This window comes from Cavia porcellus, unplaced genomic scaffold (assembly GCF_034190915.1).
Source record: "Cavia porcellus strain 051 isolate PalLab524CR breed Dunkin Hartley unplaced genomic scaffold, mCavPor4.1 scaffold_5, whole genome shotgun sequence".
In the NCBI taxonomy this organism is placed as follows: domain Eukaryota; kingdom Metazoa; phylum Chordata; class Mammalia; order Rodentia; family Caviidae; genus Cavia; species Cavia porcellus.
The window spans coordinates 108,755,150-108,827,238 of NW_026947488.1; the positions used below are offsets into that span (position 1 = coordinate 108,755,150).

A 72,089-nucleotide genomic window follows, 5' to 3' on the forward strand; every position below is an offset into this window, starting at 1 on the left:
TCAAAATAGGTATTGATGATCCTCTGTATTTCTATTGGGTCTGTAGTGATTTCTCCTTTTTCATTTCTTATTGCATGAATTTGAGCTTTTTCTTTCCTTTTTTAAATAAGGTTGGCTAGGGGCTTATCGATTTTATTTATTCTTTCAAAGAACCAACTCTTTGATTCGTTGATTCTTTGGATTGTTTTCTTAGTCTCTATTGCATTGATTTCTGCTCTGATTTTTATAATTTCCTCTCTTCTTTTGGCTTTGGGCTTGACTTGCTCTTCTTTTTCTAGCTGTTTGAGGTGTACCATCAAGTTATTTATTTGTATTCGTTCTGTTTTCCTGATGTGGGAACTCAGTGCAATAAATTTTCCTCTCAGAACGGCTTTCATTGCATCCCACAGATTCCGGTAAGTTGTATCTGCATTTTCATTTTCTTTTAGGTATTGTTTAATTTCTTCTTTAATTTCTTCTGTGACCCACTGATTACTCAAGAGTGTGTTATTTAGTTTCCATGTGTTTGCGGAAGTTTTGCAGTATCCTTTGTCATTAATTTCTAATTTTAGAGCGCTATGATCCGATAATATGCAAGGGATGATTTCAACTCTTTTGCATTTGCTTAAATATGTTCTGTGAGCTAATATATGGTCTATTTTAGAAAATGATCCATGTACTGCTGAGAAGAATGTGTATTCTGATGTTGTTGGGTGGAACATTCTGTATATGTCTATCAAACCCATTTGTTCACAGGTGTGATTCAGTTCTGTTATTTCTTTGCTCATTTTCTGTCTGGTTGATCTGTCCCTTGGTGTCAGTGGTGTATTAAGGTCTCCTGTTACAATTGTGTTACTGATAATTTGAGTTTTCATTTCTGTTAATAATTGTTTTATATAACTGGGTGCTCTGGAGTTTGGTGCGTATATATTTAAGATAGTTATCTCTTCCTCTTGGAGTTTTCCCCTTACGAGTATGTAGTGACCTTCTTTGTTCTTTATGGTCATTGTTGGTTTAAAGTTCACGTTGTCTGCAAACAGAATGGCTACTCCTGCCTTTTTTTGGATTCCTGCTGCATGAAGAATTATTTTCCATCCTTTGACTTTCAGTCTGTGAGTATCTTTCTGGGTTAGATGGGTTTCCTGTAAACAGCATATGGTTGGATTTTGTTTCTTGATCCATTCTGCTAGTCTGTTTCTTTTGATTGGTGCATTGAGACCATTTACATTAATGGTTATTACTGTTAAATGCTGGTTAATTGTAGGAATGTTGTCTCTCTGCTGTTGCATCTTTATCTTTCTGTTCTGTTTAATTATTTGCTTTGCTTAGTGGTTTTTTCCTTTGTGTATCTAAACTGTCTTTCAATATTTTTTGCAGGGTTGGTTTGGTGTTCATGAAGTTCTTCAGCTGTTCTTTGTCATGGAAGTATCGTATTGCACCATCTATTTTGAATGATAGTTTTGCAGGATATATCAGTCTTGGTTGGAAATCATTTTGCTTTAGGATCTGGAATACTTCACTCCATGTTCTTCTTGACTTTATCATTTGTGCTGAGAAGTCTGCTGTGATTCTGATAGGTTTTCCTTTATAAGTGATCTGTCTTTTCTCTCTGACAGCTTTTAATAATCTATTCTTGTCTTGGATTTCTGGGATGGTGATTATTATATGTCTGGGTGTAGTTTTATTTTGGTTATGACTGTTTGGAGTTCTATATGCTTCACTGATCCTGATGTCAGTTTCTGATCTCATGCTTGGGAAATTTTCAGCTATTACTTCTCTAAATATCCTCCTGACATCCTTCATGTTGTCTCCCTCTCTTTCATTGATCCCTATCATTCTTATGTTATTCTTCTTTGCATCATCTTGCAGTTGTTTAATTGTTGTTTCCTGACTCCTTGTTATTTTCAAAAGATCTTTTCTTTCCTGTTCGCTAGCTGCAATCCTGTCTTCAAGGTCTGAAATTCTATCTTCACTTTCATTAAGGCGGTTTTTACAACTTTCAGTGGAGTTTTTTATTTCCTGTATATCTCTGTGCATCTGCATTATGTATTCTGTTTGTTTCTTATATTGCTCGTCTAGGGATTCTATCTTTTTGTTTAGTTCCTCCAATTTTTTATCTGTGTTTTCTTTAGATATATTTAGAATCTCTTTCATTTCTTGTATGATTTCTTCTTTTATCTGGGAGATTATTTCGAGTTTGAATTTCTTTAAAGCTTCCTGGAGTTGCTTGTCAATTTCAGTGGCTATTGTGTCCGATATATGAGGTGGATGGGATGTATTTTCTTCTATATACATCGCTCCTAGAGTTTCTTGAGATGGGCTGGAGGTTTGAGGTTGTAATTTGGTCTTTCGTTTTGTCATTTTCCTATATTTCTGTGTTTCAAGTGTTATTTGAAAGCTTCCTCAGGATTTGTTGAAAATCCCCTTCTATGTTTGGAGCTACTGAGACTCTGGCGCCGCGCTACCCCAAGCCATTAGGCCTACAGAACCAGTAGCCCTCCTCTGCCTGCTCAGAACTCCGCAGTTCCAGACAAGCTGGGCCTCAGGGACACTGTGCGCCCACCTGCCCCTTGGAAGCTCCACAGTTCTTCAATCGCAGCCGGGTTAGTGTACTCACCACAGGCCGCAGTGCTTCAGGAACCTGTGGACCCTCCCTGGTTGCAGAGATATCCACAGTCCTCCAGACACATGGAGAGGCCGATGCAGGCACCCCAAATCTGCCCAGCTCCTCCTCTGCATACCAATGGCCAGGTGCGGCAGCTAAACAGGCTGGGCTAGGCTGGTAGTGTGGGCCAGCCCACCTTTGGGGAGCTCAGCAGGTCTCCAAATGAAGCCGGGAATGGGGAGGCTGATGTGGAAGCCTCAAACCCACCTCTCTCCTTCACTGCACCTGGAAGCCTGAGGGAACTCCAGCAGTCTGGGCGCAGATATCCACAGTCCTCCAGACACGCAGAGAGGCCAGTGAGGGCACCCCAGATCTGCCCAGCTCCTCCTCTGCAGACCTATGGCCAGGCGTGGCACCTAAACAGGCTGGGCTAGGCTGGTAGTGTGGGCCAGCCCACCTATGGGGAGCTCAGCAGGTCTCCAAATGAAACCAGGAATGGGGAGGCTGATGTGGAAGCCTCAAACCCACCTCTCTCCTTCACTGCACCTGGAAGCCTGAGGGAACTCCAGCAGTCTGGGCGCAGATATCCAGAGTCCTCCAGACATGCAGAGAGGCCAGTGAGGGCACCCCAGATCTGCCCAGCTCCTCCTCTGCAGACCTATGGCCAGGCGTGGCACCTAAACAGGCTGGGCTAGGCTGGTCGTGTGGGCCAGCCCACCTATGGGGAGCTCAGCAGGTCTCCAAATGAAGCCGGGAATGGGGAGGCTGATGTGGAAGCCTCAAACCCACCTCTCTCCTTCACTGCATCTGGAAGCCTGAGGGAACTCCAGCAGTCTGGGTGCAGATATCCAGAGTCCTCCAGACACGCAGAGAGGCCAGTGAGGGCACCCCAGATCTGCCCAGCTCCTCCTCTGCAGGAAATGTATGTAGTTCTAAAAAAAGTCTCTCATGTTAAAAAGATTCACATTACATTTGCATGCCCCTCCAGGTCAATTATCATTTTGATACTTACTGTGGAGAATTTTAAATGCATATAAAAGTATACAAAGGTAAAATAATTTAAAATATCAGTGAAATGACAAGCATTTCTGGGGAAGATGTTACATGCACAAAAATATTGCCTCATTATGTTTCATTTGTGATGGCTTCTCACTTATCCTTTCATTTTCGTGATAGTTTGGACATGGCAGAAGACAATAAGACTCTGGTAACCAATTTTGTCCTTGTGGGACTGACGGATTGTCCAGTGTTACAGGTACCCTTGTTCTTAGTGTTTCTTGTCATCTACCTCATCACCATGGTGGGCAACCTTGGACTGATTGTTTTCATCTGGAAGGACCCTCACCTTCACACCCCCGTGTACTTTTCCTCAGCAGTTTAGCTTTTGCAGATGCGTGCACTTCGTCTTCTGTGACTCCGAGAATGCTTATCAACTTTTATCTAAGAGTCATCAAATGTCCTTGGCTGGGTGTTTCACTCAGCTTTACATTTTTGGTTCCAGTGCAACTACGGAATGTTTCCTTTTGGTAGTGATGGCATAGGACCGCTTCATAGCCATATGTAATCCCTTGCTTTATCAGGTGGTGATGTCCAATAGCCTCTGAACTCGGTTTATAGGTGTTTCATATTTTGTTGGTTTTATGCATTCAGCAATTCATGTGAGTTTGTTATCTAGACTAACTTTTTGCAGGTCCAATATCATAGATTATTTCTACTGTGAAATTTTACAACTGTTCAAAATTTCTTGCAATGATTCAACAGTTAACATATTTCTGGTTTTAGTCTTTTCGGCCTTTATACAAGTCCTTACTTTTATGGCTATGATCGTCTCATATTTTTATGTTCTTTTTGTCATCCTGAAAAAAAATATCTGAGAAAGGTAAAAGCAAAGCTTTGTCTACATGCAGCTCCCACTTGCTCTCTGTGTCTTTGTTTTATGGCAGTCTGTTCCTTATGTATGTGCGCCCAGAGTCTGGAAGAACTGACAATCTGGACAGGGTATATTTTATATTTTACACAATAATAATTCCCCTACTAAATCCTTTTGTATATAGTTTGAAGAACAAAGAGATTATTGCTGCCTTGAAAAGGATAAGAAGAAAAGTAAATACTTCTTAGAGATGTTTCAAACTTTTTCTTTTTTATATACTAAGGAAAAACCTTGCATAATGTTATCTACTACTGTATTATTTCACCAGAAGGTCATGAAAGGTGCATGAGGGAATGCAGCTTGTATTATGCCTCCGTGGGGGAGATCCTAGAGATGGTTTGTAAATAACCCATGACCAGCCTATTTAGGTAGAATGAATCAGCTATTTCCTAAGGATTTCCAAATTTTCATTTTTCAATTGTCATTTTATTGAGAAATGGGAATATTGAAAATACCTAAAAGGATTCAGCATATAGTTACTTGAATAAGTTCATCTACTTTTATGGATATGCACTTTAATGAGGTGTTTTAGTTATTTGCCATTCATAGTAGGCCTGGTGGAATAATAAAAATACAGCTCTGTTTCTTGGATGAGTATATTGCTGTGGAGAAATATACCATTCATTGATAAAAGTTAGGAAAAAGTAAAGAGTTCTAAAGCATATTGGTGAATCTTAGGAAGAAAAATGGAACCTGAAATGAACAAGATATGGAGCATAAAAATTAATCATGGGCCATATTTGTGTCAGGGCTATTTTATTTAGCATGATGTTAAAAATCTATACATTTTGGAGTATTTTAATGTGATAGAAGTTATCCAGAGATCTACCTTGAGGTGGCATTACTATTCCTATGGGTTTTAGTAGGAGCTGACTGGGCAGAAGGCAAGATTATATCAGATATAAGACTGGTCTAGTACATAAAGGTAAGACTGAAAATTCTAGTAAATTTTTCCTTTCTTCATATGTTTGTGCACATATATATTGCTTATTTTTCTTGTTTTGAAATGATGATGTTCCTGAATTGGAAATAGTCATTAAAAATTCATTGAAGCAATTTTGCATTCATCATACAGACAATAATGATTCAACTCCTCTTCCAGTAAAACAGTCATATTCCTCAAGCAAATTTGCCTTTTTCACTATAGTTAGCTCAAAAAAAGAAGTCATACGATAAGAATTAATCAATTCATAGAATGATAAAGGTAAGTAGTTTAAAAACGAGAGTATGTGTTTTGATTTTGTATAAGACATTTTAGCTTTTGTCAGGCTAATAGTTTCTATGGAAGTATACCCAAATTTTATGTAAATATTTAGGACTATGATAAATATTTACCATGAGTCTATCAAAAATGCATTTTTGGAACTACCAATTTGTCTATAGTATTAAGATTAATTCCAGACTTGCAAAATTGATCAAACAATATAAACACTAACTATTCCTTTCAATGAACTAATAGAATCAATAGTACATTTGTCTTAGCTATCATATGTATGTATATATATATATATATATATATTGTTTTTTTCTTCCTTGCTTTCTTTTCTCCTTTCCCTACCCCAATTGTTGTTTCATTTTAAGCAGTTTCCTTCCTTTTCATGATATCTGTTGTACATTTTGATCTGATAATGTGATCAACTGTTTTGCAGACAACAATTTGCAATATAATAACCACTGTTAATATCCTATCATTTTGTTTTGAAATCTTGTATCATTTGTATTGTTTTTATTCTCTTTAAAATAAAAAAGATTAATTATAGCAAGTCCCTAATAAAGAAACATGAGCAAAATTTTTAAATTACCCAGCATGAATAAGTTTGTTGCTTTTAAAATTTTATCTATACTTCAGAAAATTTCCAGCTATGTGACATAAATTATAATTATAAGTTACTCATTTTGCAAACATAAATCTTAATTTTCTTAACATTTCCAGATTCTCTTAATTATTTTTGATTCATAATTTAATGCTTGTCTCTTTAGAGTAATCCACTAAATATTTTTATTATTTGTATAAATTTAAATAAACTTACTTTTTCATGTACATTGTGTAGTATGTTTTTCTGGGATACATAAACAAAGCAATTTATTATTTTAACCCCCTTTTTCCCTTTATAATTGCATATGTAGTGTGTGATTTTATTAGGATTTTTTTGAAAGAAATCTCAGCTGTTGCATTACCATGGATAGACAGTGTTAGCAGGGGAGCTGGTAGTCATTCTTCTTTGTCTTGGAAGCATCTTATTTGTCCATTAATTTCAAGAAACAGATTTTCAAGGTATATCAATCTGGGCTTGGAATATTTTGCTCCAGGCTCTTCTTAACTTGATGGTTTGTGTCCAGAAGTCTGCCATGATTCTGATGGGCCTTCCTTTATAGGTTGTTTCTTGCCTCTAACAGATTTAATATTCTGTTCTTATATTGAATTTCTGGGATCTTGATTATTATATGCCTGGGTGTGGCTCTATATTGGTTGTAGGTGGCTGGAGTTCTGTATGCTTCATACATGTGCATATCATTTTCTTTTCCTATATTTGGGAAGTTTTCCTTAATTATTTCTGTGAATAGCCTTTGTAGTTCCTTTGTTTATACCCCTGCTTCTTAATTCACATTCTTTATTCTCAAATTATAGATCCTCTTGTCGTCTTCCAGCCTTTGTATTGTCACTGCTTGTTTCCTTGTTATTTTTAAAACGTTCCTACTTTCATAATCCCACATTGCAAATCTGTCCTCCAGTTTGGATAATCTATCCTTAGATTCTTTCAAGCAGTTTTGCCATATTTCCATAGAATTTTTAATTTCCTGGTAATCTCTTTGAATCTGCTTCATGTATTCTATATTTTCTTTATGCTCTTCATCAAATGGTTCTCTCCTTTGCTTGAGTTTCTCCATTCTTCCGTCTGTGTCTTCTTGAGGGATGCTTAGCATTTCTCTCATTAATCTTCCTATATCTTGCTTTATTTGGCTAAATATTTCCCTTTTGAACTCATCTATGAGGTTCTGAAGATATCTCTTTATGTCCACTGGAGATGTGTCTGATATTGCACATTTGCTGTCCTCATTTTCCTTTGTATTTACCTGACCTGGTCAATGTTCTCAGGGTTGGGACCTGGGGACTTTTTGTTGTTGCTTCCTCTTCCCATCTTTTTTGTTTCTTCCAGGAAGCCCCAGTTTCTTTCTTTGTTGGTTACAATTCTTCTGAAGCACACTGGCTAGGTGACCCTTCCCGCTGCAGTGTGCTAGTGAATTGCAAATGGGCAGCATATGCTGGCCCTTTTCCTCTTGGTCATTCCACCTTCTGAGGCCTTCACTGTGTTAGTGTGCACCACCGCCATAGGGAATTGATTTTGGATAACCCGTTGGGTCTCAGCCAGGTCGTGTGACCCAGGCCAAACTCATGCCACCAATCCCGCTTAGGAAGGGAACAGATGACTGAAGTTACTGCTGCCCCTCATTCTTGTCAGTCCTGTCCAATCCCAGAATGTCATCTGTTGTAGCCCCTTTCTCTGTGGAATGATTTTGTTCCTGTCACTCACCACAGGTGATGTAGTTTCCCTGCTAGCTCAGCTCTTTGTTTGGCTTGCCGACCCCAAACCATGGTGTGACTGCATTGCCAGTGAGTCGAAGCAGCGGGATTTCTGACAGCTCGGTAAGCCGCTGCCCCTTGGATTTGGGTGCTGCAGCAGGAGCACTGAACCTTCAGCTGTTCCAATAGTAGCACCAGGAGTGTATGTTTGATTGGTTCTTCTCACCTTAGTTTCCTCCTGGGATGAGAGAATTCATCTCCCTCTGTTTGGGACTCCCCACACTGTATTATATTGAATTCTAAGTTGATAATCTCAAGGAGCCTCGGTAGCCTGCTTTTCTATATCCAACATGTTTGCTTCTCCACCACTCTCTTCTTCAGGAACCAGTAAAATCTGGGCGTGAGCATGGGTCAAGGCATTTTTCCAATGGAGCTTCATCTTGGGTGGACTTAGGACCCCTTGGGTCCCCATAACAATGAGTATGTCTTAGTGTCTTTTTGTCCTCTCTGTGAATTGCTCTGGAATTTGAATAACTTTCCCATGAGATTACAAATATAAGCTTCCCAGACTGAGATGATGATTGGTAGGGACGCTCTGTATTATTTGTTTGTACTTCTTCACCTTAGAAATGTCTGTTCATCTCAGATGTCCATTCTTGGATTGGGTCTTTAAATTTGGAAGTTATAATTTGCTTAATTTTTTGTATATTTTAGAAAGCAATCCTTTTTCTGAGGAACATCTGGTAAAATTTTTCCCCACACTGTAAATTGTTTCTTTACTATTTTGGTTGTTACTCTGACTTTGAAAAAGCTTTTAAATAAGGCAAGATTTCAGTTTTTGATACTTTGTGATAGTTTCTATGAGATGGCAATTTTGCTTATTAAGTCTTTGACTATACCATTGGCATTTTGCTTATTCTGTATTCCATCAGATTAATGTTTTTGTTTCAAAATTTAGATCTTTAATCTATGTAGATTTTAGTTTAATGCATTGTGGTGAGGTAAATGTTAATTTGTCACTTTCACCATCTAAAACAAACCAGAAAATTTATATAGTGTATAAGCCTTTAAAATGCCAATTTTATCCCCAGAGGAGAAAACTTAAAGAGGATTAGGGCAAAAATAGAGATATAGAAGTAGAAGAGTTTAGAAGCAAAGCTGAAGGACAAAAGAGGGTCATGCAAACTTTTGGAATTGATGAAGAAAATAGGAAGAAAATAAAGAAGAAAGAAATAAAAGGAAGAACAGAACAACAACCACAAAAAAATCCACGTAGAAACTACACTCACACTCATAAAAATAAGATCAAACAATGAAGAACAAAACCAACAAACCAGTCAACCATCCAAAGAAACAATACATACTAGAAAGGGAGGGAAACCGAAAGGGAGGGAGAGAGAGAGAGAGCGACAGAGACAGAGACAAAGAGAAGTCCTCTTTAAAGTGTGTCTCTGCTGTTACTGGTAGACAGCATTTGGAGACAGAGTCCAGATTCATGTTTATTTATCCCAGTAAATGAGAAATAGCTATATGGTGGGGTCGTGGATAATCTCAGTGAGCCCACACTTTTATTTTACCTGAAATTCAGTCTTATTTATTGCCATAAGCTTCAATTAAACTCACTCAGTTTGCAGCAGTCAACATGCATTCTGTGGGTTTGACCTCAGCTGGGAGTTTCTGAATGGAGCCAGCAGTTTTTCTGAGTTCCAAACTATTGGCCTCTCTTCGAGATGGCTCCTGGCCAATTGCCTACTCCCATGAGATGGCTAAATCTACTGTACTCACTAGCTTGTGCAGTTCACATCATCCACGCCTCTTTGTATTGCTGCATGGAGGCCTCCGGGGTTGCCAGCAGCTACTGTGTGTCTGCAGGTTAGAACTTCTCCTCCCACACTGTGAATCCTGATTCAGGGAAAATGTATCACCCACCGCCTGCTTCTACTTCTTCACTAAAGTTTCTCCATTTGCTCTCCCTGTCAGGTTCAAGTCTAGCTTCAGATCCTTCCCTTCTTCTTCTCTTCCTTGCTTTGGTGTATTCCAGTGTCTGGACAGTAAATCTCAGAGAGACTCTTTCTCTGCTGCTTACCCCTTTGCCATCTTCCTAGAAGCCCTGTTTCATTTTCTTTAGAGTCTGTACTTTAATAAGCTGGCATAGCAGGTACTTATGTAGAAGGAAGATAATGTTCAACTTTCTGAAGCAGATGGAAGATGAAGATGAAAGCAAATCTCTGCTGCAACTTGTCCAGGTTTGTTTTCAGAACAGAAAGCCTGTAAGCAGAAAGCCTTTCCCACTGTGAAGTGCATGCAAGAGTTAGCAAGAACAACCTCCAAAACCTGAATAACAAGAGCATTTAACAGTAGTCATACACTTACCCAGAACTCCTACTTTAGAGAAAATTTTAAGTGTCTAGTGTTGTGGCACAGGTTTTGGTATCTTTTCATATGTTATCTATAAGTTGAGTTATTGGCTATGGCCTCTCCTACAACCCAAAAGGAAGTTCAAAACCTATTCTATTCTATGGATTATGGAAACAAATATTTATTTGGTGTGTCATTCTTACCCACTTTTACATATACAGGAGATGGCTCTGCAACAGATTTCTGGTGTTGTGCTCTGTTGGCTCAACAGAGCCAATGTTTGTTGCAGTGGCTCTGGTATGCAGTGATGTTTGGAGTCTCTGGAGAGATTCTGAAGATTAATTATAGACTAAATCTGTGAATTTGGGGGCAGAAATCTGTCTACTCTACTTTTAGGATATAGCTGTTTGTTTGTGATGTGACCTCAGTAGCAATTCAGTGCTTAACCATAATTTATCAAGTTATCATAAAGGTTGACCTGACCATCATAATCTAAATGTTAGTCAACCACAGAGTGATTAAGTTGAGTTGGACAGCATAACTCCAATATTTAATGAATCTAATGAACTAATAATGAAGTTGTGTATATGTGATTTGCTCAGACTAGATACTGAACACACAAAGATATTACAGAAATAAGTAGATAAAATTTTCATGGTTCTCATTCTTGTTACACTACTTGCTCTATGCCATATTTCATTTACAGTTTTGTATCTCCCTACAATTTAGTTTGGTCATTAAAGAGAAGATTTGGAATTATAAATAGATAATTCCTCACCATGCTCATGCATCATCCAGAAGCAAACATCTATGATATTATGGGTTCTCCCAGAACATTCCTAAAATACAATAATGAAGGAAGATTCCTCAAGCAGACAAAATTTCAAGTGATGTGCCTGATGTTCAGTTTTTTCATAAGGAGAAATCCCAAGTAAATGACATTTGATTGTGCACAGACTTATGTTAGGATGTTGAAAGACTCAAAGAGAAATAATTACAAAATGGTTAGAAAAATGGGAAGGAAATATATATTTGTGGAATAAGTAAATGTGAAATATTTTACAGCATATGTACACTAACCAAAAGATAGTCTTAGGAAAACAAAATCTTGCAATCAAGATGTTAGTCTTGCCAGGAATGGTGGCTCATGCCTGTAATGCCAGCAGTTCGTAGGCTGAGGTAGGAGGATCATTTCGAGTTCCAGACCAGCCTAGGCTACAAAGTGAGCTCAAAGCCAGCCTGAACTGCATAGAGAGACCCTGCATCAAAAAGACAAAAAAAAAAAGATATTAGGCTAACATCTTGTAAATAGCTAATATACTTCAGAAAAAGAGAACTAACAGGATATATAGATACTGATGTATGAAAGTGGATTTATTAAGATAATTGTATCATGCATATACGGAAACTGAGAAATCCTAAAATATGCTGTCTACATACTGAAGAACTAGGGAAATTAATGGTGGAACGCCCTGTACAAAGTTCAAGACCTGAAAATATGGAGGATTCACTGACACAAGACCCAGAGTCCGAAGAGCAGACAATTCAGTTTTGATATTTGAAATCAATTGAAAATGGATACCTTACATTCAAAAGAGAAAGCAAATTCATCTTTTCTATGCCTTTTTTTGTTCAGGCCTACAATCTATTAACTGATATCCACCTACTTCGATGACAGTAGATCTTCCTTGATTTGAATATTCCTTGACTTCAACTGCCTAGTGACACAAATGCTCATCTTGTCTGGAAACAACCTCACAGACACACACACAAATAATGTTTTAAAGTCATCAGGGTATACCTTAATCCAATTCTAAGTCCTTGATATACATGGCCAATTTTATGTCTTCATGTGTTAGATCACACCAAATTTATGGTGAGTAAGACAGATCACACAGTACTATATTAGCCTACGGATATACATTCAGCCTTTACTGAAGTTCATGAACAAAAAAGATGGAAAGCATTTCTGCAGAGAATTTCACTGGTTTGCTCCAATATTTTAAGGTCTGAGGCTAGGACTAATCTGCAAAATTTGTCACACACCCAAACAGCATCTTTCCAGCCACTGATGGTTGGACAGTGGATCTGTGAATTACAAAGCATGGGCAGCAGTGCAGCTGGCACAGGAGCTTAAACCCTCTCGGAGAGCTTTTCCATTCTCTGAGCTCGTTAGTATTAGCACATTTTCTGTCACTTTTTAAATGGGCTCGACTTACATGAATAATGAGAAAAGTATATCTGTAACAAGAAAATGGCCTTGTTTTTTTTTTTTCTTTTTGCTTATAGCAGGGGCTGAAATAAATAAATCCCTATTACCCTTAGGAAAGATGTCTTACTATGCACCAAAAAGTTTTACGAAGTTACAAAGCTCCTAATTGAAAAGACTATTAACATTAAAGGCAGCAATTCATAATCTTTATACTCAAAGACAAGCAGCAAAATGAACTAGGAAATAATAATAAAAATTTAAGGAGTAATAAAAAATTAAAGGAATGATCAAATGTAATATAAATCAAGTTTCAGTCATGCTTGTAGCTACCTCTCCATATTATATTATTTATTATACACTTAAGCAGAATTTTCAGTGAATCTTCTCATGTAACAATGTTTTAGTTTTTTTCTGAGAAAATTCTGGAAAAGTAGGTTAATTGAGTCTACTTTAAAATGAGTTCATTGTTTTCACACTATCTTTCCAGTCATAGTCTACCTCATATTAAACTATTTTATTGTTAAAATTTAAGAAAATATCTTATACGTAAAATTTCAAAAATATGTGACGCAATATATTTTAATTCTTGTTTGTATGCAACATGATAAAAACAGAGTGAATTTTAAATTAAAAAATTATTACACTAAAAAAGACATACTGCCATTAATACATCTCAAATAGTCCCAATTCCTTTGAAAATACTTATCCCACTGTTCTTTCCTAAAGCAATTCTGGGAGTTCTTTTTTGTGGCTGTCTTTAGTTACACTGTTGTGGCCACCTCAATGTATAGAATGGATTCAAAGCATTTACCTTTCATGGCAGTTTTGAAGTTGGGGAAGAATCAGGATTTATAAAGTGTTGGATCCAGTGAATGAGGTAAATCTGGACACATTGCAATGTTTTTACAAGCCCTTTTCACAAATGATATTTAGAAGCAGAACTACCCATGTTTTTTATATTATACTTCATAAAGACACTAAAAACAGAATTTTCAAAATTGCTTGATAAAGTGGAAATAGTAAGTGTGTACAAAGTTAAGGGCAGTATTTGAGATGGAATGATGGCAACATCTTAATGTAATGAACTTTGTTTCATTTTGATCACAGCACGCACATAGAATTATGATTAGTATATTCATCACCTTAAACTGTAGTCATTTCTTTATGAAGAACAGATTCAAATTCCCTCTTCTAATTGTTTGAGATATAGAATACATTACTGTAAATTATACTTACCTTGCTAGGCCAAAGAAGAGAAAGCCTATTTCTCTTATCAAGCAACAGCACTGACTCTGTCAAATGAAATTTTGTCCCTATTTTCTCTAGTTTGTAGTAACCATTATTCTGTTCCCAACTTTACCAGATTCCACATATCAGTGAGATCCTGAGGTGTTTGCCTTCTTGTGTCTTATTTAACATATTTTGAGGGCCATCCATATTGTATCAGTGAAATAATTTCATTCTTTTATATATTTGAATAATATTATTTGTGGATATGTACCACATTTCCTTTATTTATGGACTGAGGGGCATTTATTAGATGCTTCCTATCTCAGAGAAAAAAACACTTGACATCCAGAATTTTTTTTAAATTTTATTTTTTTATCAGTCCCAGGGATCCAACTCATGACTGCCTGCTTACAAGGCAGATGTTTATGCCTTTGAGCTAAATCCCCAGCCTCTGAGCTACATCCCCAGCGGACACTCAAAATTTAAGGGGCAGGAGGTTTCAGGAAATTTTGTCTTTGGTAAGCTGGCTCCAAAGAACATCATGGCTTTTTTGGCAGCCAGAAAACAGAGCAGATAAATTGTGCTGTGCTGTGGTGTGTGTGTGTGTGTGTGTGTGTGTGTGTGTGTGTGTGTGTCCCAACAGTCGCTGAGGCTATGCCTTCTTGACCCACCCAGACATAACCAGGAGTTTTCTCCACCAAGATCTCAGGTCAAACTCAAAGCTAATCAGTTTGTTGCTCTAAACTGACACATCCCAGCCCTTGTCAACAAACACATCTGAAATTATACTTGATTCCAAAAAAAGACAACATCAAGTTCATAATTCTACTTTACAAAATATAACCATCTTGCTTACAACTGGCGACACATCAACTCCTTCACCAAAGTATCAAATATTCTAGCATTTTAAAGGTTAATTTCAAGTGTTCTCTGAGACTCAAGGCAAAGTCTTAGCTGATATTCTGTAAAATTCAAAATCAAATTATATCACCCTAAGGTACAATAGTGCAATGTAAATATTTCCTTTCCAAATAGTACGTAGAGGAGGGGAAAAACAATAGGAACAGAGCATGTCCAAAACCCAGTGGGACAAACATTATGTCCTGTAGTTCCATGTCTATCCTGCAAGCTACACAGAGATAAAGTGTTAGTCCACAGTATGTCAGCAGCTCCACAATAGTAAGTTTTGTGGTTGTAACCCACAGAGCCACCTTCTTCAGGTGACTTCACTCATCACTCTCACTGTTTCTTGGCAGCATTTCATGTTATTGACATCTCCGACTTCCTCGGGTCTCCAGTGCACTTTCAACTTTATTCCTAAACCTTCTTAGGAGCTCTATGCCGGGCCTTTCCAGTCTTCTTTTTACAATGGTATTGTGTAGATACATATAATGTGTTGTGTAGATATACATAACGATCACATTCTTCAGAGTGAATTTGTACCTACAAATATTGTATCTTTATTCCTCTTTTTTCCTGTTTTCCTTCTCTTCATTCAACCTCTCTTCCCATCATTATTTACAGAGCTTTGTTTGCATTTTATTTTTTTCTCATTATTTTTCTTTACCCTTCCTTCCCCACTCCCTCCTCCCCAGTTCCCTTTTCTTTTTGAAAAATTTATTCTTATTTCAAAATATCTATGATACATTTTGGATCTTATTTACACTTTCACTGTCTTACATCAGAGAAACAATGTGACATTTGCCCCTGTACAATTTATTTCACTTATAGTATTGTTTTTTGACCCATCTATTTAGTTACAAATTTCCCAAGATCTCCTTTCTTTATGGCTGAGTAGCACTAAATTGTATTTAAAAATACATCTTTTTCATTCATTCATTGATTGGTGGGTATTTGGGCTGTAAATAAAATTTAGCTATTACAAACTGTGCTGCTGCAAACATGGACACACGTATATTACAGTGGTACGATGCTTTTAACTCTTTTCAAAAGATACCAAGAGAAGGAATAGCTGGATCAAATGGGACTTCTAGTTTTTGAATAAATCTTCACACTGGTTTCTACAATGGTTGCAACTACTCTAAATCCCCACCAATAGAGGAGAAGTGTTCCTTTATCTCTACAGTTCACTCAGCATTTGTTATTGGTTGATTTCTTGATAGTAACAATTATTTCCAGGGTGAGATGGAATCTTAGCATGGTTTTAATTTTTGCCTCTCAAATGAGTGATATTGAACATTTTTTCATATATTTATTTGTTGTTTCTACTTCTTTATCTGAGAAATGTCTATTCATATCAGATGCCCATTTTTGAATTGGGTCCTTATATTTGGGAGGGGTTTGATTTTTTCATTTCATATCTGAGGATCAGTAGAACAGATTAAATGATGAAGAAACATATCCAAACACACTGAGCTACTTTATGTTTGACAAATTGGCCAAATATGTTCCCTTTTTTTCGACTTTTTAGAAAGTGGTGCCAGAAAAACGTGTCCTACATGTTGAAGACTAAAATTAGACCTGTGTCTCTGACCATACACTAAACTAAAATAAAACTAGATCATATATTTAAATATCAACACAGAAACACTAAATATTCTGGAAGATAAAATAGGTACAAGTCTTGAAGACATAGGGGTAGCAAAGCCCTCAAGGGAAAAAAAAACCTTCACTGCATAGGAAATCCTATAAAGAATCAATAACTGACATCTCTTCTTATTAAAAAGCTTTTACACAATGAAAGAAATCACCAGAGTGAAAAGACAACACGCACAGTCGGAAAAATTTTAAACAGCTGTTCCTTAGCCAAAAGACTAATATCTAGAATATATAAATAATTTAAAATTTTTGTTTTGAAATCTGAATGGAAGCCACCCTTATTCACAAATATTTCATGTTACATATCAGTAAAATCACCATCATCATGGGAACAACATATATCTTTTAAAACATCTTTTTACTCTAGAGATGGTTACATGCCAGATATCAGATTTAAATATCATAAAGTTTTATTTTTCTAAATAAATATTCATTGGAAGTATTCTCTTTTTGTACTTCAATAGATAATTTAAATATATTGCTAACATATCCAATGTCCTTTGATAGTTTTCCTTTATGTTGGGTTAAAGAATCCCTCACCTGCAACAAGGCCCCACCTACCCACATCTGTGTTAAACTTTTTTCTCCTTCTCTGTGTTCTCCTCATTTATTTCTTTGCAAGTCAAACATTCATAAGAATTTGTGTCTCCAGTGACAAGGTTCTCTGATGATGAGACTGCACAATAGTCCTACAGATGGCAAGTGTCCACAAACATTACCTTGCTAAAACTGAAGATTTTTGAGCTCTATCCTGAACAAATGAAAAAAGAATCTGTATCTTAACAAAACTATCTAGGGAAAACACAGACATCTTAAGTTTAGGCAGCACAGATCTAGGCCACCTCCCCCCAAAATCTTCTGCCTTTATTTTGCTATTTTTCTTGTTCTCTGCCTAGTAAAACTTCTCATCAGATTTTGGTGTAAAGTGAGAAAACTAGACATATGTCTGAAATTTAAATGGAAGTTTTCACAAAGAGGGCAACTTTCAACTGCATCTTGGAAGGAAGGTAGACAGTTTGAATCATTAAAATTATATTATGATAAGAACAGATAAGGCCATAAAAATCAAGGCACTGAGAGCATCAGATTTTGTATACAAATTTCTCAGTAGCGTCACTTGTAATGGAAAATGGTGGAATAAAGTGTGATTTCAATAGTTAGAATTGGAGCTACCTACATTGAGTCAATATTTATGATTCTAAAATTTATCATACCTTATGGGATGATCTAGATTTATTTTCACACATTCAAATCAGCAATGCCCACTTGAAGATTTTCACTTCATCCTGTGGGGAATCCTCAGACATTCTTAGGGGAATTACAGCTCTCTCCACATCACCTTCTCCTAGTAAAAAATACTGAAATGTACAACTGGTTGATTCTTGTGTTCAACACAGGATTATATAAATGATATTTCCTTAGCATATATGATGAAATCTTTAAAATAATCTAATGCAAAGACTTTCTCATTGTATTTTTGCCACTCCTCAGCTGTCATGTATTATTGCTGCTTTTGAAAGCCTGACATTTTAAAAAGATCACCATAATTTCTTATAAGATATTGGTAACAAAAATTACTTTACAATATTAATTACTATTTATAAAAAAGTATATGATTGATACAGTTTGACATTTATTTATAATTATTTTGCATTTCTTTTGCAGAATGTAAAAATAATTGTGGAGAATAAATGGTAAAGAATAAATGATATTTATATTTTAGTTCCATGACTGAATTATGGATGAGCAGGATAGTTATAAAAGGAATTGTTCTTTGTGTCAATGATTCATTATCTTATTAACACAATCATAATGACTTTACATGTTCTGATGAAGTAAGAAAATTAAGTGTTTTAAACTAGGTTTAAAGATTCAAGTACTAATAAGCATTGTATAAGAAATATTCATTTTTATTATGATATAAAGATTCATTCTGTGAAAACACATTTCCCAATTAGATCTTTTAAGGTATTTTAATTAAATAATATTCCCCCCTTACCTTCCCATTTGTGACAATAATTTCACTACACTGCATATTATACATCATACTTATATTACTGATCTTAAAATATATATAATGTAATATTTATATCTATAATGATATCTCTATTACTATAATATAACATATAAGGAGATGAAAATATAGAAATACATGTATATAGAATTGAATATCTGTGGATACACATATAAATCATTGAATATTTAATATATAACAACATTAATTTCATGAATAATATCATGGCTGGGGATTTAGCTCAGCAGTATAAGTGCCTGTTTGGTGAACAAGAGGTCATGAGTTTGATCCATAGTAACAAAAAAAAAAGAATTTCATATATAGTATCAGTATATGTTTCTTAAGTTTTGTTTATGAGAATACTTTTAAAATTGTAAATATATAACTAAAGTTGGTAATACTTATATAAAACACTAAAATTTTTCATTTATTAGGGGTTATATAGAAGAAAATTCATTCTTAAAAAGTTTTACTTAAAAGTAGAATTGTTGATATTTATTCTTTAATTTGTCTCAGTCATGATACAATTTTTGGTTCATTTTATTTTGCTAAAAATAGTGGAGAACAAAATGCTCCCAAATAAAGCTGACAAGCTTTCTATAGAAATTTAGTGCAAATTGCTATAATAATCAGATAAGGAAACATTTAAACACACAATCAATTCTCAAGTAGTGTCAATATATTTATGATTGAACCAAAATTTATCATTTACTTCTCTTAACTATATACAAAGTTTTCATAAACTATTTTTAATAAAGTGAAATGATTCTCAAAATGTTGATGTAAATACCAAATATTTGAATAAGTGTTAGTGACTATGTTTTGAAAACTTTAAATTTTTTAAATTTATCTTCATCATTACACCAAGTGTTGTACTGCACATAGAGTAGGCACTTTACATGAAATTTAACAATTTGGGGAGCACTTTTTAAAAAGATTATTTGATCATATTTGTGTAATTAAAATAATTGCATTTATTTCAATTTCAATTGCAGCACAATTGTTCCCATCCATTACAGTAATATGGAATAAAATAAATACTCTGTTCTTCTAATAATGTGGTTTTACATCAACTTACATCCTCCAGTATTCAGTATATACATTCTGTTGGATGATTTTATACTTCTGTCATTTAATTTCAGAGAATATCCAGTGAGGACATGGAAAAGAAAAATGTATCCCTGATGACAGAATTTGTTCTCACAGGACTTACAGATCATCAAGGGCTGCAGGTCCCCCTGTTCCTAGTGTTCTTGGTGATATACCTCATCACCATCGTGGGGAACCTTAGTCTGATAGTGCTAATCTGGAATGACCCTCATCTTCACACCCCCATGTACTTATTCCTTGGCAGTCTAGCCTTTGTGGATGCATGAGTAACTTCTACAGTGACTCCCAATATGCTGGTCAACTTGATAGCCAAGAGCAAGTTGATGTCTCTCTCTGAATGCATGATACAGTTTTTTTGCTTTTGCATTTGGTGGAACTACAGAATGCTTTCTTTTAGGAACAATGGCTTATGATCACTATATTGCCATATGCAAACCTTTACTCTTATTATGTCCAATAGTGTATGTATTCGCCTGTTAGTTTTATCATTTGTAGGTGGTTTTCTTCATTCTTTAATTCACAAAGGGATTTTACTCAGATTAACTTTCTGTAATTCTAACATAATACATCACTTTTATTGTGACATTATACCATTATTTAAGATTTCCTGTACTGATCCTTCTATTAATTTTCTAATGGTATTTATTTTGTCTGGTTCAATTCAAGTATTCACCATTGTGGTCGTTCTTGTTTCTTATACACTAGTTGTTTTTACAATTTTAAAAAAGAACTCTCTCAAAGGCCCAAGGAAAGCTTTCTCCACCTGTGGAGCCCATCTCTTGTCTGCGTCTTTATACTACAGCCCCCTTCTCTTCATGTATGTGCTCCCTGCATCTCAACAAACAGATGGTCAAGGTATGATGGATTCTCTATTTTACATGGTACTAATCCCTGTATTAAATCCAATTATCTACAGTCTGAGAAACAAACAAGTAATAGATTCCCTGACAAAGGTGTTAAAGAGAAATATTTAGATCTCCTATGTAATATGTCTGGTCTATTTTGATATATAGCTGCTATCTGAGCATAGTGTTGCATGCCAAGTAGCCTCTAATGTCAGCATTGGGAGACTAAGGCAAGAGGATTGCTGTGAGTTCCAGGTCATCATGAACTATGTCTTGAGACCCTGTCTTAAAAAAAAAAAAAGGAAATAACCAAGCCGAGAAGTTGCTACAGAAAATTCCTAGTTATATATGTGTATGTTTGGGGAAGTGTTCAGAGATTTTTGCAATTAAAATTGTCCTTCTCCTTTTTTCTCTGATTAAATGTCTATACAACAATTTAATGATTTATGGAGATACAAATATAACTCTCAAAGTGTTAAAATTATGTTTTATTTTACAACATAAAATTTTATCAAGTTACATGAAATAAACTAGAAGACAAATGATATTTCACGAGCAGATATATTTTCTGTGTGGCTTTATTAATGCATTAGATACTAAAATATCATAATTTCTTTTCAAATGGTTTAGGAAGATAAATAACACATCTGACAGAGTTGGATAGCCTGGGACTCGTATTATACTGGCTCCAGTTTGTGGGTTTTTGTTTGGTTGAACAGTTGAAAATCTCAGAAAACCTATTCAACCTTTAAATTTCCTTTTCTGAATTTATTGGAAAATGGTGAACTTTACTTCTTGTAGCAATGCACCTACTTTTTCATAATGGGTTGTACACATAAATTGGAATGCAGCCATGAAAAATAAGAGACTGTGAAGGCAGGGCCAAACTCTAAGAGCACACTTAGCTCATTCTGCTATTGTGAATAATGACAAGGGGCTTGCTGACTCACTTTTTAAATGATTTCTTTGAAGGCTTTATTTGGATAATACTAGGCAAAGTGTAAAATTTTAGTAATTCAGAGAGTGAGCAGGTGATATGGATAATTAAGTTATTATGTATGTGGAGAAAAAAGTGGCAGAATTAAACAGGAAATTGTCTCAATATTTTAGAAATTAAACAAGTCAGTAATAAGAACAACTCAAATATATTACTGAAACAAATGACATTAAACACATATTATCAAAGAACAGATAAGGCGAAGAAGATTTGATGCTATAGTACCCAGTGGGTGTTTGAAAATGAGCCGGTTTGGAAACTTTGTGCCTGAAAAGTTCTTAAATGCTAGATTTTCTTCATATTCTTTACACCTTAAGTAGAGTGAGTGAGAAATATTCCTTGTTATCCTTGCCCTTCTTCTCCTACTGAAATTCTGTACACATTCCTACTGATCTGAATGAGAATCTTAATCTAAAAATTACTCATTTCTGAATTTGGGATATTCTTTTTTTATATCTTCTACCTTGCTAATACTAGCTTCCTTGTCAAACATTGTTGCCAAATGGTTTTTTCTATACAGAATTCTCATTATTTTTTGTTCTTCTTCAACAACTTTAGTAAATATTTTACTACCAGATTATGTGCATATGTGTCATATGTAAGTAGATATGAATATATAAATAAAGGTATATATGGATGTTTTTATTTATTCATGTGACTATATAGGTTGCATGATATGCATATATTTTTAATGTGCTTGTATCCTGAATTATTTTTGGTTTTATTTTTTCTTTCTTTCTGTTCTTCTTTTTTGTTTAGGTTCTAGAAATTGAACCTAGAACCACTGTGACCAGTCATTTTTAAAAACCGAGAGAGGATGTCATTAGATGACTAAGTTGCCCATTTTGGGATTGAACTTGCAATCCTTCTGTGTCAGTCTCCTGCAGTATTGGGGTCACAGTAAGGACTTTTCTAAAATCTTTATCTTAACTCTGAAATCATTTTCCCCCTACAATTGTAATGGGATTGCTGCTGTAACCAAAATGTGTTACTGAAAGTCTTCTGGATACATCTCATTCCTGTCATACTGTTTTGGTCATATAGCTCTTGTCACAAAGTTCCATGTAGTATAACACACTTTGAATTAAGTCTACCTCAAATGTTACTCCCTCCATGAAAATACTTTGTTCCTCAAATATGTATGAGATGCAGGTAATAAAACTAATATTGTCTGTATTTTCTAGATTACCCGAAGAAAGAGTAGTTGCTATCATTGGAGAATAGACCAACTAAAATACAGGTATTGGAGTGGTGCTGTAGTGTGATGCCTTATGAAAGAAAAGTTGACCAAGGTCCCAGATACTTGTCAATTGTAGGTCTGATTATATATATATATATATATATATATATATATATATATATATGAAAAGCTTTTGACATACAAAAGTTAGAAACTCAGTTAAAATGAACAAATACTTAAATGACAATTCACTTGAAAAATTAGGGCAAAAAGACACACTGAACATCATTGGTAATCAGGAAATGCAAATAAAATGTCACTGAGATATCACATCATACTAAAATGGATACATTTGTAAAAGTTATCCTTACCAGAAGTAGTAATTAAAACTTTTAGAGCCAAAAATAAACAACTGTGTGGACTAAAAGATAATTGCCAAAGTATAAGGAATCAGTTAGTTTATATAAAATTTTGACTAGGTAATGCCTACCTGTGTAGATCATATTTTTTCCACCTTTGTGTAGAGAATTTGTATGAATTGACTTTTATATATACTTTTTTCTCTCTCCATATTTCCTTGTTATTCCAGAAAGCCTATGTGAGCCAGGTGAAGTAAGATGGTCGCGGCTTTTTTCTAATTTTTGCCAGTGGAAGTTAACAAAAAAATAATCTTATACTATGCATTTAGTTACATATTATGCTTCGGAAACCAAATTTAAATGCCAAACAAATACAGCATTTTCTACATGTTTACTGAACAATTCTATTGTTAATTCTCAAAAAGAGAACATGAACATGTCATTATCATGATATAGTTTCTCAAAAGCAATATGTTCGTGTAAGCAATAAACGTCCTCATCTAACCTCCAAACCTTGGGTACTGTTATCTATGCTGCCTGCTTGTTCACATCTAAATCTTTCCTGCCTCTTCCTTTGAAAGATAATCTCATTTAAAATTTTTGATTTATCTAATGATTAAGACTCTGTGACCAGGGTTAAGTCTCATATTAATATCTTCTCTTTTAAGTAAAATATATATTGAAGTAAATTTGAGTTTTTAAGTAGTCACAGATAAGTGCATTCATATTTCCATAATGCTTGATAAATTCTTGTACTTTATTAGCTTTGTAAAACACTTGTATCATTTATTTATAAATAAGCTTAGTATATGTCATATTATACCAAAAATTAGTGCTAAAAATAAGTGAAAAGAGCATCCATTTTGTTCTTTTGTTACAAATATACTGTGCATGACAGTGTAACACTTTTCTAATGAACTTGGTTGTGATAAGTTTATAAAGCCAATAGTGCTATGTAATTTGGGAATTTTATCACTTTTTTGCATTAAAGTCATATATTTGTGTTTGAATGAGAAGAAAATGTGGATCACTTGAAAGGTGTTTCATTTCACCTATTTTGGAACACGATAAATTTCATTTTTGGAGCTATTTAATTCATAATTTCACACATAAATATGAGCAAAATTTGAATGTAATCATAAAGACTTGGAAGAGATTTAAAACACTAAGGCAAAGGTTAAGCAGTTAGTTGTTCTTAGACCAGTATTCTTTTAATAAAGGGGAGAGTCACCTTCATTTGTCACTGATGCATTTTCAGACCCTGGACAGGTGTATTGGTTCTTTTCTATATCACTAACATACTAAGTCAGAAAGACTGTAGACTAAAGTAAATAATTAAACAAGGATAGACATAGAGCAAAGATAGAAGGACGAGAAGGAATATTTTTAATATTCTTTACAGATGTGACGATAATCATTGACATTTAAATATTATTGAAATATTTTGTATATTTGAGGGAATTTAAATTCATATTAAAATTTTAGCAGTAGCAAGATGATATAATACTTAATGTGTAGTGATTGGCTGGGAAAGATAAGTTCTGAATTTTGGATTTTTTTCTCTTTATATTCTTAAATACTGAAATGTGTGATCAATCTGTAAGTTGAAACTTGCCATTTACCTCTCCACAGTGGCATTACATACATTTTCCCAGTGATTCTTCTGAGTCCCTCATCCTAAGATTACTCAAGTTAATGTTTGTAAAATTAAAGTTATTTTGCCTTCCGTCTTTGTGAGACTCTGCCTCCCCCAAATTTGCTATCAAATGATACTTCATATACAGGTCAGAGATTTAATCATAAACAACTTTAAAATATTTTAGTTGATCGCTATTGCTCCTGGCTTATATGATTTTATGATATATGTATATAAATTGATGTAATTGTATTTGTTTATCACATTATACAGATTATATGATTCACATATAGATATACATAGGTATATATAAATATACAAAACTGCACATGTACAAATAAACTTCGCCTTGCTTTTTGCACATGGTTTCATTATTTGTGTCTCTTAAAAATAAAATTTTGATTTAACTTTGTAGTTATTTCTTCCATAGCTCTTACAATCAAATATGTGTTATAGCCAAATGGAGTTACTATTAGCTTTCTGGATACACTTCACTATAATGGGTAAATGTTTTGTACCAAAGGTTTGTCAACTCAGTATCCCACGTAGCTCTTCTCCAAAGTTCTCCCCAGATAACAAAACTATAATACTATAATTGGATTTTCCTTGACTATACGGATATTTATTAAGCTGAGTGTTTAGTGGGTCTGTAACATGCCAAATCTTAGAATGTGAACGTGAACGTGAACCAAGTGGATGTGAAACAAGAGCTGATGACTGCTGCAAACCCTGATTTTCTCTGAAGCCTCCTCACACAAATCATTTCTGTGGATTCCTCTTTTGTATTTTTCCTACAGTTAAAACTCACTAATTTATGAGTCCCATGACTTTGCCAAAGTCACTACCCTATCTGTGCCCCATTTCTTGCCTATTTTATGTTTATTCTTTACATCTGCCATTTTCTTAAACGTGAGATGGTGGGAATGTCAATTACTTATTTTTGACAGTATTTTCAATGTTTTTATTTTTCCATGAAATAAGTTATGAAAATCCAATGTATTACTTAGTTGGTATTCAGTCATGAAGTATGATACATTTTACAGAACACTGCTGGTATGGATTAGAATCATCTAGTGGAATTGCTGATGAATTAGAACAAATTATTTTTAATGGTGTATTCAGGTTTTTAACTTGACTATCTAAAGGAATTTATAATTCTTCTCTTTATATGTATATATTTTTTATCAATACTTAAAAATTTTTTTCTGAAGGTTATGAAAAAAATTACCCAGATGATAGGAAAACATATTTAAGGTTAAGTAGATTCAAGCTCACATCAAACTGATATAACTTTTTTCAAAACCTGGATTTGGCAAGATGTAACTGACTGCAGGGATTAGCCATGTGCCAAAATCCCTGTGCACTGAATTTTTATTTTTAGGAGTACTATAAAACACTGGATCTCAAAGTTCAGTGGACATTAGAGTCATCTAAAAAACTTGTTCAGGCACAAGGAGATTGAATTTTTCTCCACAGTGTCTGAGTCAGCATTGTTGTTGATTTCAATCAGTTAGAGAATCATGTGTAATCAGTGAGGAAAAACTTTATAATATCAAGAGGTATTGAAGACCAGTCTAAATGTTTCAATGATGCTTTATTCTCTGATTAGACAACAATATGAAATTCTTCTTTTTCATTATTTGGGCATGTGGATTAGGAATTTAGCAGGAAATATATTTCAAAAATGAAGTCCTGTAGACTATTATACTTCATATCATTTTATTTGGAATGATGACTGACAGCAATGAGAGCAAAATAAGAATCTACGACCACATTTAAGTAAAGTAATGGGAAGGACTTTTATCAGTTACAAAATATTAATTGTAGAAATGTGCCAACTTCTGAAACATCATATTTAATGATTTTGTATAATACAGTATATTATAAATGAATAATTTTGCTTAAATATTTTGAGAATATACCTTCTGTTGAGTCTTATTCTGGAGCAATAGCTACCAATTCTATTGTAGTATTTTCTATGAATTTTCAAGAAAATTAAAAGAAGTTCATTTAATGTATAGCAATGTTACTGGAATTCTCTCTCTCTCTTTCTCTCTCTCTCTCTCTCTCTCTCTCTCTGAGTAAAAAATAACTAAGAGAGTTTTCATTTGCATTTCTCCAGTGAGCAGCTGTCTTGCATATTTTTTTCATGTATTTATTCTCCATCCTTACTTATTCTTCTAAATGTCTGTTCATTTTGTTGCCCCTTTTTAATTGAACCTTTTATTCCAAGGAGTCTATTTTTTGTGTTCTTTATATGTTTTTGATGTTAGTCCTCTTTGTGAGAAATAACTGGCAAAACAATTTTCCCATTTTGTACATTGTCTTTAACTCTGTCACTTATTTCCTTTGATATGAAGATTTTTAATTTGATGCGATAACATTTGTTAATTTTTGTTATACTATTCACACACTGAGCTTCTATTCAGAAAGTCTTTGCTTGTGCCTATGTCTTTAGAAGTTATACCTAAAACCTTCCTTTGTATTAAATATTTCTATTTTAAGTGGATCTGTTTAAGCCTTTAGCTCTTTGATCCATTTTGATTTTAGTTTAGTACATGCTGAGATATATGAGTTTAGACTCATTCATCTATAAATAGATGAGCAATTTTCCCTGGACCACTTATTAAAAAGTTTATCTTTCCTACAGATTATGCTTTTTGTCTTTTTTTCAAAGATCATGTAGCTCAACAGTCTGGAGTTGTTTCTCCAATCTTTATTCCATTCCTCATCTCTGTTTTTGTGGCAGTATCATATTGTTTTCATTATTGTAACTTTATACTATAAGTTTATATTTAGGATTTCCATGCCTTCTGTTACTGAGAATTGTTTTTGCTACTCTAAGAATCTTCCATTTCCATGGTAAGTTTAGGACTTTTTTCTCTTAATCTGTGATGAATACCCTTTATATTTTTGTTGTAATTGTGTTAAATCTAAACATCAGTTTGGAGCATACAGTGCTTTTAATTCTCCTTTCTCTACCTCTTCAAAACATAAGATATTTTTCACTTTTCTGATATACTCTCTAATATCCTTTTTCCGATTGATATAGTTTTCATTGTAGAAGTCTTTCAGTTCTTTGATTAGAGGAATTCTTAAGTGTTTACTTTATCTGGATGCTACTGTGAATGCTATTATTTTCTAATTTTGTTCTCAGTGAGTCCCTTATTTGTGTATAAGAATGGGAAAAGATAAAAGAAGGAGCAAATATATATGCTTACAAGATACCTAAGATAATTGAACTACTAATAGTTTGTTGAAAGGAACAATTAGTGCTTATATTGTTTGATTGATTTTGTCTGCCTATATCTGGTAAACTGAGCAACTATTTTGAAGATAATAACATGCAGTGTGATAACCATTGTTAATTTCCTATTATCTTGTTTTGAAATTGTGTATCATTTTTATTGTTTTTGTTTATCCTATTAAAATAAAAAATATATAACTACCCAGTTCTGGCTCTCCCAAACTTCAAGAGTGGCTTTCTATCACTTCTGCAATAAACCTTTCCTTTGTACCATTTTGAACTTTTCTCATGGGCAGAAAAACTAGCCCTAAAAATTTAAGGTAGGCAAAAATTGAAGACCATTCCTTGTGACCCCTAAAACTCAACCTAGTGAGCCTGGGTGGCTTCCCAAGAAATTTGCTCTCCTCCATCCAATTGAGCTCAGACATCACAGCATTCCAGTGAACTCCAGATCAAAGCACATGCACGCCCTCTTTTCCTCTTGCTAAGCATTAAGCACTTGATTTATCTGTATGGCATTCAGTGAGCCTTTGTCCTCCCCGCACTATTTCTTTGTTCAGGATCTTCAATAAAGGTAGCTGTTTTTCCTTCACCACCAAAGATATATCTTGCAATTCGTTGTGTATCATGCACATTTAAAACTATGAGTAAAAAATGCATACAATGAATTTATTACTTGTATTTGGAGTTGCACCAATTTTGGTTCCTAAGATCAATGAATTTTATCCTTTAAAAATTAAAATTACAATGGGCTACACACTCAGGATCCCTTCTTTCTCTCTCTCTCAGACAGAAGCTTTCTTTCTCTCAAAAAGATATTCTACTCTGAACCTCCATTGATCCTAAAATTCTTTCTTTGATTTTAGAGAACATGAACTCATATCAAACTACTAGTTTGGGACTATCTTTTCCTTATATCAATAATGCTATTATTTTTCAAAATGGAAACTGTTTTATGGTATTTTATTGATAAAAATAATATAATAAAGTAAAAAAATAAAAGAATGTTACAGTTTTTGCACGTGTATTTTGTAAGATTGCTGAACTTAGCTATTAATTCTAGAAGTCATTCAGTGGCATTTTGGGGGCCTTTTATCAGAGAGTCATGCTGTTCACAATTGTGATACTTTGATGTCTTCCTTTCCTGTACATATCCCTTTCATCTTTTTCCCCTGTCATATTGCCCTAGCTAATGTCTGAAGATAGTGTTGAAGAAGAGTGGGAACAGTGGCCATCTTTCTCTTGTCCCTACTCTCAGAGAGAAAGTCCTTCATTTTGCAACACTGAATACGATGCCAGAATGAGGTTTGTTATGAATGTCTTTATTCATTTTGACATAAAGTCTGCCCATATTTTTTAATTTTCAAGTTTTACTCTTGAATGAATGTTGCATTTTGTCAAAGACTTCTCCAGTCTCTTTTGAGAGGATCGCATGAATTTGTTGGTGCTTCTGTTTATGTAATGGATTGCATTTATTGATTTGTGTATATCAAACCATCCTTAAATCTCTGGGATGAAGAATAGTTGGTTAAAGAGATGAACCTTGTCTGCTTTTTGATGAATTCTTGTATGGTCAAGGCGAGTCAGTAATTCTTGCTTTTAGGAGTGACTTTGTGCGTGCTCATCGTATTTCAATTTTTTTGAACATATTTGCCTTAGATCTTCCTTGAAGTGCTTCAGAATCTCAGTTCTGACTCCACCAGGTCCTAGGCATTTCTCTGTTGTTAGCTTGTTTTTTATTGTAGCTCCACTTTCATTACCTTTGATTGGATTTTCAGAGTTTGTAAGCTTTGGTTCACCTCTGGTTATTCTTTTTTTAAAACTTTCTTTTAAAGAGAAAGAAACAGAAAACAAAAGAGACAAACAGCAACTCCAAGAACAACAAAATATCCAAAACAGTAACACTATTGATCTTCAAAATAAGATGATAAGAATTTAACAATGGTTGTTATATATCATATTGTTATTATCCATATATTCTTGCTTTTAATGATAGAGTGATAATATGTCTGTCCAAATATATGGCTTTCTGAGTCAGTCAGCATTCATTTCATAGTGGAAATTAGAGAACACATGGTAACTTGGCGCCCATGATTAAGAATTTAACCCCCAATAAAGGTGTTTCTCAAAAGGATAATTCAGATTTGCGGAAAGCATAAGGGTTTTGCTGCAAAAACCAAAGTCTACCCTATAATTCATCTATAAAGGCCATCAAAGTCTCTAACATCGTATATGTCACAGACAGGTGAAGAATCATTAGAAGCTAAATAAATGATACCAGTAACATAGGAAAGCCTGTTGCCTGCCCTTCTTATATGTGTCCACTTAGACCGGTAACAACATGAGTTAAGTAAATTTTGCACACTAAGTGGAGAAAGCAGTCAGTTAATCTAGCTGCAGTCATGCTATCAGGTATTTTCACACATTAGACTACTTAACATGCATTTTGGAGAGCTTTTAAATGGCTCCCTTTTTACTGCCTTATTTTTGTACCAGGAATCTTAACTGTACATTATTCTTTTTTTTTTTTTATTTAAGAGGAAAAAGAGAAAAACACAAAACAAAACAAAGCAGTGTAAGGTTACATATAATACAGAACTACAAAAAAAAAAGCATAACAGTAAGAAATCACCTGTTAATAGATTACATATTATCATCTTGGAAATAGTTGCTCAAATCACAGTATCAAAGAATACAAAGTAGACATTCAAACAGAGAGACTACAAACAGCTGTGTTCAATGATCCAAAAACATTAATATAGTCAGCTATTCAACATCCCTATACACACTTGCTGTTATATCCGTTAGAGCTCTTTTTTCCCCTTCCTCTCTTTTTACAACAAAATTTACACATTTTAGATTTTATTACTCCTTAGTTCTTATTACTTTTTGGGGGGGGGGGAGAATAAAGTCAAATATGGCAGAACAAAGCTGTCAGTGAAAACCAAGGATAGACTTAGCACATGATGTAGAACAGAGTATACGGTTATTAACAATAGTTATCAACGTTGTCTCTTGTTTCCTTAAAAAGATTTGTCTATCTCATTAGATATTATAAAGTTGGACAAAACAGTAGAGAACAAGACCAATAAAACTTAGACATTGTAAACATTACAGGACTTCCAAAGGAGACAATAGTCAAACCAGAATGGGCATCTTAGTGAATCTTACTGCCTTCAAAGTAGTTGCCTATACCCTCGGACCTGATACTATCTCACAGAATGGAACAGAGTCTAATCAGTCAAAACAAGATCGTGGGAGCATTACAGGACTTCAAAACAAGTTAATAGGAAATCGAAAAGAGTTACTATTATATATCCTAATTTTTTAAATTTTTCCCTTAATTAAAATAAACATAAGAAATAACTAAATAATTTTTTTAAAGAATAATAGTTACCATAGTGTCTGTCTTTTTCCTTGAGATATTTGGATAAAACTTCATATACTATAGCTTCAAATATTTCCATATCAAGAAGCCCGGAATAAAGCCTTTCTAATTAATAAGTGAAAATTTTATAAGGCTTCAAGGCCACATAATGGGGAATCATGATTGCCACATATTTTCATATATTTGAATCATTACTTACATTAGGGAAACTATTCGGTATTCATACATGAGAGATTGATTTATTTCACTTATGAGTATGGTCTCAAGCTGCGCCCATTTATTGATAAATATCTCAATGTGATCCTTCTTTATAGCTGAATAATATTCCATTGTATAGAAATACCACAACTTTTTTATCCATTCCTCAGTTGATGGACACTTGGGTTGTTTCCAAGATCTGGCGATTACAAATTGTGCTGCTATAAACATAGGTGCACATAAATCACTGTGGTATGATGCATTCAGTTCTTCTGGGAATATGCCTAGAAGTGGAATAGCTGGAATAAATGGGATTTCCAATCCCAACTTTTTGAGAAACCTCCAGACAGACCTCCACAAAGGCTGTACCAGTCTACACTCCCACGAACAGTGCAGGAGAGTTCCTTTTTCCCCACATCCTCTCCAGCATTTGTTGTTGTTGGTTTTCTTGATCCTGGCCATTCTTTCAGGAGTGAGATGGAATCTCAGTGTGGTTTTAATTTGCATTTCTCTGATGACCAATGATGATGAGCATGTTTTCATATATTTATTTGCCATTTGCATTTCTTCATCTGAGAATTGCGTATTCATCTCAGATGCCCATTTTTGGATTGGATCTTTGAATTTTGGAGGTCTGAGTTTCTTTAATTCTTTATATGTTTTAGACAAGAGTCCCTTGTCTGAGAGAGAGTTCACTAAAATCTTTTCCCAGTTTGTGGGTTTTCTTTTCACTATGCTGGAGATTTCTTTTGACATGCAGAAACTTTTTAATAGGATGTGGTCCCAGTTATTGATTCTGGGAAGTGTTTCCCGTGCGGTTTGAGTCCTGTTCATGAATTCTCTACCTACTCCTATGTCTCCAAGGTTTCTACCCACTTTGTCTTCCAATAGATTTAGTGTCTCTGTTTTAATATTCAGATCTTTGACCCATTTAGATTTTAATTTAGTACATGGTGATAGACATGGGTCTAGCTTTAGTTTTCGGCAAATGGAGAGCCAGTTTTTCCAGCACCATTTATTAAAGAGACTGTCGTTCTTCCAGTGAACCTGCTTGGCTCCTTTATCAAAGATAAGGTGTTTGAGTGTGTTTGTAGTTGTGGTTGTATCTTCTAATCTATTCCATTGATCTTCGCCTCTGTTTTGATTCCAATACCATGTTGATTTTACTACTGTTGCTTTGTAGTATAATTTCAAGTCAGGGATTGTGATGCCTCCTGCTTTGCCTTTGCTGCTTAGAATTGCCTTTGCGATTCTAGGTCTCTTCTGGTTCCAGATGAAATTTAGGAGTGATTTCTCTAGATCTATAAGGTATGTTGATGGTATTTCTATTGGGATTGCATTGAATCTGTATAAGAGTTTTGGGAGAATGGCCATCTTCACAATGTTTGTTCTTCCTATCCATGAGCAAGGGATGTCTTTCCATTTTCTGAGATCATCTTCAATTTCCTTTTTCAGTGTATTATAGTTTTCACTGTATAAGTCTTTCACTTCTTTCGTAAGAGTAATTCCTAAATATTTCATTTTTTTGCTTGCTAATGTGAATAGTCCAGTTTCTCTTATTTCCCTCTCTGTAATTTTGTTGTTCGTGTATAGGAATGCTATTGATTTCTGAGTATTGATTTTGTATCCAGCCACATTACTGAATTTATTTATTGTATCTAAGAGTATTTCAATGGAGTTTAGGGGGTCTTCTATGTAGAGTATCATGTCATCTGCAAACAATGATAATTTAACTTCTTCTTTTCCTATCTTTACCCCTTTTATTTCTCTTTCTTGCCTAATTGCTCTGGCTAGTACTTCCAGTACTATATTAAATAGGAGTGGTGATAAAGGACATCCTTGTCTTGTGCCTGATTTTAAAGTAAAGGCTTTCAATTTTTGGCCATTTAGAATGATGCTGGCTGTTGGTTTGTCATAAATGGCCTTTATTATATTGAGGTAAAGACCATCTATTCCAATTTTCTGTAGAGTTTTTATCATGAATAAATGTTGGACCTTATCGAAGGCTTTTTCTGCATCTATAGAAATGATCATGTGATTCTTATTTTTGGCTTTATTGATATGGTGGATTACATTTATTGATTTGCGTATGTTGAACCATCCTTGCATTCCTGGGATGAATCCCACTTGGTCATGGTGTATAATCTTCTTGATGATTTGCTGGATCCTATTTGCCAATATTTTATTGAGGATTTTTGCATCTGTGTTCATTAGGGAGATCGGTCTATAGTTCTCTTTTTTAGTTGGGTCTTTCTCAGGTTTTGGTACTAGAGTAATATTTGCTTCCAGGAACGACTTAGGAAGGATTGCTTCCCTTTCAATTTCATTGAACAGTTTGAGGAGTGTCGGCATTAGGTCTTCTTTGTATTTCTTGTAGAATTCTGCAGTGAATCCATCTGGGCCTGGGCTCTGCTTGGTGGGTAAGGACTTAATTACATTTTCAATTTCAGTAACAGAGATTGGGTTATTCAACAGTTTTACATTCTCTTGATCTAGCTTTGGCACTTCATATGCTTCTAAGAATCTGTCTATTTCTTCTGTGTTATCAAACTTTTGAGAGTAGAGGTTTTCGAAGTAGGTGTTGATGATCTTCTGTATTTCTATTGGGTCTGTAGTGATTTCTCCTTTTTCATTTCTTATTGCATGAATTTGAGCTTTTTCTTCCCTTTTTTTAATAAGGTTGGCTAGGGGCTTACCGATTTTATTTATTCTTTCAAAGAACCAACTCTTTGATTTGTTGATTCTTTGGATTGTTTTCTTAGTCTCTATTGCATTGATTTCTGCTCTGATTTTTATAATTTCCTCTCTTCTTTTGGCTTTGGGCTTGACTTGCTCTTCTTTTTCTAGCTGTTTGAGGTGTAGCATCAAGTTATTTATTTGTATTCGTTCTGTTTTCCTGATGTGGGAACTCAGTGCAATAAATTTTCCTCTCAGGACGGCTTTCATTGCATCCCACAGGTTCCGGTAAGTTGTATCTGTATTTTCATTTTCTTTTAGGTATTGTTTGATTTCTTCTTTAATTTCCTCTGTGACCCACTGATTACTCAAGAGTGTGTTATTCAGTTTCCATGTGTTTGTGGGATTTTTGCAGTATCTTTTATCATTAATTTCTAATTTCAGAGCGCTATGATCCGATAACATGCAAGGGATGATTTCAGCTCTTTTGCACTTGTTTAAATATGTTCTGTGAGCTAATATATGGTTTATTTTAGAAAATGATCCATGTACTGCTGAGAAGAATGTGTATTCTGATGTTGTTGGGTGGAACATCCTGTATATGTCTATCAAACCCATTTGTTCACAGGTATGATTCAGTTCTGTTATTTCTTTGCTCATTTTCTGTCTGGTTGATCTGTCCCTTGGTGTCAATGGCGTATTAAGGTCTCCTGTTACAATTGTGTTACTGATAATTTGAGTTTTCATTTCTGTTAATAATTGTTTTATATAACTTGGTGCTCTGGAGTTTGGTGCGTATATATTTAAGATAGTTATCTCTTCCTCTTGGAGTTTTCCCCTTACAAGTATGTAGTGACCTTCTTTGTCCTTTATGGTCATTGTTGGTTTAAAGTTCACGTTGTCTGCAAACAGAATGGCTACTCCTGCCTTTTTCTGGATTCCTGCTGCATGAAGAATTGTTTTCCACCCTTTGACTTTCAGTCTGTGAGTATCCTTCTGGGTTAGATGGGTTTCCTGTAAACAGCATATGGTTGGATTTTGTTTCTTGATCCATTCTGCTAGTCTGTTTCTTTTGATTGGTGCATTGAGACCATTTACATTAATGGTTATTACTGTTAAATGCTGGTTAATTGTAGGAATGTTATCTCTCTGCTGTTGCATCTTTATCTTTCTGTTCTGTTTAATTATTTGCTTTGCTTAGTGGTTTTTTCCTTTGTGTATCTAAACTGTCTTTCAATATTTTTTGCAGGGTCGGTTTGGTGTTCATGAAGTTCTTCAGCTGTTCTTTGTCATGGAAGTATCGTATTGCACCATCTATTTTGAATGATAGTTTTGCAGGATATATCAGTCTTGGTTGGAAATCATTTTGCTTTAGGATCTGGAATACTTCACTCCATGCTCTTCTTGACTTTATCGTTTGTGTTGAGAAGTCTGCTGTGATTCTGATAGGTTTTCCTTTATAAGTGATCTGTCTTTTCTCTCTGACAGCTTTTAGTAATCTATTCTTGTGTTGGATTTCTGGGATGGTGATTATTATATGTCTGGGTGTAGTTTTATTTTGGTTATGAGTGTTTGGAGTTCTATATGCTTCACTGATCTTGATGTCAGTTTCTGATCTCATGCTTGGGAAATTTTCAGCTATTACTTCTCTAAATATCCGCGTGACATCCTTTATGTTGTCTCCCTCTCTTTCATTAATCCCTATCATTCTTATGTTATTCTTCTTTGCATCGTCTTGCAGTTGTTGAATTGTTGTTTCCTGATTCCTTGTTATTTTCAAAAGATCTTTCCTTTCCTGTTCACTAGCTGCAATCATGTCTTCAAGGTCTGAAATTCTATCTTCACTTTCATTAAGGCGGTTTTTACAACTTTCAGTGGAGTTTTTTATTTCCTGTATATCTCTGTGCATCTGCATTATGTATTCTGTTTGTTTCTTATATTGCTCGTCTAGGGATTCTATCTTTTTGTTTAGTTCCTCCAATTTTTTATCTGTGTTTTCTTTAGATATATTTAGAATCTCTTTCATTTCTTTTATCATTTCTTCTTTTATCTGTGAGATTATTTCGAGTTTGAATTTCTTTAAAGCTTCCTGGAGTTGTTTGTCAACTTCAGTAGCTATTATGTCCGATATATGAGGTGGATGGGATATATTTTCTTCTATATACATTGCTCCTAGGGTTTCCTGAGATGGGCTGGAGGTTTGAGGTTGTAATTTGGTCTTTCGTTTTGTCATTTTGTATATTTCTGTGTTTCATGTGTTATTTGAAAGCTTCCTCAGGATCTGTTGAAAATCCCCTTCTATGCTTGGAGCTACTGAGCCTCTGACACCGCACTACCCCAAGCCATTGGGCCTGCAGAACCAGTGTCCCTCCTCTGCCTGCTCAGAACTCCGCAGTTCCAGACAAGCTGGGCCTCAGGGACACTGTGCGCCCACCTGCCCCTTGGAAGATCCACAGCTCTTCAATTGCAGCCGGGTTAGGGTGCTCTCCACAGGCCACAGTGCCTCAGGAGCCTGTGATCCCTCCCTGCTTGCAGAGATATCCACAGTCCTCTAGGCAAAGGAAGGGACTTCTGCATGCACTCCAGATCCGCCCAGCTCCTCCTCTGCAGGCAGATGGCTAGGCGCGGCTGGGCTCGGGGGTTAGTGTAGGCCCGCCCATCCGTCAGGAGCTCAGCAGACTTCCAAGTGTAGCCTGGGGGGGGCAGCTGTAGTGGCCTCTAACCCACTGCTCCACTTCACTGCACCCAGAAGCCTGGGGGGTCCGGAACAGTCTGAGATTTGGGCAGACTGTGCTGGGCACTCACCACAGGCTGAGGTGCCTCAGGAAGCTGCGATGCCTCCCTGCTTGCAGAAGTATTCAGTCCTTCAGACAAAGGAACGGGCTTCTGCAGGGACTCCGGATCCGCCCAGCTCCTCCTCTGCAGGAGATGGCTAGGTGCGGCTGGGCTCGGGGGTTAGTGTAGGCCCGCCCATCCGTCAGGAGCTCAGCAGACTTCCAAGTGTAGCCGGGGGGGATGGGGAGGCAGCTGTAGTGGCCTCTAACCCACTGTTCCACTTCTCTGCACCCAGAAGCCTGGGGGGTCCGGAACAGTCTGAGATTTGGGCAGACTGTGCTGGGCACTCACCACAGGCTGAGGTGCCTCAGGAAGCTGCGATGCCTCTCTGCTTGCAGAAGTATTCAGTCCTTCAGACAAAGGAACGGGCTTCTGCAGGGACTCCAGATCCGCCCAGCTCCTCTACATTATTCTTGTTAACTAGAAATATTCCAAGCAAGTAAAGTGACGGATTAACAAATTTCATTTGAAAAGTGAGATGTTTATAATTGCTCTGTTATGGCTCACTTGATGTCCTGAAATAATTCAAAATAATTACCATTCATGTTCATTTTGACTTGAAGAAGAACCAGAAGATGTGTGGTGCCAGTTTGGTGAATAAGGTGGTTGAGGGAACACTTTAATATTTTCATGAACTTATCTTTCTGTTGAATGGGACTTGACAGCTACATTTACCATATGACTAATCACACTTCATAATGTTTAATCACACGTTGTTCTGTGTATGCTCAAAAATAAGTTTGAGCATGTTACTTATCATTTCATAATGATTGTTTTTCCTTTAACCTGAGGAACAGAACGAGATACCTCACCTAACCTCTGGAGAGTCTTAAAAGCTCGTTTATTCCAATATGCCAGGCGTATCATTTGTGATACAAAATATTGAATGAAAGTCCAATTTTACTTGTTAAAATGAGACAATCTTATGATGATTTGATATTTATGATTGCAGAAGTCTGAAGTGCCAGGAGACAGCTTGGATTCCTCATATATGTCCATATTCACAGTGTTCAGTAGAAGAGCTTCACTTTGTCTTACTGGGATTCTGTAGTATTCTTAGGGGAATTTTAGGTCACTACTTCTTTTACTTCAGGAAAAATTACAATTATTCAACTGGTTACATCTTGTGTTCAAAGTAATATTTATAAACAACCTTTTTCCTGAGTGTTGAAAATGAAGCCCCCAGGCTGGGGATATTGCTCAGCAGCATAGTGCCTACTTGGCAAGCAGAGATTTGTGTTTGATTCCTGACACACACCATAAATGAAGTCCCCAAAATGAATCAGTGCTTTAAAGAATTATCATACTTGTTATTGTTAATCCTGGATTGGTGTATTTTTTCTGCTTCATAGCTTAACATATTTGAAGGACGTCTGCAATTTCTTTTAATATATTTTTATTTTTAAACACTTTGTATAATGTAAAAATACTGTTTAATTCGCTACAATTTAGATTGGTTTTATAATATACTAAAAACCCAGGTGAAGAATGAAAACCAGTACATTATCTTCATATTTAAATTTGAGCTAAAATAATGTGGTGAGAGTGATTTGCTCGTTTTCATGATTTTATATGGTCATCTACAACTTTAGACAATATCACCAAGATTTACAAACTCATAACAACCTCTACATAGATATCATTCTTAATGGTTCTGATAAAGTGGTTCCACTGTGTTTAATCATAAATCTGATTTAAAATGTTAAGGGGTCATTCAAATATCCATTTGATATATATATAATGAAATATGTCAGAAGTACATAAAATCATACATGTATATACTATATATAAATGATATCTGGAAACATCTTATTTCATCAGTGTAATAATTAAAAGAAAGAAAAAAGGTTTTACTTTATATATTTGAGGTACAGCATATGATGTTTGATATGCATGTCCATAATCAAGGAACTAATGTAGAAAAACAAATCAGCACCTTTAATTTTATATAGTAACTATATTTTTTTGGTGTTGAAAGTAAGCAAAATGTACTATTTTAAAATTAACACTGTAAAATATTAAGAATTAAAACTATAGCAATCATATAGTTTTCACTTGTTTAAAGAAAATAGAGCATTTACACATAGAAAGAATAGCAATCGCTTTATGAAAAGCACACAATTGATTTAACAAAATTTGTAATCAGACCTCTACATTCTACTGAAATTCCATGTGGGAAAAAAAGCCTCCTGTCTCAATTGAAGGAGAAAAATGATACTATGGTAGATAACTTTCAATATGTTCCAAAATTAAATAGTTTGTTTGCATCTAAATCTCAAAGCCTTTCTCTTCATCTCAGCTCAGTCTTTCTTGGCTGCATCCTCTCTTGGTCTTTGCTGTCTCTTTGCTAGTTTACATATATTTATACTGTTCTGTTTATTTTCTTCCATCTTCTCAATTACTTCCACCTGTCTCAAATTCCCATTCCAAGGCTTTTGTTGGGTTTTTCTCTTCTCCTTCCTGTCTTCTCACTTTCAAAACTTTTATTAAAATACAAGTTATACTTGACTACACACAATATGAAAATTCCAACTGTTTTTCAAGTCACCTGGAGTACTCTTCCATCTCTTCATTGTTATACTGCTTCCAATATATTTCAATTATTCTCCTATCTTAATTTTAATACATAACAAACTGCTCTCACTAAAGTCACCAAAAATTTCTTAGCTTTACAATCAATTTTATTAATTAAGTATTATACAGGAAATTGAGTTTGGTGTATTCTTCTTGTGTGTCTTGTCTTTCATAATTTCAACAAAACTTTGCTTTTTATTTTCCTCTTACTTTTAAGATTGATCTGTTCATTATTTCTATTTTGCCTCTCCTTTGTTAAACACAGTGTTCAGGTTATAATAAGAAATGAAAATATGCTTACAGTAAAAAAAATTGCTAGAATGTAATTAATACATATAATTATATTGCATGTATTCAAAGTGATGCTCCATCTAAAATTTTGACAACAACTAAAGTTCTCAGTTGCATTCTTTTTGACCACAGTCCAGTCATCAAGGAACACCTCTCTAGGTAACTGGCTGACCTTTATACCTCTTGGAGAGTAAGTCTTAGTGACTTTTCATTCTCCTAAGTTTTGAGATATATATGGAGCAGGCACCTCCCTTATGCTTGTTTCATACTCAGGACACTCTAGAGGTATACGTTATTAACCTCTTCTTGAAATACTATTCCACTTATTTTGTTCTACCTCATAGTTTCTGTTTCATACATTAAGTTTAGTAGTGCTGAGCAACAACAGCTTAGTGAACACTACACTAAAATTTCCTCTCTACAGGCATTTTATATTTCATGAAATATTTAATTAAAAAGTTTTCTCATATCATTACATAAAGTTTTTCAGAATAAACTTGCTCCTTAAGAAATTGAATGTACATTTCTTCAAGTGGCATTCCATTCAGTTTAAAATCATGGCCATTCTAATACCTTAGCTCTGGACTCTGAATATGTCTAGGACTCAGCATTTCCAGTCACATTTCATTGTTCCCAGTAAATTCACTAGTGCTTTAAAAAGTGTCTTACTTTTCTAAATTTGTTACAACTTGCATATTTATTGAATTGGGTTCATTTAACTTTTTGCCATTTCTAACTCCCCAAAACTATCTTCTTACATTATACTAGTATATAGCCTGAAATGCTCAATCCAACATTGTACCCAAGTGGTTTACTCTCCACTCCTATCTTCTCATTTCCTCCCTATAAACATCATGAGTTTTAAAATATGTGCTCCATTTTATTTCAGGAGATATCCAGTGCAGACATAGAAATGAAAAATGCAATATTTTTCACAGGGTTTACTTCTCAGGACTCCCACATCAAGCAGAGTGGATGTTCCTGGCATTCCTGGCAATATGCCTCACCACCATTGTGGGGAACCTGGGTCTGATTAGTCTTGTCAAGAAGGACCCTCACCTTCACACACCCATGTATTTTTTTCCTTGGTAATTTTGCCTTTGTAGATGCTTTTTTATCATCCAATGTGACGGCTAAGGTGGTGGTTAACGTGTTAGACAAATACAAGTTGATATCTTTCTCTCCAAATGCATGGTAGAATGTTTTCTCCTTTGCAATCGGTATAACCTCAGAATGTTTTCTCTTGGCACCAATGGCTTATGATCGCTATGTAGCTATATGCAATCCATACTGTCATTATGACCAATAGACTGTATGTACAGCTATTAATTTCATCATTTTTAGGTGGCTTTCTCCATGCATTAATTCATGAAAGTTTTTTATTCAGATTAACTTTCTGTAATTCCCACATCATATATCCTTTTTATTGTGACGTTACACTGTTGTTTAAGATTTCCTGTACAGAACCTGCTCTTAATTATCTACTTGTTTTTATTTTCTCTGATTCAATTCAGGTATTCAAGATTTTGATTGTTCTTGTCTCTTGAACACTTATTCTATTCGCTGTTTTAAAGATATCATGGGGCTGGGGATTTAGCTCAGTGGCTTAAGTGCCTGCCTTGCAAGCGGGTTGTCATGAATTTGATCCCTGGTACTAATAAAAAAAATAAAGAAGTGTCTCAAAAGCATAAGGAAAGCTTTTCCCATCTGCGGAGCCCATCTTTTGTCTATGTCTTTTTCCTGTTGCCCCCTTCTATCCATGCATGTGCACCCAGCATCTTCACAAGCAGATGGTCAGGATATGATCTTCTCTCTGTTTTACAGCATCATAAACCATGCACTGAATCCATTTATCTCCAGCTTGAGAAATAAGCAAGTCATAGATTCACTGAGAAAGATGTTAAATAGAAATGCTTAGGTCTCATATTAATATCTGCTCTCTGTTAGCTAAAATAAAAACCATGAAAAATGTTAATGTTATCAGTATTATTCAGAGAGTCTGGCAGTTATAGTTCTATAATGTTAATGATTTATTTACGTGTTTTATTATGTCCTTGAAACATTCCCTTCACTCATAAAGAGTTTAATACCAAAAAATTTAAAGCTGAAAAAAGGAAAACATTTTACAGTTTGTGTTCTTGAATTATTTATATATTGAGCAATAAACCATGCATCATTCCAAAGGAACTGAGTATGATAAGTTTATACAGACAATACTATTGTGTAGTTGGGACTCATGTCACATTTACGTTTCTGTGGCTGCAAATTTGTTTTTGAATGAGAAAAAAGCACAGTATTATTGCTAGTCATAAAAACAGTCTTTTTTTTTCCTATTTGTATTGAGAAATGGTGAGTTTCACATCTTGGAATTATTCAAATCGCATATCACAGAATTGTCAAGTAAGCTTTGTATATACTTATAAAAATGAGAAATGAGTTAAAAGAGTGAGTCCCCTGCTAAGAGTAAAAAAGATGTTCTTAGTTCAGTGTTCTCTGAGTAATAAGAAAATGTGTGTCACCTCTTTTGTCCTTGATTGCTACTAAGCCCCTTTATAGATGTCATGCTTTGTTTCTGGGCAATGTAAAAAGTCTCCTTAATTCAGAAAATTAATGAACAAATTAAACAATTAAGAATATATGTTAAACCAATAACAGTTTTAAATTGAGATATGAATGAATCTAACAATCTGTATGAAGAAACATCTGATAAAGTTTGGGAGGGCAGAAAGATGAACGTGTCAGCAGGATGGAAGATGTAAGAACTAGAAATTCATAAAAAAGTGAATAATTTTTACGGTGAGAGTTTAAAAAGTAGTAATATAGAAAGTATACATCTATCTTCCTTAAGTGTAAAGAAAATCATAATGCTTAACATTCAAACTTCATTGCAATGTTTTGTTCACATGAGGAACTTTATATGGATATTATTGAAGTACAAGTTGTTATAACATTGTATAATGCTGTGCCATCCCCTCTGAGGATGCGATAGGAAACTCTGAATGTTCTTCAGATTCTCTAAGTATAGTGTGTGATCAAGCTGCAGGGCTCCCTTGGCCGTTTTCCTATCACACTTGATCTTGGGCAAAAGCCCAAATGGTGGTGCCACTTATCTGTTAACAATGAAATTCCATGCATTTTTTCTAGAAATACCAGTGATTCTTTCTTTTAAGAATTTTTTTTATTTTAAAAAATCAAAACAGAAAAAAACATAGAAATGATACAGAATTAAAATAAATAATAGAAAATTCTTTTACCATAAAAATGGATCACTTTTTAAGTGAAAATGTAGTTGTTATATCTTCCATCCTGGGGACACTTTCATCCTTCTGCTCTCCCAAACTTTTCTATCAGATGTTTTTCGTACACACATCTTAGTTTTATTTTTATTTCAGTGTAATAGATTCTACTATATTTTCATTACTTCTAAATTACATAGTTCTGTAGGATAAGAGGTCTGTAGACAAGAAAATAGAATAGTGGCCTTCATAGGTCTTTTATGTAATGTCTACCAGAGAGAGTTAAAAAAAATTCTACTAGACAAATTCCCCTAAAATGCAAGTCATAGATAGGGGTAGAGAAAGAGAGAAAAAAAAACACATAAAGAAAGACACAAAATGGCCTTGGGAGTTGAACCAGGAGACCAGAAAAAGAGCATATAGGCAGGATACAGAAAGCCAGTATACAAATGATAAGCAGCTCTTCCCTCCAAAAGAATTCAGGAGAAGCAACCTGGAAGTGTATGTGTAAGTTTAAAACAGTATATACAAACACCCATACTGTATACATATGTAATTACTCTAAAGTCATTGTGTTATTCAGTCTAGAGTCACTGTATTCATTATATAATATAGACTATGATAGATATCCATCGACCCCTTACTAACTCTAACATAATGATAAATGAGGCACACTTTGCCAATCAGCTGGCAACCACAATGAGAAGGCTCTAAATAGAAGATCTAAGAGAAGTAAACAAACAAACAAACAAACAAACACAAAGACGATGAAAAAATGACATTAGGTAGAAGTACCAGGAAGCCAGTTCAAGAACAAAGGAGACATGGGTGCATCCTTCATTCATAAACTAAATTATTTTAGTGCAGTATTCATGTCATGCCAAATGTTTAATGCTGAAAATAAGTAAAAGCAATATACAGGTTGCATTATAAATACACTGACCACTAAACTGAAATGCCGTTCAAAAGGACTTGGATGTGGTAAGTTCAAAAAGATAGTAATGCTGTTAGGTTGGGACTCTTACCACATTTACTCCATTGTGGTGGCAGATTTGTGTTTGAATGAGAAGGAAGTACAGGAGTATTGAAGATCATGAGGTAGATCTTTCATTCCACTCATTTTGAAAAGTGATGTTTCATTTTTTGGAGCTGGAAACAGCTCTGAGATATCAAACAGAATTATGAACAAGAGTTTGAAGATAATCTTACACAATGAGAAGGGAGTTAAAAGAGCGACATGAAGGCTAAACACTAAGCTTAGTTCAGTGTTCCTGAGTAAAGAGGAGTGTGGCCTCTCTTTGTCACTGATGCTGCTTAGGGACTATCTAAGTGTCTAGGTTCTTTTCTGGGCAACTAAAATCCTCATTAACTCAGAAAAATAATAGATTAAATTAAATAATTAAGCAAGGGTGGGCATAGAGAAAGTTGGTGGGAAGAAGGAAAGGTTTTTAATCTTTAAAAATGTAAAAATACTACCATTGAAAATTTATTGAAGTGTTTGGTACAGATGAAGGAATTTAAATTTATATTACCAAAATTTAAGTAGTGGCAAAATGATATGACATTTAGTGTCCAGTGACTGGCAGAGAGACAAAAACACTGAATGCTAGATTTTTTTCTCCTCACATTCTTTATTATAATACGTGATCCATCTGCAGTCTATTATTTGCCATTTACCTCTCCACAGTGGAATTCCATACATTTTTACAGTGATACTACTGAGTCCTTCATCCTAAGATTACTCCTTATGTTTGCAAAATTCTAGTTATTTTCATCTTCCATCCTGCTGACATGCTGCCTTCCCAAACTTTGCCATTAAGTGATATTTCATAGAGACCACAGATTAAATTGTATTTCACTTTAATATTTTTCAGTTGATTATCTTTGCTACTGGTTTATGTACATTTATTGTACATGTATCTTGATCATTATTATTTTATTTGGTCATCAGTAGGTTCAACTAATATGATTTACATATAGAAGTGCACAAATACCATAAATATGCAAAATGTACATGTATATATAGCTTACGTTCTCTTTTTACATTATTCATGTTTCTTAAAAATCAGATTTTGATTTAACTTTGTGATTATTTCTTACATAGTTCTTAAGACAAAATGTCTGCTAGAGTCAAATTGAGTTACTATTGTTTGTTCCTTTAATTTGGTCAACTCAGAAATCCATCCAGCTGTCATTTTTGCACAGCTGTAGTTGATTGATTTTTACTGTTGTATAATGTCCCCATTGTAATGATAATTTTCTTTTAGTTACCTAGAATTATTTTTGTTCATTCACCTTTATAGCACAAAGGTCAAATATTTTCAATCAACTGGAGTTCTTTCATCTACTATAACAAAGGTGTATTAGTTTAATTTTCTTTTCCTTACGTTTACATGGATATCAAAAAAGAATGTTTGGGCAGTGTCTGTAACCTCTCAAATTTTACTTTAATTTTAGTAAATGTACAACAAGTTTGAGGGCTTCTCAGAAGCTCCCACTTTCTGTGCAGCTTCCTCATACACATCATTTCTACAGAGTCCTTGTCTTGGTTTTGCTTTTTGATTTTAACTCATTGTTTAATGTTTCATGACTTTGCCGAAATCCTTCTCTTTTTTGTAGTCTCATTTTCTTTGTCGGTTTTCATTTTTCCTTTTTATCCACCATTTTCTTAAATGTAAGATAGAATGCCAAACACTTATTTTTGACAAGATACTCAACATTTTTTGTTTTCCATTAAATTGTGAAACTCCAAGGTATTATTTAATTGGTATTTACACATGATAAATTGTATAGAATTCTGCTGACATTGGATTAGAATTATCTCATAGCAAGTGATGATGATACAGAAGAATATGTTTGTGATGTTATATTCATTTTAACTTGGATATTCAAAAGAATTCATAATTCTTTTTATATGTATACAATGTGAACTTTTATTATGACTTAAAATGTTTACTCTGAAATTAACAAAATTACCCAGGTGATAGGAAAATATATCTATGAATTAGGCATGGGTCAAAACCTCTCTGATCTAATTTTTTTTCAGGAGTGGCATTTTAAGACACTGGGTCTCAAAGTTTAGTGAACATTAGAATCATCTAAAAAGCTTGTGCCAAAACGGAAAAATTGAACACAAAGCCATGATATCTGAGTCAGCACTGTTAATGTCGTTGATTTCACACCACTTGGACAATCATTATACTCAGTGAGGAAAATATAATATCATGCAATGCTGAAGATCCCTCTAAATGTTGTTTCAATATTCCTTCTAGTTTATGATTAAACAACAATATGCAAATGTTCTCATTTGTGTGTATTTTGGACAGATAGTTTAAGAATTCAGCAGGGCATATATTTCAAGGGTGAACTGCAGACTACAGTGCTTCATAACTTTTTATCTGTAATGAAGCACTACAGTAATGATAGCAAATCAAGACTATAAGCACATTTCAGTAGAATAATGGGAAGGATTTCTATCAATTGCAAAATATTAATTGTCAAGATTTCCCAACATTTAGAGCATCATTTTAAACATGTTGTATATAATTCAGCATATTCTGGTGGCTGAAGTACTTTTGCATTCAAATTTTGAAAATGTGCATTTTATGTGAGACTTATGTTGGAGCAATAACTAACAATTCTATTATAGTATTGTCTATTAATTTTCAAGAAGAATATAGGAAATCCAGTACAGTAATGTTAGCTGGGGTCTCTCTCTTTCTCTTGCTCTAATCCGTGTCCTTTTTCCTTCACTCTCCCACTTCCTTTCATCTCTGTCTCTTTCTCTTGAGTTTTATTAGATTATATTTGTAATACATAATGCTTACATTCATTCTAGGTAGTTGGTCCAGGTTTTGTCTACTCTCCCTCCCCATACCCTTAGCTCTTAACCCAGTTTCTACTTCAGAAAGAGCTATCTCCACAATTTGTATTGTCTGCATTTTATTTTGTTTTTCATTTAAATTCTGGTATTTTCATATATAAGAAAATGTGATATTTAAGCTCATATGTTCATTTTATTTCACTTAACATTGTTTTAAAGCTCATCCATTTTTCTACAAGTGACAAATTTATCTTTCTTTATGAAAGAGTAGCATTCCATTGTGAAAATTTCTCATTTTGTTTTCCTTTCTTTTGTTGATGTAAATAAAGGCTGTTTCTAATATTTACCCATCATGAACTTTGACGCTATAAACATGGACATGCATGTTCCAGTGTAGCATGATGTTCTTATATCTTAAGAAGATACTGAGATGGGGACCAGCTAGGTCAACTGTAGCTTGTAGTTTCAGTTTTTGAAGAAACTCCATACTGATTTCCATAACAGTTGTACTAGTTTGCATTGCCACCTCTTGTGTAGAAAGGTTACATTTTACCTGCAGTTCCCACTCAGCATTTGTTATTTTGTTTCTTGATGGTATCCTTTCATCGAGCATAAAGTAGAATCTCAGTGTTTTAATTTGCACTTTTCTAGTTATCAGAGTTTTTGAACAATTATTTATTTTTATTTGCCAACCAATATTCCTGTAATGATGAGTGTACATGCTTTCATTTTGCTTTTATTTGCCTGGCCCTTGTATTTTGAGGGGCCAGTTTTTATTTTTTTTTTGAGTGTTTCATATATTCTAGATATTAGTCTTTTATCTGGTTTAGCAGAGAACTTTTTATTCTATTCTGGAGGACTCTCCTTAGTCTGTTAACTTTTGCTTTGTTGTATACATGGGTTTTGACTTGATATGATTCCATTTGTTAATAGGATTCTTGATGGTATTATTTATACAAGTTAAATTCTCCTCAGAAAGTCTTTATACTAAGTTCATATACTCAAGATTTGTGCTTATTTTATCTTCCAGCAGATAAGTGTCTCTGTTTTAATATTTAGATATTTGATCCGTTTTTATTTGAGTTACTACATGGTGAGTGATTTGAATCTGGGTTCAAATTTCTGCATGTGGGTGGCTGGTTTTCCCAGAAGCATTTATTAAAGAGGCTCTCTTTCCTGTAGTGTTTGTTTTTGAAACCCCTGTGAAAGAATACATAACTGAATGTGCTTGGCACTTTTCTGCATCATCTCTTCTGTTACACTGATGTACGTGTGTTTTTGTGCCATTAATATGCTTGGTTTGTATCTTAGTAAAATAAGTTGAAATATAGGGTGGTAATGTCTCTAGTTTACTCTTTATATAAAAGTTCACTTTATCTATTCGAATCTCTTCAGGACTGTTATGAATTTTAGGATAGTTTTCTCTTGTTCTTTAAAAATGCTTTTGGTATTTTAATTGAGGTTGTGAGAAACCTGTATATCAATTTTGGCAAAATATCTGTTTTGTCTAGCTTTGTTCTAGTGAACCAGGATTAAGGGAAACCTTCATTTTCTGATGTCTTTTTGTCTTTTCTTCTTCTTCTTTTTTTTTTTTTTTTTTGTTTTGTATTTTTTTGCAGAGTTCTTGTGCTTTCAGTGTAGATGTCTTTGTTTTCCTTGGTTAGGTTAAATTTCAAGTATTTAACTCTACTTGTTGCTGTTGTGAATGGAATTCTTTTTGTAAATTGTTCTTTATTGGTTTATGAGAACAGTACCGAGTTTTTTGTGAATTGTTTACTTTATTGCTAGAGTGCTAAGTTTGGTTATTAATTCTATATGTTTTGGTAGAAATTTTTAGGTCCACTATGTAGCAAGTCATATCATCCACGACTAATATTTTAACGTCCTTATTCCTTTCCTGTACGTGTCTTTTTGTTACTGTTTTTGTTCTTACCGTTGCTGTTGTTGCTGTTCTCTTGCCTGATTACTTTGGTTAAAGTTGCACTAGTTGTATGAGTCATGCTTGTCTTGTTACTAATTTTATAGTAAAAATTCTGTGTTTTTCCCTCTATTATATCATGTGGGAAGTAGGTCTGTAACAAATGACTTTTATCAGATATTAAGTCCATAATTACTCTAATTAATGGACATTGGATATTTCAATGGCTTTTTCTGCATCTATTGAGATGATTGTATGATTTTTGTTTCAGCTATTCTTTATGCAGTGGGTTACATTTATTTATTTGTGTGTCCACCATCTTTGCATCCCTCAGATGTAGTCTACTTTGGCATGAAGTATGGTCTTTCAAATGATTTGCTGCAATCTGTTCAACAGTATTTTGTTTAGCATTTTTCACCTAGGTTCTTTAAAGGATTTGTATTGTAACTTTTGTTTGTTTTTCTGATTTTGGAATCAGGATAATGTTGACCTCCTGAATGTCTCTGGGAGTATTTCTTTATTTTAAATTTTACTAAAATGTTTGAGGAATGTTGGCACTAGATTGTCTCTAAAACTTAGTAGAATTCAGCAGTGAAAGTATGAGGACCTGGATTTTTTCTTGATAGATTTTTGACTGTTTTTACTGTTGTCTGAAGGTCAGTGCCTGTTACTGGATTATTCTGGGTTTTTAAATATTCTCAGTTCAGTTTTAGTAACGTGTAAGTTTCTAGGATCATATCTCATATCAAAATGTTGGAAATATTTTCTCACACTCTGCAGATTATCTCTTGGCTCATTTGCTTACTTCCTTTCCTGTGCTAAAGACTGAGTTTTATATTATCCCTTCTTAATCAATCTCTACTTTTCTTATTTGTGCTTTGCAGAATCTATCTCCAAAATTGTCTCTACTGATATTTTGAATCATTTCTGCAAGTTTTCTTATAATACCTTTGTACTTTCCAGTTTTACATGTAGGCCTTTGATCTATTTTGAGTTAGTTTTAATGTATAATGAAAGATAATGGCTCAGTTTCATTCGGCATGTGAATATTAAGTTTCTACATCATAATTTATAGAAATAACAGTCCTTTCTGTAATGTATATTTTAGGTGTCTTTGTCAAAGATCAGTTGCCTTACACATTTGTATTGATTTGTAGATTTCCTATTCTTTTCCATTAGTTTATATGTTAGCTTTATGTTGCATCACTTGGATTCTTTAGCACAGTTTCATAGCATGTTTTGAGTTGGTGAGTTGTGACGTATGTGAATTTCTCTTTTGTTCAGGATTGCTTGAGATATTTCAAGTCTTTAGTGCTCCATATAAAATTTAGGACTATATTTTCCATTTCTGTAAAGAACTATATCTTTATTTTGATTGGGATTGCCTTATATCTGAGTTGTACAATATTTTAATTCTTTTAACCCAGAAATATAGAGTCTCTATTACTTTTTTTGTCATATTCAAATTGTCTTGTGTATATTATGTTTTTCATGTCGGAGATATCTTAGTCTTCAGATTAAAATTAATCAAAGTATTTAACTTTTTTAAAAAAGATTATTAGTATTTTCTTGATTTCTTTTCAGCAAGTTTGTTATTGGTATATAAAACAATTTTTATTTTTCACATTTATTTTATATTATTACTGAATTCATTAGTTCTCTCCTTTGAAAAAGTCTTTAAGTTTCTGTACATATGAAATCATGTCACCTGCAAGTAGAGATAAGCTGATTTCCTCCTCTCCCCTTTGGATGACTCTTACTACCTTCTCTTGCTTTGGCTGTGCCTTCCAGACCATTCATGAATAACAACGGGGGACAGGCATCCTTGCCTTTTTCCACAGATTGGAGGCAGTGCCTTTTGATTTTTCCCATTTTGTATTAAGTTGCCTGTGGGCTATTGTATAGTTACCCTGTATTGTTTTGAGATGTGTTCTTTCTTACATTTTTTTTTTTTTTAGGGTTTTCCACATGAAGAAATGGAGAATTCAGTGAGTGCCTTTACAGTGGCACCTTGAATGTTCACATTTTTTGTTTTTCCTTCTGTCGGTATAATGAATTATATTTACTGGTTTGCATAGGTTGAAGCTTTCTTACATAGTTTGAATAAATTTTAGATCACAGTGTATGACCATTAGCTGTACTCTTGGAGTCAGCTTGCTGGTACTGTATTTAGATGTTTACATTAGTGCTCAGCAAGGATATTAATCTGAAGATTTACTTTTTGTTATATTCTGATCTCATTTTGGTATCAGTGTAAATCTGGCATCTTAGAGTGATTTGAGAAGTGTTCCATGCCTTTCAATATTTTGTGGTACTTCGAACATTATTGATTCTTGCTTTCCTTTGAAGCTTCATAAAATTAATCTGAGTTGCCAACTAGTCCTTGAATGTTAATATTTTGATATGAAAGGTCCTTTGAAGCTCCTATTCAGAGCTGGGATCTCGTTAGCAGGAGCAGGTCACTGGGGAATGACCTAGAATGGTGCCTTATCACTCTTGGCTCCTCCCTCCTCTCTCTGTTTCTGGGTTTACTTGAGATGAATTGTTACCCTAGGCCAAGCCCTTCTACCTTTCTGCCTTGAAGTCAGCCAACTTAGGACGAAATAAAGTGGAAACTGTGAGCCAAATAAACATCTGTATGAATTAGACAGATTTGAACAGGACAGCAATTTTAGAAGCTCACTTTATTCAGGTCATGGCTGTTGAGTAGGATGTCCCAGCAACAGCAAATGACTTATACGTCAATCTTCTTTTTCTAAAGATTATATTATAGATGAAGTACTATTACTCATTTTTCTGTTCATTTTTTATGTATGTAGAGTTCAGTATTAGTCGGCTTTATGGATCCTAAAGTTTATTAATTTCTATGTTGGCTTCTAGCTTTTTTGTTTTGAGGTGGAGGGTTATATTTGCTTTTTTGTTTTGTGTTTGGTACTAGGAATTGAACTCACAACCTTTGCTTGCCAAGTAGGTTCTTATGCCACTGAGCTAAATCCACCACCCCCAACATATAGTTTTTATGTGTAGTTTTTGCTGTTTCTTTCTGTTTCTGAGTTATCAGTTAGACTACTGACTTTTTAATCTATGTTTTACTTAAGTCTTTTTTCTTAATCTAGCTGAATGTTCATGCTTTCAAATAGCCAGTTATGTGGTTAAACAATATTTACATTATTTCCATACGTTCTATTTCTTCCTTTTCTACTCTACTTTCTATTATTTCCTTCTTTTTAATAGTTTTGATTTGTTTTGCTCTTGATTTACTAGTTTCTTTGTATATTTCATAGAAGTGCTTTGAATTACCTGGTTTTTTTAAGGCAAATATTTCTTTATAAAATTGTGTAATATTGCTTTTTAGGATTCCATGGATTCTTTTATGTTGTGTTTTCATTTTCATAATTTTCAAGAATTTATAAAATTTCTCACTGGCCATCCAGGCACAGGTGGTTCAATTTTCATGTATTTGTACATTCTATAAAGTTCTTGTGATATTTTCACCTCTTGAATTGTAAAAACATGATACAATTTCAATGCTTTTGATGAACTGAGATGCTATTTTATTGGTTGAAGTCTGTGTGATCTGCCTACTAAACCAAATGTACCTCTATTAGTGATTTAAATCTATCTGTCTTTTTACATATAATAATGTTCCCTTTACCTAATTTGATCATTATGGTTTAGATCAAGAATGATCACACTACTGATGGGAATGTAAATAGGCATAGCAATTACAGAAAATAGTGTGAAGGTTTCTGTAAAACTAAAAACTGAATACTAAAAACAGAACTACTATATGACTGATCAGTCCCACTACTTCTTTTTTGAGATTGTGATTTTTTAAAATTCTATTTTTAAAATAGTAAATATTCAACAGAACAGGACAGAACAAGGCCAACTGACACAATGCAGTGAAATTGCATTGTAGGATACTGCACAGTAGGATACTGGGAAGGTAGTAATAAGTACTATGGTATAGCTCATTATCTTCACAACAGTTGTCCAGTCAATGAGGTATAGTGAAATCAAACCAAAAACAGGATATTATAAAACCATTTGAGATTATTGAATAGAACAAACAAAACAAAACAGTGAAAACAATCTTTGCCTTCAAACAGAAGTTAGAACGAAATCCCCTATATTTGCTGTATTGCATATGGTCATCCTTCTCAAGAGATGCTGAGACGTCTATCCCCAGTAGCTAAATAGGGGCAAGGGGTTTGATTCTCAGGCCAGTAGCTGAGCCTACAGTAGGTTTATGAGGGGCACCAGTTGTTCTCCTGGCACATGCTGGAGGTGCCTACCAAGAGGGGTGGATGGGTGAATAAATGACCTAAGTCCCACCATGGCCAGATCTCAGGAGCACTAGTTCTCCTCCTGGCCCACACCTGGATGCTTACGAGGGGGTGGGTGAATAAACTGTGAAGTCCCACCATGGCTGGATTTTGGGAGCACTGAATCAGTCCCACTTCTAATTAAATATCCACAGAAATTTTAAAGTTTTTTTTTCAGAACAGGGATCTGCGCTCCTATATTAACTACATCATTATTCACAATAGCCAAAATAAGGAAACAACTTAAATGTAATTTGACAGATGAAAGGTTAAATTTATATATACATTTAACAAAACAGTACTCAACCTTGACAAAGAAGATGTTGCCATTTGCACACAACACTGAAGAACCTAGAAGAAAGTATTCCTAGTGAAGTAGGAAAGATATAGTGGACAAACCCTCCATGGTCCTGCCTATATGAAGAAACTAAAAGAAAGAATCTCATAGAAGCACAGAGTATGATAGTGTTTTCCAGGAGCAGTGAATGAGTGGAATGAGGAATTGTTGTATATATAATTAATATATTTAATTATATTAGGTGAATAATTTCTGAATGCCTACCGTGAAATGTGATGTTTATAATTAGCAATACTGTGTTGTATAGTTGTTTTTGCTAAGAGGTAGATTTTAAATCTTCTTAATTTTTAATGTTTTTAAACTTGTACATGTTTGCAGTATATAATGTTTAGTTTCCCTGCAGTACTTGGTACATATATATGACACATCTTAATTCCTTTTTCATCCCTTTTCCCTTGTTATCCCCACCCTGCATCTCTTGATCCTCCCATGCTTTCATGGAGGATGGGCTTTTCAGAGAAGGATGAATCTAGAATTTGTGACTGACTCATGGTCCAATGCTAGGATTAAGGGGGTGAGTACTACACCCACCCTAGGGTGCCTGGCCTGCATACTCTATAAGAAACAGAAAGAGGCTTATTCTTTCCATTTCTTGTTTTTTGCTCTCTTCTACCACTATGAATTATTGTCCCTTTGTCATATGCAACTCTGTCTCTGAGCCAGCTGATTATGAACTGAAACCTCTACCAACTGTGAGCTAAATAAATCTTTCCCCCAGGGTAAAATAGAAAGAATGATTACTAAAACTCTCCAACGGACAGAGGCAGAGCTTTTAAAAAATGACTGGATTCATTTTGGAAATACAGCTGACTTGTTCTTAGAACATGACACAAAATTGGATTAAGGTCACTGTGGGTACAACCTGGAAAGGCATATCTCCTTTCCATATTCCTTCCTTTCTCAATTCCTGGTCACGCATGCCATATTGATATGACCACCAAGAGGTTTTTCCTGAGCTGGGACTCTGTACAAATCCACTTTCAGAAAGAATACCTCTGCTAAGAAGAAAGCTTTTTGGGGAGTAAGTCTAACTTAATAATAACATTCCAACTATTCCCCCAAAACTTACGCACCTCTCTTTATGTCACTCTCTTCTTTGACTCACTTGTCCATAGAAAGTGTACATTATACAGGTCTGTTAGGTGTTTCTTAATCAAATGAAGTAACATACCGGGATAAATAGAGACAACTCATTGTTGCTACACCAACACATATCAGACCTAATTATTGCTAACCCACAAGTGAAGACATCTCAGATTTATAATTTTAACATAAAAAATACACTATTTATAACAAAAAATGCTATAATCCCAGCTATAAATTTTTATTTTTATTTTATTTTTTTGCCTCATTGTACAATTTAATTCTTTTTTTATTAAGGAGAAAAAGAAAAAAAAAACAGAAACAGGGTACAAGTTATACAGAATTTCAGAAAAAATAAACATTAGGAAATCACTAGTTAATAGATTACATATTGTTATCTTAGAAATAGTTGTTCAAGTTACAAAATTAAAGCATATAAAGTGGACTTTCAAATAATGAGACTGGAAACAGTTTTGTTCAGTAATCCAACAATACTCAGTAATATGGTTATCTATTTTATCCTTTCATTGAAATCTGCACAGACATTTCTTTAACCCACAACACTTAAATCTATTTAAGTGTATAAGATAGATGACCAGCTATAAATTTTTAAAGATTCCAGAGTTTCTCAAAATTCAAAGTGTCTTCTAAGATACAGGCCAAATCTTAGTTGTGAGACACTAAAAATGCAATTCAAGTTATGCAATCCCAAGGTGCAGTGCCGGAAGGCAAGTATTTCCATTCCAAATTTAGAAGGGGGATAGAAAAGAACTGAATCAAAGCCACTTTAGAATACAGCTAACATCATCAAGCACTGTTGATTCAATCTGGCATGCAAGGCACACTGTCGTAAAATGTGAGTTCCAAGCACTGTTGTAACCACTGTGACATTGCTGATTGCAGCCCACATAGCATTTCTACTGAGTTTCTCCCCTCAGCCTGTAGCTTTCTTTAGTAGACATTTCACATTCCTACTATCTTCAACTTCCTGTGATTGCTACTGTATCTGTGGTTTTATTCCCACAGGTTTATATCTTCCCCTCTCAGGCCACTGCTTGGCCTCACCAGCCTTTCATTGAAATCTTCACAGACATTTCTTTAATCCACAACACTTAGAGCTTGCGTGTTCATAAAATCAGCATCATACTAAAGAAACCTATCTCTGCTCTCAGTAGAACTAGTGTTCATAGTCTATTAAACCATGGTTGCAGCAGATGGTAGGTATCTTGAGTACTGAACACAGTAAAATGAAGCACAGGCAACTCATTCATCATAAGGCCATTTTAAGAGAGGGACCTAGGGAGTGGCCATACCAAAAAAAAAAAAAAAAAAGACTGACATTTTTGCACACATGAGCCTCTAGGGGCTGAGGCTTTGCTGATGTTTGAAATACTCTTGTGGCAACTTTCTTTTTTATTCTGAAAAAACAACTTTATTTCTGTAAAAAGGAAATAATCTCTTTAGTATCCTTGAGTTTTGTTCTCAATTTTACCTATGCTATCTTCAGGGCCAAATTTTACGCCTTTTAAATTTCTCTGATCTGGCTTTGATCTCTGATACTCACTTTAAATCTGGCTAATGGCAACCAGCAGTACCTATGCCACACCCTGAATGTTGTGCTTCTTTGAAACTTTTCCTAACAGACTGATTAGTCCACAGTCCTTAATCTCAATGTCTCACAATAGTCTCAGGTCTTGCGTAAAATATAGACAAATTTTAGGCCAGAGTGTAAAACAGCTGGCATATAGACCAAAGCCATTGGAGTCTCTACTCTCCACTGAAACTCCCCAAATCTGATTATTATCAGCATTTCTGGCAGCATTTGATCTTTTGCCCTATGACAAGAATCAAGAATAAGGATCTACTAAGAATATTTTAGACTGTATCTGCAAATCTCACTATACTCCTTCTACAAACCTGTTTCAAAGGCTTCAAAACTAATAGACCAGAGAGGAGGAGCTGGGCAGATCTGGGGTGCCCTCACTGGCCTCTCTGCGTGTCTGGAGGACTCTGGATTTCTGCGCCCAGACTGCTGGAGTTCCCTCAGGCTTCCAGGTGCAGTGAAGGAGAGAGGTGGGTTTGAGGCTTCCACATCAGCCTCCCCATTCCCGGCTTCATTTGGAGACCTGCTGAGCTCCCGATAGGTGGGCTGGCCCACACTACCAGCCTAGCCCAGTATGTTTAGCTGCCGCGCCTGGCCATAGGTCTGTAGAGGAGGAGCTGGGCAGATCTGGGGTGCCCTCACTGGCCTCTCTGCGTGTCTGGAGGACTCTGGATATCTGCGCCCAGACTGCTGGAGTTCCCTCAGGCTTCCAGGTGCAGTGAAGGGGAGAGGTGGGTTTGAGGCTTCTACATCAGCCTCCCCATTCCCGGCTTCATTTGGAGACCTGCTGAGCTCCCGATAGGTGGGCTGGCCCACACTACCAGCCTAGCCCAGCCTGTTTAGCTGCCGCGCCTGGCCATAGGTCTGCAGAGGAGGAGCTGGGCAGATCTGGGGTGCCCTCACCGGCCTCTCTGCGTGTCTGGAGGACTGTGGATATCTCTGCAACCAGGGAGGGTCCACAGGTTCCTGAAGCACTGCGGCCTGTGGTGAGTACCCTAACCTGGCTGCGATTGAAGAACTGTGGATCTTCCAAGGGGCAGGTGGGCGCACAGTGTCCCTGAGGACCAGCTTGTCTGGAACTGCGGAGTTCTGAGCAGGCAGAGGAGGGCCACTGGTTCTGTAGGCCTAATGGCTTGGAGTAGCGCGGCGCCAGAGTCCCAGTAGCTCCAAACATAGAACGGGATTTTCAACAGATCCTGAGGAAGCTTTCAAATAACACTTGAAACACAGAAATATAGGAAAATGACAAAACGAAAGACCAAATTACAACCTCAAACCTCCAGCCCATCTCAAGAAACCCTAGGAGTGATGTATATAGAAGAAAATATATCCCATCCACCTCATATATCGGACACAATAGCCACTGAAATTGACAAGCAACTCCAGGAAGCTTTAAAGAAATTCAAACTCGAAATAATCTCCCAGATAAAAGAAGAAATGATAAAAGAAATGAAAGAGATTCTAAATATATCTAAAGAAAACACAGATAAAAAATTGGAGGAACTAAACAAAAAGATAGAATCCCTAGATGAGCAATATAAGAAACAAACAGAATACATAATGCAGATGCACAGAGATATACAGGAAATAAAAAACTTCACTGAAAGTTGTAAAAACCGCCTTAATGAAAGTGAAGATAGAATTTCAGACCTTGAAGACAGGATTGCAGCTAGTGAACAGGAAAGGAAAGATCTTTTGAAAATAACAAGGAACCAGGAAACAACAATTCAACAACTGCAAGACGATGCAAAGAAGAATAACATAAGAATGATAGGGATTAATGAAAGAGAGGGAGACAACATGAAGGATGTCAGGAGGATATTTAGAGAAGTAATAGCTGAAAATTTCCCAAGCATGAGATCAGAAACTGACATCAGGATCAGTGAAGCATATAGAACTCCAAACAGTCATAACCAAAATAAAACTACACCCAGACATATAATAGTCACCATCCCAGAAATCCAACACAAGAATAGATTATTAAAAGCTGTCAGAGAGAAAAGACAAATCACTTATAAAGGAAAACCTATCAGAATCACAGCAGACTTCTCAGCACAAACGATAAAGTCAAGAAGAGCATGGAGTGAAGTATTCCAGATCCTAAAGCAAAATGATTTCCAACCAAGACTGATATATCCTGCAAAACTATCATTCAAAATAGATGGTGCAATACGATACTTCCATGACAAAGAACAGCTGAAGAACTTCATGAACACCAAACCAACCCTGCAAAAAATATTGAAAGACAGTTTAGATACACAAAGGAAAAAACCACTAAGCAAAGCAAATAATTAAACAGAACCGAAAGATAAAGATGCAACAGCAGAGAGATAACATTCCTACAATTAACCAGCATTTAACAGTAATAACCATTAATGTAAATGGTCTCAATGCACCAATCAAAAGAAACAGACTAGCAGAATGGATCAAGAAACAAAATCCAGCCATATGCTGTTTACAGGAAACCCATCTAACCCAGAAAGATATTCACAGACTGAAAGTCAAAGGATGGAAAACAATTCTTCATGCAGCAGGAATCCAGAAAAAGGCAGGAGTAGCCATTCTGTTTGCAGACAACGTGAACTTTAAACCAACAATGACCATAAAGGACAAAGAAGGTCACTACATACTCGTAAGGGGAAAACTCCAAGAGGAAGAGATAACTATCTTAAATATATACGCACCAAACTCCAGAGCACCCAGTTATATAAAACAATTATTAACAGAAATGAAAACTCAAATTATCAGTAACACAATTGTAACAGGAGACCTTAATACACCACTGACACCAAGGGACAGATCAACCAGACAGAAAATGAGCAAAGAAATAACAGAACTGAATCACACCTGTGAACAAATGCGTTTGATAGACATATACAGAATGTTCCACCCAACAACATCAGAATACACATTCTTCTCAGCAGTACATGGATCATTTTCTAAAATAGACCATATATTAGCTCACAGAACATATTTAAGCAAATGCAAAAGAGTTGAAATCATCCCTTGCTTATTATCGGATCATAGCGCTCTGAAATTAGAAATTAAGGACAAAGGATACTGCGAAAATTCCGCAAACACATGGAAACTAAATAACACACTCTTGAGTAATCAGTGGGTCACAGAACAAATTAAAGAAGAAATTAAACAATACCTAAAAGAAAATGAAAATGCAGATACAACTTACCAATCTGTGGGATGCAATGAAAGCCGTTCTGAGAGGAAAATTTATTGCACTGAGTTCCCACATCAGGAAAACAGAACGAATACAAATAAATAACTTGATGGTACACCTCAAACAGCTAGAAAAAGAAGAGCAAGTCAAGCCCAAAGCCAAAAGAAGAGAGGAAATTATAAAAATCAGAGCAGAAATCAATGCAATAGAGACTAAGAAAACAATCCAAAGAATCAACGAATCAAAGAGTTGGTTCTTTGAAAGAATAAATAAAATCGATAAGCCCCTAGCCAACCTTATTAAAAAAAGGAAAGAAAAAGCTCAAATTCATGCAATAAGAAATGAAAAAGGAGAAATCACTACAGACCCAATAGAAATACAGAGGATCATCAATACCTATTTCGAAAACCTCTACTCTCAAAGTTTGATAACACAGAAGAAATAGACAGATTCTTAGAAGCATATGAAGTACCAAAGCTAGATCAAGAGGATATAAAACTGTTGAATAACCCAATCTCTGCTAATGAAATTGAGAATGTAATTGGGTCCTTGCCCACCAAGAAGAGCCCAGGCCCAAATGGATTCACTGCAGAATTCTACAAGAAATATAAAGAAGACCTAATGCCGACACTCCTCAAACTATTCAATGACATTGAAAGGGAAGCAATCCTTCCTAAGTCATTCCTGGAAGCAAATATTACTCTAGTACCAAAACCTGAGAAAGACCCAACTATAAAAGAGAACTATAGACCGATCTCCCTAATGAACACAGATGCAAAAATCCACAATAAAATATTGGCAAATAGGATCCAGCAAATCATCAAGAAGATTATACACCATGACCAAGTGGGATTCATCCCAGGAATGCAAGGATGGTTCAACATACGCAAATCAATAAATGTAATCCACCATATCAATAAAGCCAAAAATAAGAATCACATGATCATCTCTATAGATGCAGAAAAAGCCTTCCATAAGGTCCAACACTTATTCATGATAAGAACTTTACAGAAAATTGGAATAAATGGTCTTTACCTCAATATAATAAAGGCCATTTATGACATACCAACAGCCAGCATCATACTAAATGGCCAAAAATTGAAAGCCTTTACTTTAAAATCGGGTACAAGACAAGGATGTCCTTTATCACCACTCCTATTTAATATAGTACTGGAAGTACTAGCCAGAGCAATTAGGCAAGAAAGAGAAATAAAAGGGGTAAAGATAGGAAAAGAAGAAGTTAAATTATCATTGTTTGCAGATGACATGATACTCTACATAGAAGACCCCCTAAACTCCATTGAAATACTCTTAGATACAATAAATAAATTCAGTAATGTGGCTGGATACAAAATCAATACTCAGAAATCAATAGCATTCCTATACACGAACAACAAAATTACAGAGAGGGAAATAAGAGAAACTGGACTATTCACATTAGCAAGCAAAAAAATGAAATATTTAGGAATTACTCTTACGAAAGAAGTGAAAGACTTATACAGTCAAAATTATAATACACTGAAAAAGGAAATTGAAGATGATCTCAGAAAATGGAAAGACATCCCTTGCTCATGGATAGGAAGAACAAACATTGTGAAAATGGCCATTCTCCCAAAACTGTTATACAGATTCAATGCAATCCCAATAGAAATACCATCAACATACCTTATAGATCTAGAAAAATCACTCCTAAATTTCATCTGGAACCAGAAGAGACCTAGAATCGCAAAGGCAATTCTAAGCAGCAAAGACAAAGCAGGAGGCATCACAATCCCTGACTTGAAGTTATACTACAAAGCAACAGTAGTAAAATCAACATGGTATTGGAATCAAAACAGAGCTGAAGATCAGTGGAATAGATTAGAAGATACAACCACAACTACGAACACACTCAACCACCTTATCTTTGATAAAGGAGCCAAGCAGGTTCACTGGAAGAACGACAGTCTCTTTAATAAATGGTGCTGGAAAAACTGGCTCTCCATTTGCCGAAAACTAAAGCTAGACCCATGTCTATCACCATGTACTAAATTAAAATCTAAATGGGTCAAAGATCTGAATATTAAAACAGAAACACTAAATCTATTGGAAGACAAAATAGGTAGAAACCTTGGAGACATAGGAGTAGGTAAAGAATTCATGAACAGGACTCAAACCGCACGGGAAATACTTCCCAGAATCAATAACTGGGACCACTTCTTATTAAAAAGTTTCTGCATGTCAAAAGAAATCTCCAGCATAGTGAAAAGAAAACCCACAAACTGGGAAAAGATTTTAGTGAACTCTCTCTCAGACAAGTGCCTCTTGTCTAAAACATACAAAGAATTAAAGAAACTCAGACCTCCGAAATTCAAAGATCCAATCCAAAAATGGGCATCTGAGATGAATATGCAATTCTCAGATGAAGAAATGCAAATGGCAAATAAATACATGAAAAAATGCTCATCATCATTGGTCATTAGAGAAATGCAAATTAAAACCACACTGAGATACCATCTCACTCCTGAAAGAATGGCCAGGATCAAGAAAACCGACAACAAATGCTGGAGAGGCTGTGGGGAAAAAGGAACTCTCCTGCACTGCTGGTGGGAGTGTAGACTGGTACAGCCTTTGTGGAGATCTGTCTGGAGATTTCTCAAAAAGTTGGGACTGGAAATCCCATTTATTCCAGCTATTCCACTTCTAGGCATATTCCCAGAAGAACTGAAAGCATCATACCACAGTGATATATGTGCACCTATGTTTATAGCAGCACAATTTGTAATCGCCAGATCTTGGAAACAACCCAAGTGCCCATCAACTGAGGAATGGATAAAAAAGTTGTGGTATTTCTATACAATGGAGTATTATTCAGCTATAAAGAAGGATCACATTGAGATATTTATCAATAAATGGGCGCAGCTTGAGACCATACTCATAAGTGAAATAAATCAATCTCGCATGTGTGAATACCGAATAGTTTCCCTAATGTAAGTAATGATTCAAATATATAAAAATATGTGGTAATCATGATTCCCCACTAGGTGGCCTTGAAGCCTTATAAAGTTTTCACTCATTAATTAGAAAGGCTTTATTCTGGGCTTCTTGATATGAAAATATTTGAAGCTAGAGTATATGAAGTTTTACCCAAATATTTCAAGGAAAAAGACATTATGGTAACTACTATTAAGTCAGGTTATAAGGTGGTGAAGTACTAGGTTATTGAAACAGTCATGCTGTGACCTCTATTGTTATATTGTTATGTCCTGTTTTATCTCAATCTCCCCCTTATTGTTTCAAAAAAAATTATTTAGTCATTTCTTATGTTTGTCTTAATTAAAGAAAAAATTCAAAAAAATTAGGATATATAAATAGTAACTCTTTTCGATTTCCTATTAACTTGTTTTGAAGTCCTGTAGTACTCCCACGATCTTGTTTTGACTGATTAGACTCTGTTCCATTCTATATGATAGTATCAAGTTTGAAGACATAGGCAAGTACTTTGAAGACAATAAGATTCACTAAGATACCCATTCTGGTTTGACTATTGTCTTCTTTGGAAGTCCTGTAACGTTTACAATGCCTAAGTTTTATTGGTCTTGTTCTCTACTGTTTTGTCCAACTTTATAATATCTAATAAGATAGACAATTCTTTTTAACGAAACAAGGGACAACGTTGATAACCATTGTTGATAAACTTGTACTCTGTTCTACACCATGTGCTACGTCTACCCTTGGTATTGACTGACAGCTTTGTTTTGCCATATTTGACTGTATTCTTCCCCCCCCCAAAGAAAGTAATAAGCACTAAGGAGTAATAAAATCCAAGATGTGTAAATTTTGTTGTAAAAAAGAGAGGGAAAAAAAAAAAAGAAAAAGAGCTATAACGGATATAACAGCAAGTGTGTTTGGGGGTGTTAAATAGCTGACTTTATCAATGTTTTTGGAACATTGAACACAGCTGTTTGCAGTCTCCCTGTTTGAATGTCCACCTTGTGTTCTTTGATACTGTGATTTGAGGAACTATTTTCAAGAAAATAGTGTGTAATCTACTAGCAGGTAATTTCTTACTGTTATGGTTGTTTGTTTTGTTTTGTTTTGTTTTGTAGTTCTGTATTGCGTGTACCCTTACGCCGCTTTGGTTTGTTTTGTGTTTTTCTCTTTTTCCTCTTAAAAAAAAAAAAAAAAACTAATAGACCAGATACAGTCACAACAACAGCCTACTTTCTCAAGTAGTATTCTTTTATATTAATCAGTGTTCCTGTCACTGGAACATAACATGCAACTCATGAAACATAAGGTGACTTAATTTAGCTCATGTTTTAGGAAATCCCATTACGTGAGCATCAGGCTCCAAGATAATAACATTATGGCAGGAGAGCATGATAGAACAAAGCTGCTTAGTTCGTAGTGGTGGCAAGAAAAGCACAGAAATAGAGCCAGAGGGAAGCAGGTGAAGGACCACATGTGGTATCTAGGTCAGGCCACCACAACGCACTCTTATGAATCAGGAGTACGTTCTACTGATTTTCTGTTTCTCTTTTGTTTTATTTTAATATATTTCATTTGAAAGATGATAAAGCTGAACAAAATAAATAGAATAAAGCCAATTGGAATAGAACAATAAAAGCAATATAGGACTTCAAAACAAGATAATAGGAAATCAACAATGGTTACTGTAATGTCTCTTGTTGTGTTCAAAATAACTGCCCACACCATGTGAAATAATAAAATCAGACAAAACAAGACAGAATAAAACAAAAACTAACACAACAATGAAAACAATATGGTAATTCATAATAAAATAATAGGAAATCAACAATGATTATCATCTTCCATTTTAGAGCCTTCCTATGCTGTCACTTTCACAATATCCACTGTACATTTTGGGACCTATTTACTCCTTCAGTTTTTTATGGTATGGCCATAACAGAACACTCACTCATATGAGTTTGAAACATCTCTCCCATAAGCATAATCTCAAGTTGCATCCATTTAAAGACCCTTGAAATTATCCTTCTTTATACTGAGTAACTTCCCATAAAAATACCATATCTTTCTTATCCATTCCGTGATTGATGGGCAGGACACCCCTGCCTTTTTTCTGGTTTTCTGTCTCATGGAACACTGTTTTCTCTCCTTCAACTTCTGCTTTGTGAATTTCGTTTTGAGTTAAAAGTTTTCTTGTACACAGTATATTCATGGATCTTCTTTCTAGATACACTCTGCCTGTTTTTCCTTTTATGGTGAACTGAGGCCATCTACATTAATGATTGTTGTAACTTGCATGCATTGGCTTGTCAGTGCCATGCTAACCTCCTGCTGTTGGTCCCCCACTTCTCCCCTCTATTCAATTATCTGCCCTGTTTGGTAGTCCCCTTCTGTTGCTTTTCCTGGAGCTGTGGTCATCTTTATGTTTCTCTAGAATATCCTGCAGCACTCTCTTGGGGTTGGTTTGGCGATCATGAATCCCTGCAGTTGTTATGTGTCATGGAAGTATCTTATTTTTCCCTTAATTTTGAAAGATAGTTTTGCAAGGTATATCAAAGCACTGGGTTGGAAGTTGTTTTCTTTCAGGATTTTCACACTTCATTTTACACTCTTCTTGACTTGATGGTTTGTGTTGAGAAGGTTACTTGATGAATTTTCTTTTATAGATGATCTGTCTCTTTTATTTAACAGCCTTTCATATTGTGTTGTGAGGAATATCTGAGATCTTGATCATTACTCTTCTGGGTGTAGATTTATTTTGGTTATGGGTAGTTGTAGTTGTATATGCCTTGCCTATCAGTATACCAAGTCCTTTCCCATGTTTGGGAAGTTTTCTGCTCTTACATCTGTAAATAGTCTTTTTATGTTATTCTTGTTGACTCTTTATTTGCTGATACCTATCATTCTTAAAATTTTTATTTGTTTTGTCTTGCAACCATTGTATTATTCTTTCCTGGTTCCCTGTTATTTTTAAGAGATCTTTCCTTTCACAATCACTACATGCAATCCAGACTTCAAGGTCTGAAGGTCTTTCTTCAATCTCTTTTGCCAGTTTTTGCTGGAAGTTTTTAATTTCTTTGAGTCTGTTTTATGCATTATATTCCTTCCTATGTGTTCATTCAAATTTTCCTTCATTTTCCTATGCTCCTCTTTTTTATTTGTGTCTTCTCGAGATATATTCAGCAATTCTTTCCCTTTGTGATTTCTTTTACCTAAGATATTATTTCTGATCTGATTACTTCTACAGCCTCAAGAATTTGTTTCTGTATTTCATTTGCTCTCCTTTCAGTGATTTCAGGTACGTGATTTGCATTGTCTTCTATGACTGTATCTCCTAGACTTGTTCTGTGTGGACTGTAGTTCTGAGATTGCCTTTTGCTACTTCACTTTGAAATTTTCCTGACTTCCTTCTGACAAGCTGGTTGTGGAGTCCAAAGCACTTCCCACATTGGCCACCCATCCATGGTGTAGAAGAATGGACCAACCACCTGGGTTTCTCTAAACCCTAGTTCTTGGGGAGGCAGTGGTGCATGGGTGTGTAGGGATTCCAGACCCATGCAACTACACTGGGGCTTCCTTGATGGACATAGGTGTGTGGCTGTGTTGCTGCTGCTTCTCTTGGCCTTCTCAGGACTCCTCTAATGGTGGCAGAAATACAGGGTGTATCTGGCTGTTTCTCCCTGCTTGTTCTGGTTCCCTGAGGAAAGCAAGCGTCCCAGTGGCAGCAGGTTTGTAGAGGGGGTGTGGCTGTCTCCATTTCCTGTTTCTCAATCAAATGAAGCTGACATACCCATAGTAATGGTGACAGTATTTTTTTTTAATGATAGTGGTTTCTGTCTTTTAATGTATACTATATCGGGGATGGGGATTTAGCTCAGCGGCATAAGCACCTTCCTTGCAAGCGCACCGTTGTGAGTTCGATCCCTGCTACCTATTAAAAAAATTTTTTTTAAGCAAAAAAAATTATATTATATCTTTCTTGTTTGCTGCATATTACTTATATAGAGTTGTGGGTTACATGTTGGCATGGGTTTACATGAGTATAACATATTTTCTCATTACCCTTCCCTTTTGTTCCTGAGTCTACTAAGCCCCACATCTTTCTCTAATAGTATTTCTTACAGTTTCAGATCATCTCTTTCTCTTTATAAAATTATTTTACATTCTTCCTGTGAGACAAAATGTGATATTTGATGTTGTGAGTTGTGTTTATTTCACCCAATCTGTGGGCTCTTGTTTCATTTTTATGTAAATTACAAGGCACTTTTATACAGCATTTTCAATTTCTTCTTTAAATCTCTTGTAATTTTTCTTGTAGAGTTGTTGTCATTCCATATCTAGGCTTATTTCTAAAGTGTTTTTTCTTTTAATTTTTTGAGGTGATGGATATAAAAGATATTATTTTGTTATTTTTCCCCAGAAGGTTTGTTATTGGGATTTAGAAAAGCTATTAATTCAGTTTGTGTTGTTTGCCTTACCACTTTGCTGAATTCTTAGCAGAAATAAACATCTTCAGTGCACTTTAAGGATCTTTTACTGAATGTCTATTGTCTATAGAGATAATTTGTTTTTACTCCTGTCCTATTTGCATACAATTGTTTTGCTTTTCTTGTCTAGTTGCTCTAAAATTTAAAGTCATACAATTTAAAAAACATAGCAATAGTGGACACCATTATCTATTTCCAAATATTTAGGAAAAATATTTCAGTTTTTACCCATTAAATACCACATGGGAAAGCAGTGAATTCAAATTTATTTAGATTTTTTTTTCAGTCTGTCAAAGCATCAGATGAAGCCTACCCAGAGGCAGCAAGACCTTGTGCTTTCTACAGGATTACATAATACAACAGCAAAGAAAACAACATATTGAGACACATGCACAAAGAAGAAAATATTCCTGACAATTCTAGTCTTCATTTTTCTACCTAGTCATATAGTATTTGTAACTTTTTACAAACCTATTATATATTCATTTTACTTTCAAAGAATAACAAAATTAGTCACAGTTTATTACTTGGTGTGACAATAAAAAGATCTGTGTCAATGTAATACTGCATGGGTTGGTTGTTGAGCTTTCCTGTTGAACTAATAAACAGAAATAGAACATGATGATACAAAAAGATGATGCAAAGGAATCCCTTGTACCCTAGAATTTTCTTTTGTACCTCAGCTATGGAGAAATACTCCAGTCCTCTTGGAGGCTAGGATAAAAAATTATCAAGCTCAACATAACCACTAAGTCTTTTCAGATTCATTTGGAGGAAGAAAAATCTTAAAATGTACAAGTAGAAATTTTAGATTCAAGTTCAATGGATATTTGCATATACCCTGGTAGAAACATTTCTCCTGGAACTAAGTCATCTAAATCAACAGAGCATGAATTCATACAGTCAAAAAAGACTAATTTCACTAAAGAATCATTCATAATGAATGGTCCTAATTTTACATCTGGTGCTTAGTGTCTGGCTCTTGAATCATTTCAGTGAGTAAAATAGCAACATATTTAAGGCTGGCTCAAAAGATATATTACTTCCTGGAGAATCTTTCCCTCCACCACCAAAATATCACTACCTAGCTTTTATTGTATTTTGGTCTTAATAGGGGCAGTCCACTCTTCTATCAAACTAACTTCTTCAGATGATAGAAACACAATACAGTTTACAAATTCAATTAGTAGATACAAATTCTCACTTTTCATTTGCTGTATTTTTTTTTCAATAAAAGCAATGGAAAACCAAAATGGATAAATTTTTTGTAGGAAATGTTATTTCTGGCATATTTATTGCACGATGGAATACAAGTCTGTGTTCGTGTGTCTTATTCAATTATTTGTTTCCAATATCAAATAGATGAGACATGGTAATTATTAAAGTACATGAATTATTTTCTTCACCATTTCTGAAATCTGAAGAGTCCAAAATAAGCTATTCCTATGTTTGGTGTTAGAGGCACTTATTATATCCATTTTGTAGTTGTTTTGTAGAAATGCAGAACTCAAGAGTTTTGGTGTCATGATGGCATCAATCTAGATTTTAGAAAAAACAATGGGAGGCCAGAGAGATGTTCAAAAGAAACTTATACATGATGTGTAGTTGTGTCACTAAAGTGGAGCTATAATGAGGAGTTGAAAAATTCAGAGCCATCAGGAATATGCATGCTGATTATTACAGTTATCATATGATCTATGACCATCAAGACATGGAAAGTGAGGGCATGAAATATGGATAATCTACTCACCAATTCAGTGTGTATAAAGCAGTGGATTTAGACCTTAAATGTTTAATTTGTTTCCTTCTTGCTTTCCATGTGGTTTTCGGACAATTACTCCATTCTATGTGCTGATGTCTCCCTTGTGAAATATGAATGCTTATCTTTGTTTCCCATTGCATACTGGAAATATGTGACTTGTTGGGTTTTTTTTTAAATTTTATTAGCTATCACAGAGAGAAAAATTTTACCCAAATACACAGATGAGGCAATTTTCATTAACGTTGAACCATATTATTCCTTTGGGATAATTGAGAATGGAAGGATCTGTTTTTCATTTTGTAAAAATTATGAACATTTGAGGCCAAGAGCAGAATGCATTAGTGTTGGTTATAGGTCAGTGGAGTCCCTGAAATGTTCAGGTATTGGAAACTTGGTCCAAAATGTGATGATATTATGGGTTAATAACACCTTTAACTGGTGGCCTAATGAACTATAAAAAGTGGAACACTAAAAGTTACATTTTTTCCTTCTAAAGGTAGATGACCACTCTAAAATTCTTGAGGCCTAGTTCACAAATGGATACCTACACATCTCAAATGGCTACCTACATTTTAAATTATGAACAAATTTAAAAGTTCATAATTAGAAAATAGCCCGATTAGAAAATGGGCAAAGGTGCTTGGGAATATAGTTCAGTGGTGCTTTAGCATGCACAGAGTCTTTAATTTGATCTTGAGCACCACATACAGAGATCAATGAACAAAAGACCTGGGCAGATGTTTTGAAGATGAATATATGCACATAACAAATGAGAATACAAAAATAACAGGCTGTCTTAATCATCAATAAAATGTAAATAAAATCACAATGTATGTCACAACTCACTTATTCAGATGTTCAAAAAACTACTTGTACTGGAAGCTACAGTGAAGAACACTTTCAGTCTAACAGATAATAAAATGAGTTAAGTAAAAATGGTACCAAAAATTAAGAAGTTGGTCAATATAAGTCAACTTCCAAACATGGTAAGAAATATCCCTGTATATCGGGTTACTTATTCCAGATTTTTCAGAGTTTTTACAATAACTTCTCTTTCATCTGTGTTATATTTCTCTATACACAATTCTTTCTCATTAGCAAAATTCCAAGCAATAAGTGTGATTTATTAATGAAAAACCAGTGCTACTATTTGTGCTTTCATGATTGTCTGAATGTTGAGAATCAATTCAAATCTTTTCTTTGTCATAGTCACTTGGATTTTGAGGAAGAACCAAAAGTTGCAATGTCAGCTCCAGTGAAGAATGAGGATACATTGTATTTTTTATGAACCTGCTTTTCTGTTCAACTGCCTTTAAAAGCAGTATTCACTATAGTGAATATAACTATGTGTTTGATCACATCTCATAGAGACACTCAGAAGAAAACTTTCAGAACCGTTTTAGAAAGAGCAATGATGACTGCATGAATGTGTCACTAGCAAGAGAGACTCTTTTGAGGGGATTAATTGCAAACTGTATTTTGACTGTAAGTTGTAAGTTTAATGATATACAGTAATATGTGACAACACCTTGCGTGACTTTTTCCCCTATGTTTTCATTCATGAGATGAATGGAAGCTAAATATTTTATTTAACAAAAACATTTTACTGTGGAGATAATTATACATCAGAGTCTTCATAAATCTAATATAAATTCCATAGTATGTATATTGAGTTTTATTTTTCTAAATGAATGTTTATTCACAAGTCTTTCGTTTACAATGAAAAGAATATTTGAATATTTTACTACCATGTTCACAGTCCCAGGTGGTTTTCTTTCAACTTGGGGAAAAGAAAAAGTGCTGGCCTGGCCTCCCATGCTTTTTGTGATCCTAAGTCCTGATTCCTATGTTGCCATCTAACTTCTTTCACTTCTTATTCTGCAGGTTAGTCATGTTTGTAATTTTTGTTTTCTCTAGCATCAAGACTCTCTTGTAATCTAAGTCCTTCAATGATCAGGATGCTATAGGTGGTGGCTCAACATGTATCGAATGTTTACAAAGTAAGACTCCAGAACTTGGTCCCAGAGCTACTGAAAGAAACATGCATTTTAAAAAAATCTCTAGGTCATTATTGGGCTTTGTGTTTGAGAAGGGTAGATATTGATCACCATCCCTTGAAATGTCTTTGTTTTTCTTTAGCTACTCCTTCTAATATTAAACTAGTAGTTCTTCTCATCAAGTTTAATTTAAAGTGGAAAAGCTATGTATTTCTCTAGGCTTGAGAAGAGTTTTTATGAGGAACACAGATATACTTTGAGTCAGTTTCAGTAAGCAGCCTGTATCTTCAGTTTCACAACATGCTTTGATTAGCTCAGACAGAACCATACCAATCAAAGCCTTCACAGCAGTACATTTTTGATGCACTCTGGTTCCTATAATTAAACTTGAATTATCCTTGAGATGGATAATATTGGGTGACAATGCAATGTTAGTTCTTAAAATGTAAATATCTATGTTAACTTGATATTTATGATTCCAGAAGTCTGTGACACCTGGGGAAAACCTAGACTTCTTGTTCAGGTCCATATTTACAAAGCTCAGTAGAATGATTGCAGTTTTTCCTTCCGGGATGCTCTGGTACTCTTAGGAGAATTTCAGTTCCATATTTCCTCCATCTGTTAAAAAAAAACAGTGATATAAGTGGTGACACCTGTATTCAAAGCAAAAAACATTTTATATAAACTGCATTTCCTAAGAGTGAGACATGAAAATAATTGTTATTTTCCATTTTGAATTATTGTAGTTTTTTCTGTTTTGTAAGGACTCATACTTTTCACAGATCTCCAATGATTTTTTTTCAACATATAGGTAAACTAAAAATAATCCTTAAAATTTATTTTTACGACTTCCGGGAGAACATGGCAGACAGATAACAGCAACTACCGGAGGCTCTCTGAAAAACTAGGCTCAGAAGCCAGGTATGGTGTGGACTAAAGAGACATAAGCAGGTGGAGTTATGCTCTGCTGACTCAGGAACGAACTCGGCTGAGAGAAACCAACTTGGAATGCAGTCCTGGTGCTAAAACAGGAACAGAAAAGTCTCGCTGCTGAGGCTGGACCCTGCACCATTGGAAGCCATGATTTGGGTTTCCCGCCGTGCGGCGGCTGGCTGCCTCTACATCAGTTTGGCAAGGAGAGAGACGCGCGGAAACTCTGAGAACGGGAGTCTGCGAACGGAGTCGAAAACAGGACGGACAGGGAGGCATGTTCTGACTTGTGGCGAGGTGAGTGAGAGAAACTGACACTCCACCACAGTTTGACTCCAGCGGACTTTCTGGGCCCGAGCAGTCCTGCGGGAGCAGGGCGTGGTGGCGACTCCAGCCACACATTCCCCTCTCAGGCGGGATTGGTGAAAAGTGCCTGGCCTGCGTGACGCTGCCGGCGGACCCGGTAGGCTGGCCCAACCCAGATCCCAGAGCCTGACGGAGGCCGGGAGGGGCGGGCCCCCGCGTAGGCTGCCTGGTGCGCAGCAGTGAGTGGGAACACCTAACTGGCGCAATTTGATCAGGCTGTGGCTGACAGGGAGAGAAGCTGGGCCTCTCATATAAGCTTGCAGATATAAGGAACAGAGAATATGGGAAGAGGCAGTAACAAGAAAGG

General features: G+C 35.1%; 3 pseudogenes; all 3 read left to right on the forward strand.

Moving 5' to 3' along the window:
- Positions 1-3,767: 3,767 nt before the first annotated feature.
- On the forward strand, positions 3,768-4,850 carry LOC134475913 (olfactory receptor 5AC1-like; annotated as a pseudogene).
- Positions 4,851-19,561: 14,711 nt separating this feature from the next.
- LOC134475914 (olfactory receptor 5H18-like) lies at positions 19,562-20,494 on the forward strand (annotated as a pseudogene).
- Positions 20,495-40,721: 20,227 nt separating this feature from the next.
- Positions 40,722-41,664, forward strand: LOC100732986 (olfactory receptor 5H17-like; annotated as a pseudogene).
- Positions 41,665-72,089: the final 30,425 nt, after the last annotated feature.